Here is a 72,089-nt window from a genome sequence, read left to right as displayed (position 1 = left end):
AGCTTTCCTGAAACCTTCCTCATTATTCATTAATGAATAATGTCTTTTCAGATGTAGAATAATCCCCAGGGAAGAAGAAAAGCCGACCAAAAAATACAAAATGCTAATGATGCTTTTCCCATGAAGTATAAATAAGCAATGATTTTTTTTTTTAAGAAAGGAAAGAAAGAGGGAGGGAAACAAAAACAACTTCCTCTGGGAACCAACCGAAAATACGTCTTGTGTGACACCGTTAAGAGTTGCTTCAACTCTTGGGGTTTTCTACTTTTTAACACTTAAGATTAGGAGGTTGTACTAGTAATGTTCGGGGCAGAGGGGCCAAACCTCTTTTCTTTTTTTAGTGAGAAGTAAGTGGAACCCCAATGAATAAAATAAGGCGAACTGATATTTTCCTAGTAAAATTGACTTCATAAAATTCATGTTTGTTTATCTTAGTGCGAGTCAGTGGGAGCAAAGAATCCATTTTAATAAGGGCGGCAGCTAGAAATTTGCACTCCCTTGGACAACCTGTGGTAAGAATTAGGTTTTTACCTCGTTTAAAAACCACGGTTCATTACTGAGGTCAAAATGTTGCTTTTAGTCCCGCCCAAATAGACATCTTTTGCACCCGTACACTCAGGTACCTGAAAAGAAAGAGTTGCCCAGGTCTGTGTTGTAAATAGCTATACTGGTATTGTGAACTCGGAGAAGATCTGGAACTCTGAGATGGTCACAGTGGCCAGCCCGCTATCTGGGAGGCCCCAGCTTTATTAAGAACGGTGTCCCACTTCCCTCTCAGTGTTTTCATTTGGACGTTCACGCTAGCTGGACCCTGTGGAGGTGTATTTACCGAGTGGGAGTGGGAGGTCCTTCCTGAACTGGTACAGAGGGGACAAAGAGGTCAAGAGGCCGCCATGCTGGCCCTGAGAGGGCGGAGCCTTCCTTCCTCTGCCTTCGGATATAGGAAAAAACATGCTTACTGACATTCCAGACAACATGGTAACCCTCCCCACTTGTCTAGTGTAACCCGGAGGACATCAAATACCTATATTTCCTTCTCCGATACAAGAAGCTAGTATGGCGGTTGGGGACGCAAGGACCACGATCACTCTTTCCAAGATCTCATGCACCAGCAAAGTGGTCATGATTCCTCCTTCCCTGTGGGGCATATCTGATCTGAGGGGACACCTTATTTATCCTCCGGATGAGAATCCTTTGAGAATGAAATGGGACACTGTTACCAATAAAATAGGTCAAGGGCCAAAAATGGAACTGTTTCCTCCCCTACAAGAAGACACTATCTTCACTTGTCTCACTGTCCTGCTTTGTATTCTTATCCTTATTCTAATGTTTTCACAGTTGAGTCAGGCAATGAGTTCTCTCACCTGGGTACAACAACAATGATCCAGAAATCTGCGATACGTTTGGAAGAATATCTGTGATTTGGAATTATGTGACAAGGAGACAATTGTTCAATACGCACACAACGTTTATTTCCATAGTACTTTCTTTCTGGCGACGACGCATCCCTTTGAATAAACAGGTTTACGGTGGGAAGTATTTTATTCCTGGGAGATGCCTCTGTCCTGACTTGGTCCTAAATCATACGACGCAACTACCTTAACTAATGTAACAAGGGCTGCTGCCTAGGGACCGAGCACAGATGAAAGACAATTGTAGTAACGTTGCCTAGTCCAGTTGTCTCCTTTCGGAGGTTTTATGACCACTGTGTTGGTCAGCGTTCTTAGCTGCAAAAACCAGAATTCACTCCAGTTTGTTTAGACAGCAGGCTGTCTATGAATGGAAATGGGTAGCTCGCTGAATTATTAAGGTATCTTCCCAGAGCCTCTGTGCAGAGCTGGCCCACCAAGGAAAGAGCTGCACTTGCCTAAATCAAGAAACTGCTGAATCAGGAAGTTGCTGCTATGGTGAGTAACTAAAATGGCATGAAAGGAGATGAAGAAATACAGGATTAAAAAAAAAAAAATCAACCTGACCAAGGTGGTGGGATTTACAACTTTGAGGACCCACCTGTGAAAATGTCAAAACTACCTACTTCTCAGGTGTTCTTTGCCACTCGTTTTATCTTCTAAATCTTGTGCTGCCAAACTTCTTGAGGATCCTGCCCTGTTTACCTGTGTGCTTCTCTCTCTCAGTCACCCTTCTTTCCCCACTTACCTCAATTTTGTGCCTAGTACAAGCCCCTGCCTTTGCATGGTCTTGTCCTCTCTACTGAAGTCTCTCTCTCTCTCTCTCTCTCTCTCTCTCTCTTTGGTATCCAACTCCAGTTTGGAGCACCATACACCTTTAAACAGGGTGACTTTCCTAGGGGAAACCAAATCAAGCTTCAGACTTATGCCTAACTCCGTGTCATTTGCTCAGGACATTACCCTATCAGACATACCCGTTCCTGACCTTGGATCCTTTGGACATGCCAACTTTCATCCATCACTTGGTCCCTCTCATACTGCTACTGTGGACAGATGAAAGGCAGGCAGCTGTCTAAGGCATCTTGGGTTACTTTTACGACCAGTTAACCTCATCACCTCACCTTTGCCTGTCCAACAATTTCAGACAAAATCAGACTCCTTGAACTCTGGCTCGTAATGAATTTTAATTCATGACCTGCCCATGATTCTTCTGGCTTCTAATCTCCAGTCACCTGTTACTCTTTAAAACCAGTTGGCACTTTAGGCCTGCTACTTGGCGTTGCCTTTCCAGCTTTGACCTTTGACTATTTCCTCGACCACAGCTTATTTTTCACCGCTGGATCGAGCTTCCTTATCCTTTTATAAATTGCTGTGTCTTACTAACTCACTCTGCCCAGTCAGGCAAGTCTGTTCACTGTATCTCAGCTGAATTCCCCTCAACATCCATTCCTAAACCCAGATGTCTCCCTGATAGATTCAAACCACTACACCCCAGCCTGTGAGGATGCTAACTGTTGTGGTCCCAGAACATAGAATAATGCCTGGCATACAACAGGCAGACGATAAATATGTGCTCAGCGATTGAATGACCCATCTAGAATTCTGGGGCCCCTCCTTCTCAGTGAGCTAAATGATGACTTCCATTTCTTCATTGAAGTTGGTGAGTCTTCTCGTGGAAACTGGTGCTCGAGATGAGTAAAAGGCATGTGATGGAATTTTATGGTGAACTTCTCTGGTATATTGGGTAAAATAATGAATGCCTGCAATTCTCAAAACCCTATTGGAAGGAGCTTAAATTAAATCATGGGTGATTAATCAGACAGGACTTGTGTAGTCTTGCCTATAAATGATCAGGAGATTCTACTTTGTACAAACGGTGCCTTTCCCACCCTGAGATTTGACCGGCAGTAAAATAGTTTGTCTAGTGTAGAAAATTTCAAGTTCACATTAATAGAATTCTATCATAAAATGTCACTCTTCTTCCCTCCCTTCTTCCAAGCACTTTATTTTATTCAGTTTGACTAAAGATTTCTTTAAACAATTTAGCAGAACACGAGCAAAATAAAGGTCTCAAAATGTTAGCAAGCGGCTGTGGGAAGCTAGGCGAATGAGTATGAACTCCTGAGAGTCTCTACCTTCCCACAATGGCAGAGTGGGAAGAATGCAGAATTTTATCCACTTCTTAATGTTTGGGCGAGGTCATTAAATTCTGTGGGACTAGGCTCTTCATCTGTCAAAGGGGGCAACAGCAGCCTATCCAATTGCTGGGTGGGGCAAGTGAGAGCACATACGTGGCGTTCCTAGTACACCAACTGGTCTGTAACGAGTAGTCAAAAATGCTAGTGAATAGGGCTTCTGGATTTTCAGTGTGTGAGTCCTGTCCTTCAACTTAACCTTCATGTACTTCTCACGAATCTGACATATATGCTGACTCGGCTGGGATATCTCTCACATGTTCTACAACATTGTATCCACATTCAATCCCCTACCCTGACACTCAACCTCACCGTCTCTTCACTCGTATCTGTCAACTCAAAGTTTTCCTGTTTTGCAGGCGGGCTGGAGAACTGTGTTAACGAAACACAGAAATCTTGTGGCCACTCATCCAAGGTGAGGCAGGAGAGAATGCTGTGATCCTTTGGTAACACCTGCCAGTGGTCTGGCACGAGCAGGGGTGGGGAAGAGTGTAAGACACTGGCCATTCTAAATTAGCGTGAGGTGTGTGTAAAGGGAGAGGGAGAGGGAGAGGAGTAACGGAGAGCTTTCCATGGAGGAGAACTGAAACCCAACTGTGAAAATTCAGGCAAACATAACGCATCTGAAATGTTGAGAGATCTACAACCCATTTGATTATGGAGGGACTCCGGGCTAGGGAGCAATTGATTCTACACTGGGAGGAGTGAGGAATGGGCAGATTTATGGGGCCTGTAAATCTTAGATAAAGAAGATGATATTAGCTGAAAATAGAGAGGTCCATTCTTAAATCACCCTGTGAATGGAATAAGGAGCTGAAGAGAATCTCGTCTTTTACTTAAGACAGTCTATAAAAGCTGAGAGGGGAGGGATGGGTATTGACAGTATTAATGAGTTCTCTCTCCACAGGTCCCTCGGCTCTTCGGCTCAGACAAGGAACCTCGTGTGTCCCAGGGAACTGAGGCCTGAGGAATGAGAAGAGTGTCTCTGACCTTGTCAAAATGCATTTTTGTCTGAATCAAGGCACAGCAATTTATCTTGTGAGATAATCTCTGTTCAGGGTGTGAACATTTCTTTCTTTGTGAACGTTGGTGACTACATCCTTTCAAAGACAACTCCCCAAAGATGTCATTCTATGAACTGAGAAAGAATTGTTTTCACACACAGGACTGTGAGTTCTGAGGCTGTCCAGAAGAGTTTAAATAAATCCTCCTGACACAGTCTCAGAATCTTCTGTCAATTAAAATGACGACCTGCTCTCTTAAATCCACAAGCCTGTATACAAGGACTGGCTTTGTTGTAATCCAACAGAAGATTAGCTATTCTTTTGCAGTGAAAAGTCACCTCGATTCTAGAGTGCCATAATGATAATTGTTCTCCTTTGCTTCAGACAGTAGCTTCTTTTTAATTTTTATCAGCACACCACAGACATCTGTTGAGATATTAGCCTACATGCTTCCATATACATTGTTTTCATGTGTAAAGGAACAAAGAATGAAAAACCTAACCCCAGTGATATTGGAGTCAGCATTCCCAATTCACAGACTCAGACCAAACCTTGGAGTTGTTTTAATCTCCCGAAATAAATATAAAAGCAATACTACTTAATTCTTTTATTTTTTAATTAAAAAAAATTTTTTAATTTATTCTTGAGAGAAAGAGAGGCAGAGCATGAGTGAGGGAGAGGCACAGAGAGAGAGAGGGAGACACAGAATCTGAAGCAGACTCCAGTCTCTGAGCTGTCAGCACAGAGCCCGACGGGGGGCTCGAACTCACGAGCCGTGAGATCGTGACCTGAGCTGAAGTCGGACGCTCGACCAACTGAGCCACCCAGGTGCCCCAATAGTACTTAATTCTAATCTTATTTTGTGTATTTAGAGCCTAGAAGAAATGTCTCTACTTTCTGTTTCTCAGAACATCTTTGGGGACTGAGTTTCTTTCTCTCTTTGGGAAACACTGTTCTTGACGCCCGGAATGCTCTCCACATCTCTTTTTATGTCTTTTTATTCATACCCCAAGGATAACCTGGGTTGCCAATTTACAAAAGCTGTCTTGGTCCACCCAGCAGCATACTATCTTCTTTACCTCAGGAGTATTCAACGATCACTGGAAACCTGTCTTTTCCTGTCTTTTACATGTAATGATTTGGATATGTGCATAGTTGTCTGTTCAAGTAGCTCATAAGCAACTTTCAAACAGGGACCAGGCAATACCTACTATTATGGGTTAAATTCTGTCCTCCACCCCACCCCCACATTCTTATCTTGAAGTCCTAACCTCCAGTTCCTCAGAATGTGCCTTTATTTGGAAATTGGGCCATTGGAGATGTATTTAGCTAAATTAAGACGAGGTCATGCTGGAGTAGGGTGAGTCCCTAGCCCAGAGTGATTGATGTCCTTATAACAAGGGGGAAATATGAACACAGACACCTGCCTAAGAAGATCTGAAAATGAAGACAGAGATCAAAGTGATGAGTCCATAAGCCAAGCAATACTAAGGATCGACAGCAACCACCAGAAGTTAGGGGAGAGGAATAGAACAATTTCTTCCTGACAGTCTTCAGAAAGAATCAATCCTGCCAGCACTTTGATCTCAGATTTCTAGCCTCCAGAACGGAGAGACATATATAACATAAATTTCTATTGTTCAAACCACGCAGTCGGTGGCTGCAGCCCTAAGCCAACTAATACACACACCATCAGGGTCCTGCAAATTATGTCTTCCTGTGGCATTGGGATCAGAAAAAAAACAAATATTCTAGAGGTGCCTGGGTGGTTCAGTCAGTTAAGCCTCCAACTTCGGCTCAGGTCATGGTCTCGCGGTTCTTGAGTTTGAGCCTCACCTCGGGCTCTGTGCTGACAGCTGGGAGCCTGGAGCCTGCTTCAGATTCTCTGTCTCCCTCTCTCTCTGCCCCACCCCCACTCATGCTCTGTCTCTGTCTCTCTATCTCTCAAAAAAAAAATTAAAAATTTTTAAAAACGAATATTCTAACAAAATCTATGACACAAGTCAGCTACATGACACCTCATCTCTATGAATCTTAACCTAATCAACTTAACGTTATATTAGTAACAACGCTTACTTTGTTTTCTTTACTTTCCATGAGATTTGAAAAAGGTCACGTGCACAAAGACATTTTTTAAGCTGTAAAGCACCTGACAAATGTTAGCTCTGAGTGTTTTTGTAGACGGCCAGTGAATCTTTGTTGATGCCTTGAATAAAGGGAAATTAAATGTGCCAGATGTGAAAATACATATAGAAACTACCATTAATGTTGACCCCAGGATCGCTGATCCTGAGAAGAACCCCCACCTAGTGAGAGCCACTTTTTGCAAATATTCACAAGGGTTGTGTTAAAAGGGCTTAAGGTTTTACTTGTTTAGATTACATACTCTAAATGTTGACACTTCAAGCGTGTTTCTCTGATGAGCACCATCGACAAGGGCACTTGCTAGAAACACAGAAGTCCAGGCAGGCTCCACCCTAGACCTCCTGAATCAGAATTTGCATTTAACAAGTTCCCCAGGTGATTGGTATGAGTGTAAAATGCATCTCCTCTGTAACTCACATTGCCAGAACATTTTGTGTGTGTGTGTGTGTTTGCGCGTGTGTGTAGAGTAATAAATAAACATTCTATGCAACCAAAGACAGGTAATATTGGTAGAAGCCTAAGCTTTAGAGTTTGACAGATCTGATTTTTCATCACACGTCCACTATTTAGTAGTGTCATGAGGTCACGGCGCTACGACGGGACCTCAAACAAGATGATTTACCTTGTGACAACCCCAGTCTCCTAATCTGTAAAGGGAGATAATAGTATTTAACTTTCAGGATTCTGGAAGAAGACTAGAGATGAGGTAGATATAAACCAACAGGAAGACTTCTAGTACCCAAAATATGCCTGGGATTCTGTATCGCTAACAAGTGCCCATTCTGGCCTTTCGTTTCGAATTAATCATTGTAGAGAAAGAAATCTGATTTTTCTGGTGGATCAGGGATCTCAAAGGGTGCCAAAGACTTTCATTTGTCCTCTTTCTTGGGAGGAGGTATTTGGTGATGGAAGAGCCGAAGAGAGTTGATGCTCACAGCGATGGCGCCAGTATCCTCGAGAGGGAGCCTCTGAGCTTTCCTGCTCCACCAGCTTCTGTTTGGAATGATGGAGCCATCCCTGAATACGGCATATGTGGCACCAACACCTCCTCTGTCTCAGATGCTGTGACACCCCCATCACAAGGCAACCCTCACATGGTGTTCTCCATGGGAAACACCTCTTTCTGATGCAACTATCTCAGGCACGATTGAGCAGAAGCCTTCTATTCCTACAGAGACCGTTGTCAGCTGATTTTATTATTTTGATCTTTTGAGCATGTTTTCAATGCCAACAAAAGTCAACACGTCCTTCTGGGAGAAGCCATCAGAGCATTGGTAATGAGCTGTGCGAGAGGTTCTGTCATCGGCATACACTCTGGGGAAACAGAGGCACTTTGTTCCTGAAACTCACATGGTGTGACCCGCTCGTTGTGTGAAGTGTTAATATTTTGCTTCGTGCTTGGTTCCTGGTGCTGCTGCCAACAGTAAGAAAGCTTTTGGGGAGTTTGCTGTACATTTTGTGAAAACTGCATGGAACCGGGCCAGATGTCAATGTGTGAATCAGAGCATTTCTCTAGAATTCGTGACTGTTCACTTTATGCTTTAGCAACGCCATAGAAGCTAAAATATCTATGTTGGGAAAGAATGACGTCTGCTTTCTCGTCCTCATTTGGATGATAATATCACGTAGCCTGTGGATGATGATGGCAGTCAATGATTGCTTTCTCTTGTAACTGCAGTGAAACTCTCACATCATGACAATGAGGTCCTTAAAGTCCAGCAGTTTCTGCGGCCTTCCCCATGGAAGTAGTTTACGTTCTCCCAATGAATCCAGAGGCGTTAGTCTATTCTGTTCTGCTGAGCGCAAGATTTGGCAGTTCTCTTTTTCCCTTCTTTTTTTCTTTAGTTTTTATATTTTTCAACATTTCCCTAAAATAAAGGTAATCTTGGGATTTATTGACTGTCACCTAAAGAAATTATTTACATATAAATTAATGGTAAAGAGAGAATTCGCTTAATATTTATTATCTATGTAATTGTTATGTGTATTTTGTAGTATACAACTATTATGTATGATATGTATATTATATAATTATATACAGATTATATACATTATATACATTGTATATACTGTATATGAATACTGTATATACATATGATGTATAGACAGTATATACAGATATATAAATGTATATAATTGTATACTTTATAATATACACATAATAATTATGAATATGACGTTGCACATTATGTAGAAGGTATAAAATATATTTTCACTTATATATTATAGAATCAAAATGTAGAAAGAAAAGTACATGGCAAATGCTTGATTCTCTTCCTTGTCTACCCCACCCTTTATAGGAATGTTTGAATAAATTCCCCACGTGGAACACATATTACTCTCACCAACTTTGGGGAAACGGTTAGATCTGGAAAAAGTAAGGAGTGAAGGATGCAGACTGGATTGGGGGTGTGGCTGAGAACAAAAAGTACACATGTCCTTCAGAAAGAGAGAGTCCTTGAGCAGGCCAAGAAGAGGAAGCAGAATGAATTATAGCTATTTTTTTTTTTAACTATTAGGAAGTGCTGTCCCAAAACAAAGCAGAATAGCCAAATATTATCACAACTGGAAACAGGAAGTTGGTCTGGGTTACTATTCAATAACCATTCAACAGAGGTAACGGGAGGGGCATATTATAATAAGAAGCATTCTTTTAATGATGATGATCCACGCTTTTGTAAAGACTTTGGCAATTGAAAACCAACTTCAGATACATAAAGAAGTGTGCCGATGTCTGCAGATTACTTGAAAATGCATCCCAAAAGAAGATGGATTGGTGAATAGAGTGACAGATAGAGGGACAGGTATGCAATAAAGTAAATAAATGTAGCAACACGCTCGTCATAGACTTTCGCTATTATACAGCTATATGCGTATTTACCATAAAGTTCTTTCAGCGTTGCTGTATGTTTGAAAACCTCCTAACAAAATGTTAGACAACAGTGACTTCCCAGACTTGACCCCAAGCAATTACCTCTGCAATCTCGGGAGTTACTTATTGTCTTCCTCATTTCCTTCCTGAGGAAACTGAGGCTCACACAAATGGTGTGTGCGGTAGTAGGTGTGGCAAAGCCCCTGGGACATGGCGGGAAGGTACAGGGGCTCTGCTTCTGGCTGAGTTCCAAAGTACTTGGATTGCTGGAGTGGAATAGGCTCAAGCTTTGGAACCTGCTTATGCCCAAATCTCACCTTTCCACTTTCTGTATGATCTTGGGAAGTGCCATGTTGGAGGCTTTGAGCTTGTGTCTCATCTGTCTAAGGGTGAAATAATGCCTTATCAAGGGTACTGTGGACGATAAACAAGAGAACCTGTGTAAACCGGTGGCCTGCATGTTTCTTTAAAACCCAGATATACATCTGGTCCTTCCAGTGTCAGGGTCAAAGCGGCCCAAAGCAAGGCAGGAGGAAATTAAGGTTAAATCGGAGATGTGAACTAAGGTGCTAATCTTGGATGTTGGATTTCCAGGGCAAATACCAACATTTCTTTATTTGTAAGGCCATTCGTTCTACAGATACAGGACCCCTTTGATGTTTCCTGTTGTGTAGAATGACTCATCATGCCATTTCTTACATCTTGGCATTTTTGGTCATATTTGCATTATTTCTGCTTTCCCAACCTGCATGCTTGGCATCTTACAATTAAGTGCCAACAGCAGGTGTTTGTCCCTCTGTTTTCATTCCTGTTTAATCTCTTCTCTGTGATTTAAAAAAAAAAAATTAAATGTTTTTATTTATTTTTGAGAGTGAGAGAGACAGAGCATCAGCAGTGGAGGGGCAGAGAGAGAGAGGGAGAAACAGAATCCGAAGCAGGCTCCAGGCTCTGAGCTGTCAGCACAGAGCCCGATGCGGGGCTTAAACTCACAGACTGTGAGATCGTGACCTGAGCCGAAGTTGGATGTTCGACCGACTGAGCCACCCAGGCGCCCCTCTTCTCTGTGAGTTTTAATAAAAATTGTGAATGACGGTCCAACCCAGAGCTGGCTGACCTCATGTTGCTTTATCACGCAGCACTCTGTTTCTTTCTCCTCCTCCCCTCCAAGCCCCGTGCCTGTAGCTAAATGTGATGGAACTTCCAGTTTGGATCAAGGCTCTTGTTAAACTTCTTAGCAAAGTCCGGATTCCAATGGCTTGCATTTCACTCGTGAATGGGAAGAGAATTACCTCCTGAACTTGCAAGGCTGGCCCACATGCCTCACTTAAATTCTCTAAAACTGTGTCATCTGTTCAACTGCTTTCACGGCCAAACCCGGAGCCCGGTAGTGCTCTCGGGGTGTTTCCTCTAGACTAATCAGCCATTATCACCTCCGCCCCCACCACGCACCCTCCCTGTTCCTCTCTCACCTTCGGGTCACGAGCAAAGATTTTCAACATGGCTCAGAACCATCTGGGGAACTAGCTGAACAGACTGAGATCAGGGATTCTTCATTAAGGCTGCACCCTAGAACACTTTGAGGAGATCTGGAAACTGGGACCGCCCAACTCCCTGAGAGCTCCACCGAATTTATCTGGGTGATGGTCATGCTTTAGTAATCAGAAAAGGTTTCCAGGTGATTCCATTGAACAGGCAAGGCGGATAACCACAATCAAATGTCTCAGAAGTGGGGGCAGGCCATGAAACAGCATTCCTTCCCAGCCTTCCTCACCCCCTTATATTTCATAGATCTAAAAATGCGGCCTTGATCATTTCTAAAATGGGAAAAATAAGAGTATCTGCATGATAGTGTTGTGGTAAGGAGCAATCAGTTTAAAAACACATGCCAGTAACGTAGAACATATTTTGTAATTTGTTCTGATTGCTTATGATTTAAATCTTATTTATTGGGGGGGAAATATAAAAAAAGGAGGTTAATTGGCACAGTCTTATAACTAGTTAATCACATAATAAACACTTGAACTCAGGACTTTTGTCACGTAATCCTCTTTTTATTCCCATTTTTTTCCATCACACTATCTACCATTTATTTGCCTTAAAGAGTAAATTGCTAGGGGTGCCTGGTGGCTCAGTCGGTTAAGTGGCCAACTTCAGCTCAGGTCATGATCTCATGGTTCGTGGGTTGGTTCGAGCCCCACGTCGGGCTCTGTGCTGACAGCTCAGAGCCTGGAGCCTGCTTCAGATTCTGTGTCTCCCTCTCTCTCTGCCCCATATCCATCTGGGGAAGCCAGACAACAAAGGGGCTGGCAGGCCATAAGTTTCTAGAAGATCTGCTTACAGACGTGCCAGCTGACGTAGTGTGATGGCACAGCATCAGTGCGAGACAGTGTGAGCACGTAGCCACGTCCCTGTATCCCAGTGGTCTACAGGAGACCTTGGTACTCCACATGCCTGGAAGGAGACCTGATGTTCTCGAGAGCAAAGAATCAAGCCTAATGGGGTCCTAAGTATGGGGTCTGTAGGATCATCGACTTGCGTAGGTGCTCTCAAAGTGGTCAGGGACAGTGCACCTCCAGGGACACTAATTCACAGGAGACAGTGATACAGACGTTGCTGGCATGAATCTCTAAGGATCCAGAGGACGTGTTGGGTGGACCTGAGAACTTCTCCCAACACACAGTTTCTGTGAGGACACCAATAAGCTCCTCTGTACACCCCTGGGGCATCTTGGAAAGGAGAGGATAGGGTGGGAGATGGGGGGGGGGCAGGAAATCAAAGACTGAGTCTTACCTACAAGGACACTTACATTATTGCTTTGGTGAAAGATGGCTCGATCGTCCTTGACTTAGATGACACCCCCCTACCTGGAGCAGCTGATATTTGAGAGAGGGCTCTAGTGAAAGGTTCATCATTTACGGGCAAAATAAAGGACATACATTTTCTCTAGCGAAAGACACACACACACACTCACTCACACACACAAATGTCTTCTTAAGCAATTGGCATATGTGACTACTTGTCTACATGTGCTTGACATGTAGTTATTTTAAGTTTCATGTTTGATGGTGTTCCAAAGACAACATCTTAAATCCCAGATGTTCTGGTGCCTGACCATGAATAAAGACTCAAAGAGGTCTAATCTGTGAAGTCCCCTCAAGCATCAACTGTGATTTGAGTAATTTTCGTTTAGCCTTAAGTAAACTCTTTCGGTTGTCATTAGGCATTTCTATTTTTATCATTTGAAAATTGTGTTGTATCTTCTCTAACTTTGACAGAGATAATGATACTAATGTTAGACTCTTTGGAGTTTTTGTTTGTTTGTTTGTTTGTTTTTTAATTCATATAAATAAATGTCGCTTTGGCCACCAATCCAACAGGTAAAAGGTTTAATGACTCAACACAGGACATGTGTATTAAATACACCATGATTTCCCTTCCGGACTGAGGAAGGGCCCAATAGCCATGCACGTCTATGGTTTATACCCAAAATCTTGGGTCTAATTCCTGTTTTGTCATTTCCACTAATGGTTGATCTTGGACAGTGGACTCTGGCTTGTTTACGTCATCTAAACTCATCTATAACTTACCTCTAACTCTAACTCATTGGGCTTCCCTAAGGGAACAAACGAAGGAAAGGATGTAGCATGAATAGAACATTGTGAACATTATATTCCTCCTTGTCTCTTGTCCCTAGAAGAACACAGACCCTCACACAAAACAACTCAGGAGGGTGGACGCCCAGAGAAATGCTGGGAGGGATGTTTTCCTTGTATTTTCTTCTGCCTCTTTCACCTGTTTAATTGTTTGATTTATTTCAAGCTGTTTCATGTGACTGACTAGCTATTCGCTCATTCAGCTCTATCATTCACCACACATTTTCACATTTTCTTTTAACACCTACTGTGTGTTAATCATGGGAGTAGACATTGTAAGTAGGTGGATGAAAAGTTTATCTCTGGCTTTTGGCTTTTGGCAGAGAATGGAAAGGCGGAGGCACGACCCAAGCCAAACACAAATATGCTAAAGGCACTTGGTGAGCAAATAGTAAGGGTAAGCTTTGGGCAACTCAGTCACACAGAAGGAGCCTTTAAGGAGGTTAATTAAACGCAACTTAAGCAAATTCACAGAAGTTTCTCAGAGAAGGTGCTGGTGGAGCTTATCTCCAAAGATGAGTTTGCAAGATTAGGCGATACAGAAGCATTTTTTTTTTTTTTCCTTGAGAAGAAACAAAGGTAGAGTGTTGGAATGTAGAGGGGGAGGTGGTTTGTGATAAAGAAAAGGTCTCCCGGGGGTGCCTGGGCGGCTCAGTCTGTTAATCATCCAACTCTTGGTTTCTGCTCAGGTCGTGGTCTCGCAGTTGGTGAGTTCGAGCCCCGCACTAGGCTCTGGGTTGATGGCGCGGAGACTGCTTGGGATTCTCTGCCTGTCTGCTTCTCTCTCTCTCTCTCTTTCTCACACAAATAAATAAATAAACGTTAAAAAAAAAATAAAGAAAAGGTATCCTGAGTTGGGTCACAAAGGCCCTTGCATTCCCAAATGTTTATTGATGGACAGGCACCCTTTAAGAAATCCGGGATCCAGCACCGACTGTGGCAGATGAGGTTTCTTTTGGGGCTACGATCGAGATGAGAGGAGACTGAAAGCAAAGGGTAGGCCTGAGCTTTGGAAACACTTTGAGACTGTCATTAGTTTGCTGGGGAGTAACTAGGACAACGACAAGAACGTGATAGATGCTAGGGAAAGAGGACAGAGGGCAAGTGAGGGCAATTTTTCTAGAGAGGGGCCTTGAAACCAGAGGAGCCATCCATGTGAAGAACTGAGGGAAGGGCATGTCTAGAAGGGGGAATAGCATGTGCAAGGGCCATGAGGTGGGTTAGGAAAGAGCCTGGTGAATGTGAGAAACTGAAAGAAGGTGGCGCAGGGCCGGAACTAGGAGGTGGAGGGAGGGGCAGGAAGTCAGGTTAGAAAGGCCGGTGGCGGTGAGGTTTTGCAGCAAGGGAGTAACATGACCTCATTTTCAAACATTTTCAAAAATCACTGTGATGGCTCCACGGAGAATGCACCATTGGAAACAAGTGCGGCCCTGGGAGCCCAGGCAGGAGGCCGCGCTGTGGTCCAGGTGAGGGAGGTGATGACAGCCCGGACAGTATGATTTTACTGAGCTGCTCTGCGAATGGTGAAAAGTGGCTGTGAAGTGACACCACTGTCTCCCTCCAGGCTGCGTGAAGGAGAAGAAGGAGAGGAGGAGAAGCACAGTGCTAGAAAGCAGCAAGAAACGAGTCCCCAGTATCTGGATTTATTTCCACGTGTTGACAGTTTGCCGTGACGTCGCTCCGGTAGACAGTCTGAACCAACTGGACGGATGATATCGCGTTTTCTATAGATAAACTGGAACATGTTGTCAAGGTCACTCATCTAGGGTGAAACCTAACTCAAACCTGAGCCCAGCCTGGGTGCCCCACAGAGCTCCTTTCATGATCTCGCGGTTCCCTTTCCTCCTACTGCGATGCGACCCATCACGGGGCTGCTGTCTGGGAGGCTGAGACAAGTTGCCAAAGTGTGGTTGGTAGGCGAGTTCTCTACAAACCCCTCAACTTTAATGCTGCTCAGTGATCCCTCCCAAGGCCAATAGCGAGTAGCTCTAAGGGTTTGTGATCAGAGCAGGTGAATTCACGTGTGGCACGTGCAGCCCGTCTGCCACGTTTCTTCTTGTAACCACAGCACCACATACAGTGTTTTCAATTATGGAAGAGAGAAGATGGTCGGGGAATAAGAGTCCTCGATTTAGAAGAGGAGAAATGGTAAAGTTCCAAAGTTCTGGTTCTCTGTGTCTCTACAAACGATAATACAGAATACAGAAAAGCTAGTGTAGTTTGGTGAGATCCTATCACCAACTTACTAGGCAATTGGCTGACTTCTTCTGAGGTATCATTTTTGCATTCAGATGTCCTAGAACATCAGAAACTTGGGGTGGGGAGAACACATAGCAGTGCCGCCTGGGGAAGCATCGTAAAAATCCCAGGGAGCCCGAGTAGCTGTTTGCCGAGACTGATAATTATCAGCAAGCAATTGTCAATACTCCGAACGTGGCAAAAGACAGATTCGCTAGAGCTTGCAAAGTCCTGATCTTGTATGTAGACTAGTGTGTTCATTTGGTGCACCTCCTAGCGCCCTGAAAACGTAAGATTTTAAACGTTATGTTGTAATTTTGTTGAGGATTTTCTCCTTAAAAAAAAAATACTGTTTCTATTTGCCATGGCTGTACTGAAGTAGCCAAGAAATCAGAAATACGTGATAACATTTCCATTTTAAGACTCTTACCTTACTGTATGTTTGGTGACAAATGCATACACCCACAGATGAATGGTCACCCTGGCCTCATCCGGGGTTGCAAGATGACCTTCAGGACTTCACGCTCCAGTAACGCACACGTGGAGATGATTCTACTTTACCGAAAGAAAGAAAAATAATGGAACGCCACCACCACAACGATTTCATTCTTCAAAAGATATATATGCACACATCTATGTGTGAGTTTTTAAAATAGTTTCAACTGATTTTTATATCCTCCTCTGTTGTGACAGCACCTGCACCTGTTCCCAAACAAAAGCACAACGAGGGTTCAGGGGTCGGGTGCCATTATGAAGCAAGTTAAAATACAAGAACGGGGTTTCTTGTTCCTTAAATGACCTACCACACCCACCACTAACACAACTGAATAAAATATTACATAAGCTTCTTTTTTAAATTTTTTTTAAAATTTTTATTTATTGTTGACAGACAGAAAGACAGAGCATGAGCTTGGAAGGAGCAGAGAGAGAGGGAGACACAGAATCCGAAGCAGGCTCCAGGCTCTGAGCTGTCAGCACAGAGCCCGACGCGGGGCCTGAACTCACAAGTCGTGAGATCCTGACCTGAGCCAAAGTCGGAGGCTTAACCGACTGAGTCGCCCAGGTGCCCTATTATTTCATAAACTTCTTAAAGCCATCCGGGGTGCCTGGGTGGCTCAGTGGGTTGAGCGTCCAACTTCGGCTCAGGACATGATCTCTCGGTTTGTGAGTTCGAGCCCGGCATCAGGCTCACTGCTGTCAATGCAGAGCCCCCTTCAGATCCCCTGCCCCATCTCTCTGCCCTTCCTCCACACTTCTCTCTGTCTCTGCCTCTCTCTCTCTCTTGCACTCACGCCTCTCTCTCAAAAATAAATAAAAGTTGAAAACAAATTCTTAAATCTATCTAAAAGCTTACAAGATATCAATGAGTTACTGGGACCCACTCGAGGAAACATGGGACCCCGGTGAGCAAAGAGAGCATTGAAACCATTCTGCTCTGACACTTGGGCAATCTCTGAGCAGTGAGAGCATCCTATTCCATGGTCTGTGTGGTGTGGGCTGTATCCTCCTTCGCTCGCTCACCCTGCCCAATCCCTTACTTCCCCTTCCTGAAAAACGTGGCCTTCCCAAAGAAAGTCCCCATACCACATCCTTATCTTGGCCTCTGCGTTAGTGGGAGCCCAAAGACACCTGAGCACCAGGAAACATGTACAAGGATGTCGATATCGACATGGCTTACTGCAGATTGAACCTGGAAACAAAATGAATGTCTATCAACAGGGGAATGCATATGTAGCCCAGTGTTGGCTCATTTCATGCAATGCCATGTAGCAAATAAAAAGGAATGTTCCAAACAACACGAATCTCACAGACATAATTTTGAAAAAATAAAGGCAAGGCAAAGGAAAAAAAAAGAATATATACGGTGCTATTTCACTTCTTTAAAGTTAGAAAACAGACAACACTAAGCTATATTTTTAGGGATACATATAGGTAGGAAACTATAAAGACAAGCAGAAAGTGATGATCATGGACATTAGAATGAATCCACTTCTGGGGAGAAGAAGATGATGGGGAAGAAGGGAATTTGGGGTTTTTGGCCACAGTCTACTAGATAATGGGTACATGGTTACATGGGAGCTAGCTTTATGATTACTGATCACATTGCATCATTATTTTATGGTATTTTTTTCTACATGTTTCATATTTGACCCTGTAATGGATTAATAGATACAACAGGAGTTAAGAAATGGAGGCCAGGGAAAAAGAGGTATTAAATAGTATTAGCTGCTCTAGGTCAGTCATATTTGGAATTATTTTGTTCAGCTGAGCAAACATTGATTTCATGTTTTCCTACAGTGGTTTTAAATCTTTTTGGCTGGTATCCACATAAACTTTCCTGTAATTTTGGCGGTGATGCTATTAGGGGGATATAATGATTCCCGTTTAATGAATGAGGAAACTAAGACGTTGAGAGGTTATCTAATTGCCCAAAGACAACTAGCTAGCAAGTGGGAGAGAAAGAATTAAAACCTTCCCTTTCCAGCAGTACTTCAAGCCTACCTGGGTGGTACTGAACCTGTATCCAAATTTAAGGTCCCCACGGTCTTTGCCCATTTTCACCAACTTTCCCTCCAAGCCTAGAAGGTGATACGGAATCCCAAAATAAGACCTGCTTGTGATTATTAACATAGAGGAAAAATTCTTCTAAAATGCCACACCCAGCAGATAGGAGGCCAATCCTCACTTCCCTGTAAATCTAGCAATTTGGATCATTTCCTAGGATTTACCCTGAAAGTGCCAGTCCTACAGGGGAGTCAGTTACCAGTCTAGAACTGTCTCTAGCTTCCTTTTCTTTGGAGCTTTCTAAGAATGACCATAATCAGCTGTATTGGGCATGAGGGTTGCCAAGTAGAAGCTTCGACACATGCTTGAATGCATGATTTTATGTGAAATAGACACACGGCCTTGGATTTGATGATAGGTATGTGGTCAGGAAACTGGAAGATCAGATATGTGTAGTGATTCTTTGCTACTTAATGAATTTGTCTATAACCTACAAACAATTTAAACTGTTTAATGAATTTGTCTATAGCCAAAAGCATGCATTTAAAGGAAGGGAAAAGGAGGGGTAGCCAGAGAGCTAAAGATAAAGGTATCAGCACCTCAGGAACTGAAGGCAAAATTTTTTGAAACGATCATATAATATGTGAGGATTCTGTTTGTAATTACTGTTTCACACCCCCCCCCCATATATATGAGAAATTCTATGGAGAAATGTGCTGACATTGTATTTAATCCTCATAATAACTCTAAGAGCCCTGCAATGCTACGTTTGATTTTACAGATAAGACATTCTATTGTAGAGAGTTTTGGTGATTCCCATGTTCATACAGCTCCTGAAGTTAGAGATTCCAAACCTAGGTCTCTCCAAGTCTGTCCTTTCACTAGCAGTGTGAACAAGGTCAACATATACAAGTTCTTAGACCCATCCGTTATAGTCTTCCATTTCAACAACGAAATTTATTGTTTTCTGCATTTTAAACTTCGTCCATCATAGTTGGTTTTTTTTGTTTTGTATTGTTTTGTTTTTAAATCATACAGCTGAAATTCCATACAGAAGAGCATGCATAGGTGTTGTTCTGGATGTACTCTAAACACCGTCAGACAAACTGATGGCTGACTACAAATGCATGATCTAGGTGAGTTACAGAATACAGAGATAGAATCCCAACCCCTGGAGGTTCTGATTCTATATTTGGGGATGTGACTTGAGAATCCATATTTGTCAAGCCTTCCTGGAGAGTCTGACTACAACTGGATTTGAGAACTGCTATCTTGGTGTTGTTCTTTTTATACCTTTATACCAACATCTTTCTGTTTGGTTTTGCCCAATCAGGATTCCTACCGTTTTGCTCTGGCTGGGTCCTTGGGCTTGAGGAAAGGTAATTCCGTGCCCCCCCTCCCCGATTTCTACAGAAATCTACCCTATGACACCTGGGCATTGAGCTTCTATTCAATCATTGGATACTCCTATTTCTATCGTGACCTAACCACAGAACCTGTTACCGGCTGGCTTTAATCTACCTTGCTGGGACCCCTTCTTCATCTGCCCACAGCCTATCTAAGGAGGACATTCTATTTTCCAGGAAGAAATTTTTTCAAAAAGTAGATAATTTATACTTATGCTTTGTTCATTTAAGCAAAGCGACAACAATCTATTTCAAGGGGTAGGCTGCAATTGTTGGATGTGACAAAGAATGTAGGAATTGTTCCAGCTAGCTTCCAGGCCTGTCCAATCTGAAAGCTGGGCAATTTCCATAATAATTGGGAGATAAAGTATAAAATATCTGTCTATCCTTAATTATTCAGGTTAAGAAGGAGGCCGCATAGATTTCCCAATGAATATCAGCAGAGGTGACATTAAAAATATTTAACCACTAGGATGGCACAAATTGTGTCTGAGCGGAACAGACGTTGGTATGGCCAGCCATCATGGCCACTGGGCATAGTCTTGGATATAAATACTTCGTCCAAATAGGAAATCATAAAATGTGGAATCATTTATCTAAGTGTAAAAAAAAAAAATCACGCAGAATTCCAAGAATTGATATTATCAGTTTTCTTTTCTTTTAATCCTCATTTTTGTTCTGTCATAATATTGCATAAATGAATTTTCTGCATGGCTTTCAGGGTTGGAGGGTGGTGTTCCTTGGTTGATTTGATCACGTGCCTTGGGATTAGAGATCAAAAATCACACAAATGATTTCGTCTAATGAGAATCAAGTCGTCTATTCTTATTTTGAAATTGATTTCATGGATTTATAGATTTCTTGATTATCAGAACTGAAAGGGCCTTATTTAAAAATGAAGGGATGGGTCAGGGAAACAAAGGGCTCATGTTCCCCGTTAATCCACGAAATAGTGGGGTAACAAATACCAGAAGCCCGATCTGCTGACTTGTCACAATTTGCTGCCCGTTTAACAGAGAGATCATGCCTTTTTTTCCCCCTTCAGCCTAGTCATTAATTTTCAAACTAATAGACAGCATTTTCCCATCACATTTTCTAGACAATGGCAATTTAACATGTTTGGTTTTTATGTTCCCTCGGTAAGAATCTTTCTGCGTCAGAAATGGGCATGCTGAAAAAAAAAAAAAATAACATAATTAGTTATCTCTGCATTATTCAGATCACCAACTGCTGAAAAATTCTGCTCACCCAGGGAAATAATCAAACGATTCATTAATAGAAGATAAATAATGAATAGAGCATAAAAAAATTCACATACATTTGGAATATAATATTTTTTGAGTTCCAAATACTGTTTTACATGGGGGAAATGACACACAGGCCTTCTAGGCAGATCCGTGTCTTTTCAAAAGAGACGTCAGTAAAGCCTCCCCCAGAGTCTAATAAAACCAACAGTGGCCTCACTGACTGTAAACACCACCATCACAAGGTGACATAGACTGTTCAAATCCTTCCTTCCTTCCTTCCCTCCTTCCTTTCTTTCTAATGTTTATTTATTTTTGAAGCAGAGAGAGACAGAAGGTGAGTGGGGGAGGGGCAGAGAGAGAGCGAGAGAGAGAGAGAGAGAGAGACAGAATCGGAAGCAGGCTCCAGGTTCTGAGCTGCCCAACGCGGGACTCGAACCCATGAGCCTTGAGATCATGACCTGAGCCAAAGTCGGATGCTTAACCGACTGAGCCACCCAGGTGCCTCAACACTGCTCAAATCCTAAAGTTCTTTTATTAGATGACTCTGACCTTTCCTTCATCTCTTCCTGCCTCCTAAGACTGCGTAAGATGCTCACTTTCATGCATCTGTAGCATGCTCGTGTTCCTCCTTATATGGTATTTCCAACACTATGATATGATGCTCTTATATACTTATCTGTATCCCAGGATAGACTTGAGCCTTTGTCACAGAGTGCCTGATACATAATAGGGGCTCAGTAAATGTGTTCTGAGTGCAGAAACAACAGAATGAATATTCAATGAACATGCAGTAAATATTCAGTAAGTATTCAACTTGGTGATATCCGGATCCAATTTCAAAGGGACCATCCATTTAAAAGTTCCTGCCCCCCTTCAGTGCCCGCAGCAACGGAAGTAGGTGTTTTCTTTCCCGATTGTTTATGATAACAATAACCTAGGCCTGGAGCTACAGAATTATCGTGTAGAAACTATCAGAAGCTGCATGAGAACAAAGCTGAAACAAACAAAAAAGTTTTTTAAAAGCCCAAGTCCGTAGAGAGATGTCACTGCTCCCATCCGCCTTATTTAAGCATCTGGATTCAGCCACCCCTGAGCTATAGGTACTGCCAAGTTTTTCAATTATATGAGGCAAAAATTTCCTTTGAGCCTAAACCAATTTGAGCTGTGTTTCTGCCCCGTCACTTAAAACCAAAAGAATCTTGACTCACCGAGAGAAATACCAGGGATGGGAACTTGGCTAGCAGTTGAGTATTTTCCTCCTTCCAGAGTTGAACTTCATGCAATACAGAAATCACTATGTAAGGGACTGTGGATATGCTTGGGATACAGAGCAACAGGGGAGTCCGTGTGCCTTGGGGCTCATTGCCCAGCTGGCCGGCGATACAACTCTGAATATGGCTATAATATAAGCACTCTGCAAAATGAAGTAGCCAATATTCCATCCTGGAGAGGTTTTTTGTTTGTTTTTGTTTTTGTTTTTGTTTTTTGTGCATGTTCACCGACCTTATTATTATTGGCATGCTCGTAAAAATTTTACATCAAGTGAATCGTAAGATGTTTGTGAATAATACATTCTATCATTCTTTGGATAACTTATGTTATTTCTATTACAGTAAAATAAATGTACATAAGTAGTGGGATAGGATCCATCCACGTGTTAGCCAAAATCTTGTCCCCTAAACCAGTGGTAGGCATCTTAACCTCACTGAAAAATCAGTATCAGAGATGCACATATAAAGTTCCACAGGAGCACAAAGAACAAAGAATGGGCGTCCATCATGAGCACATTTGCACTTGAAACATTCCCTCTGGCAGAAGTGTGATGGACAATTTGCGGGATTGAGTCTGAGGCTGTGATTCCTCTTAAGAAGCTATTGAAAATGCCTCTGAGTATTGATCAGTGACTCATCTAAAATGGTATTACTGAGGACGGATCCAGAAGGGGTAGGTATGGGAGATGTTTAAAGGCTAGGTGATCAAGATTTGGTGCCTGCTTAGGATGAAATGCACACACAATAAGAATTGGGTCATTGCTTGTGTGTCATTAACCAGGGAAGGGAATCAGAGGAGGAAAAAAGTGTAGGGATGGACCAGGGGAGATTAAAAATTGTTTCTGGGGACAAAGAGTTTGACCGACTCATGGTACATTGTGGTGGAAAGCCTTATAGACAGTAGGAAATGTAGTCTGGATTCCTGAAAATGCTGTTTACAAACAAGGACCTCAATGTCAATGAGCACATTGCAAGAAAGGCTTAACTACACGATTCACTTTTGATCCTCCACTGGTTGAGACCCACCCCTATTCTTGGAGATGATGTTATCATGATGATAACATGGTAGACCAGGAATTCTTTCTCCCCAAATGTCTTGGAGCACAAGTCCCCTTCTGGGGGTTGGAATTTTGGCAGAAACAGAGCACTGAATCTAAGTGCTAAAAAATAACTTACTTTTCACCTGCTCTCATTCCTTAGACTGGTTATCACCCTCATCTTAGATAAGATATAATAATAATTCTATGATAACTGCTTATAATAACTCTGCAATCATTCTGTTATTAAAGTAACAGTAATTAATAATTGTTTACTCTGCCTAATCCTTCCGATTTCAAGGTTCTGTGTAGTTTATAAAAGCACTATTATGGGAACCATCTCATGTAGTCCCCATAGGAATAATGCAAGTAATGTTTATAAGGCCAACATTTTTGATCAGCAAACTGAGAAGCAAATACTTGCCTGAAGACGTCTGCTAACAATCGATGAAATGTCTTCTACTATGGCCTTTGGCACGGATTCTGGAGCTGCTCTCTTTACCAGCTGTGTGATCCCAGGAAAGTTCTTAAACCTCTCCGTCTTTCAGTCATCCGATGGATGTCCTACTCCCTGTGTAGTAGGTTTGTTGTGAGGAAACAGCAACAGACCCACATTGCAAGGTAGAGACCCACTCTTAGTGCAGACGTTCTTATTAGGGTTCTGTTGGTATTTGAGAGGAGAGCAGGTCTCCCTTTGGGACTGTCTGCTGGATCAACCTTTCAACCCAGGGTTTCAATTCTGAACCAGGCTGCCCCACCACACTGGGAGCACTGGGCCACCCTCCGTCTTGGCGGCTCCCTTCCTCCCCCATCAGTATCCCCTCTGTCTTAGGACTCAGGCACTCCATCATACTGGTTCGTTGGCCGTCTTTTCTCCTTGCCCAAGCAGCCTATGAGCCTCTGCACGGTCAGGCTTTCACCTTGGTCCCTGCCACTGGATGGTTGCAGGCACATTGCGGGCTCCAGCATGACAGCTCTCAAATGAGATATGTTTTGCCGAGTAGACACAGATATGCTGTAGGCAGTGGTGGGGCCAGCAAGGTGACAGGATAAGAGGGGCAGTCCGTTCAGGCTTCTCCTCAGAAAAGCCTGCAGGAGTTAGACACAGATATAGATGTACAGATAACTATGTTGATATAATGTATTTACACACTTGGAAATTTGGTACATGAGGAAAAGTACAAAGAAAAAAGTCTATTCTCCAATCATCTAGGTTTATCTTTTTCAATATACCTAACATTTATTAATTATATATAATATATAATATATAATATATAATAATTGGCATATAAAATAAAATTATATATACACATATGTGTGCGTGTATATACACACACATGTGTACGTGTGTGTGTGTGTGTACACACACACACACACACATATATATATACACATGCGCATGTGCACACACACAGGTTCTATTCTAAATATTGTCAATATACTAATGTATTTAACCCTTACTATTCTACGTTACAGGTTCTATGGTCATTCCCATTTTTACAAATGAAGCACAGAGAAGTTAAATTTACGTTGCTCAAGGACACACAGTATTTTGCTTTTTACATTGTGTGCGTATAGACAACAAACCATATGAACGTGGATTTTCTTGAAAATATATAGATTCATGCATTTACTCAACATTTTTAAAAGTAGCCACTGCGTGCAAAACACTGTTCTAAATGGTGAGGATACAGACAAAACAGCAAGAAGGAGCATGGGTTTTTTTGCACATGACGGTGTCCGTGGGGTGTGGGGGGTAAATCACGTGCATCCTGGAGTCAGCCTGTCCATGCTCAAGTCATCGGGGTGGTGCTTACTAACTGTATGCTCTCCTGCAGGTAACTCCACCTCTTCATGCCTCAGCTTCCTCATCTGTAAAATGGGGAAAATCGCAGTACCTACCTTTAAGAGTTGTGCTGAGTAATTAGCGAGTAAACACACGTGGAGTTCTTGAACAGAGCCAGGTACATGGTGAGGGCTATGTGTGATTTTACCTTCTGGAGGGAGAGGGAGAGAAATAAGTATTTGCACAAATCGGTGCTCTGGGATAACCCAAGTGCAACGATCTCCCAGAGAAGATTTGGGTGCTTGAAGGCTGTGATGGGATAATCATGGATCTCATGAGAAAGAAAATCTAGTCCTTACAGGGGTAAGGGGTACTTAAGGGGTAAGTATGCTTCACGTGTGACAACAGAGAGAGAGAGAGACTGTCTGTGGGGTTGAGGTGTGTGGAGAGGTGGCCAGGGGCCAGGTCCTATAGAGCTTGATGAACCAGAATTTGGATGATTCTAAGGGCAATGTGATCCTCTAGTGGAGGCTTAATTTGACCCCTACAGTCGTAGCTCTTAGGGTTTTGGGCTGGGTTTGGGAATTATGTTGACATGAAATAGATTGGAGAAAAATGCAAATTTATGTAATGTAAGTTTTACATGTCATGGCAGCCCTTATAAAGACATAAAGGCACAAAGAAGCACTTAGAGTTAAATGGTTATATTCCGAACTGGACAAAGAATAATAAACTGTGGAAATGTATCAAGGCAAAGTTGCTGAGACAAGTGTAGTTAGTGGGTGGAAAAGTGGCTAAGAGGGTTAGTTTGTACAGATTTCTCCCAGTTGCCAGCTCTCGGTGATAAGGATGTTACTTTCCCCTGGTAGTGGAAAGACCACTTTCTTCTTCTTCTTCTCCTTCTTCTCCTTCTTCTCCTTCTCCTTCTTCTTCTTCTTCTTCGTTAAAATTTTTAATGTTTATTTAATTTGAGAAAAAGGAAGAGAGAGAAAAAGAGAAAGTGTGTGTGTGTGTGTGTGTGTGTGTGTCTGAGTGTGTGTGTGTCAAAGACAGAGCTAAAGCAGGGGTGGGGCAGAGAGAGAGGGAGAGAGAATCCTAAGCAGTTTCCAAGCTGTCAGCACAGAGCCCAATGTGGGGCTCGATCTCACAAATCCGATCATTACCTGATCATGATGAGCTGAGATCTGAGTCAGATGCTCAACTGACTGAGCCACTCAGGTGACCCCTTTTTTCTTTTAATTTGAGAGGGAGAGAGAGAATGGGGAAGAGGGGCAGAGGGGCAGAGGGCAGAGGGGCAGGGAGAGAGAGAGAATCTAAAACATGCTCCACTTCAGCTTGGAGCCCAACTCAGTATCGATCCTGGGATCAAGATCTGAGGTGAAATCAAGTGTCAGATGCTCAACTGACTGAGCCACCCAGGCTCCCAGAAGACCTCTTTCACGGGGGGGATTATCTCCTGCTTTTAGAAAGAAGAAGGGAGTTTTGGAGCATCCTTTCAATACCTGTTGTTGTTCAAGAGCCTTTAGCTCCAAATAAACCTTATGTCCAAGTGGCATATTGGGGGGGGGGGTGACATGGTCTGCCACATTTCAATGTCAATGCAGGATTTTCATCATGACGTGACATCATATGATTTATCTTTAAAAGAGTCCCTTGTATTACCTTCAGAAGAATGGTCTGCAGGCGGGCAATATTGGAGGCACAACAGTAAGCAGGGGCTGCTGTATTATCCAGGTGGGAAAGGGTGGTGGCTTGGTTTATTTACAGGGGTAAGAGTGGAGACTGAGAAGTGGACGGATTTAGGGTTTGCTTAGTACGCAGAATGGGCCAGGTTAAGAGCACAGAGAGGGAGACAGACTGTAAAATGGATATAACTCCTGGAATATGGGAATAGCAACTGACCAGATGGCAGTGCCTGCCATGAAATGGGGAAGACTGGCTACCAGGTCCTTTTTGGGAAGACAGTCATGTCTCCTATGGGTGTCTTAAAACTGAGGGGTGCTTGGGTGTCTCAGTCAGGTAAGTGTCCAACTCTGGCTCAGGTCATGATCTCACAGTTCGTGGGTTTGAGCCCCGAGCTGGGCTCTGTGCTGACAGCTGGAGCCTGCTTCAGATTCTGTGTCTCCCTCTCTCTCTGCCCCTCTCCTGCTCAGGCTCTGTCTCTCTCTCAAAAATAAATAAACATTACAAATATATATATATATATATATATATATATATTTTTTTTTTTAAATTGAGATGCCAATGAGAAATCTAAGGAGAGGGGTGCTTGGCTGGCTTAGTTGGTGAAGCACGAGCCTCTTGATCTTAGGGTTGTGAGTTCAAGCTCCATGTTGGGTGAACATACTACTTAAAAATAAAGTCTTAAAAGAAAAAAGAAATCTCTGGGGCGCCTGGGTGGCTCCGTCGGTTAAGTGTCCGACTTTGGCTCAGGTCATGATCTCGTGGTCCGTGGGTTCAAGCTCTGCGTAAGGCCCGCGTGGGCTCTGTGCTGGCAACTTAGAGCCTGAAGCCTACTTTGGATTCTGCGTCTCCCTTTCTGTCTGCTCCTCACCAACTCGCAATATGTTTCTCTCTCTCAAAAATTAATAAATATTTTTAAAAAGATTAAAAAAAGAAAGGAGAAACCCAAGGGAAAATGATGAATAGAGAAGCAGTTGGACATAAAGGCTGGAAATCAAATGATGCACTAGACAGGGGATACAGGTGGGGATATAGCCTGCTTGGGATTCTCTTTCTCTCTCTCTCTCTCACTAAACAAACGAACAAACAAATATTTAAAAACAAAGAAACAAACAAACAAAACCCACCTAGAGAAGGTGTGTGGATGAGAGGAGGCAGAGCTGAAGACTGAGTCTTTACATTTAAAGGACATGGAGGGGCGCCTGGGTGGCGCAGTCGGTTAAGCGTCCGACTTCGGCCAGGTCACGATCTCGCGGTCCGTGAGTTCGAGCCCCGCGTCGGGCTCTGGGCTGATGGCTCAGAGCCTGGAGCCTGTTTCTGATTCTGTGTCTCCCTCTCTCTCTGCCCCTCCCCTGTTCATGCTCTGTCTCTCTCTGTCCCAAAAATAAATAAACGTTGATAAAGGACATGGAAAAATGCTTTCCCTGTTCCCTGCAAAACCAGTCTCCTTCCCCCTCCCCAAGGGTAATGACTAGTATGAATTTGGTACAACCACTGGGCACCTTTCAAGATCATTTTAATAAAATTGGTATTGCAATATTTCACAAATATGGAATCTTTACAAAGGAGAATACCACAAGTGTATCCAAGATATATGTTAAGAAATAAAACTTTCCTTCCCAGGAAAGCATAACCCCTAAGCTCAATGTGAGCTGTTACTCTCTGCCCATGGTTGATGTAGTGTATCTTTGCCGTTTACGTTGGTTTGAATATTATTTAAATACTCTCCTGAAATGTCCTCTATAAGAGCTTGCCTTTTTCACTCGTCATTTTTGTCTGTGAGATTAATTCCCATCGATGTATAGAGGTGTAATGGATCATTTTCACTGCTATATAGTATTCCCTTTTTTGTCCTAACACTTTGTCTCGTAGTCAAATTGCTACGTTTAAGTTCATTACAAACAATGCGAACGGGGGCATTCTCACGCATATCTGTTCTGACACAGCAAGCAACGTTTATCTGGGAGCAAAATTGCTGGGTCGTTGTGTATTTGCATCTTCCACTTTTACAGATAAAGCTGCATCACACTCCAAATCAAATGCACCGATTTATACCTGTACCATTCATGTTCAGGGTTTCACGTGGCTTCACATCTCGATCAAACCTTCCAGTTGTCAGACTTTTAATTGCTTGCCAGTTTCGGAGGTGTAAAATGGTATCTTGTTGAGATTTTTAGCTCGTTTTTCTCATGTTACTAATGAGGTTGATCATCTTTGCTCTTTTTTTTTTTTTTTTTTTTTTTTTTTGGCTGATGTGTTCAATTGTTAGCAAAATAGCTCTTCGTGTTTTTGCCCGTTTTTCTATTAGACAACTTGTTTTGTTTTTCTCACTGGTTCCAGAAATTCTTTATAAAGGTTATATGTGTGGTCAATAACTGTTCCAAGTCTTTTTTTTCTACTCTACTATTTTTGTTAATGGTTTATTTTAATAAAGTAAATAAAGTTTTTATATTTCCTGTAACTGAATTTATCAGTCTTTTTCTTACTTGTCATGTTCAGAAACACTAAGTAGAGTCCTTATTTATGAGATCTTACTGGCATAATGATATCATATATCTTCTTCCAAAAGTTTGAAAAGTTTCCGTTCACGAGGTCCAGGAAGCATCGTCTTCCTTTCCTTCTGCTCAGCTGCAAGGTAAGTCATACCGATATTGAGGTTGGAATTTTTCTTGTCTATATGTTCACTGAGAATGTGGCCCCCTCAAGTCCTGGGCTTCCGTACCCATTCTGTCTTAGCTGTTCACCATGGCAGGCCCAACATCTTGCTCTGTCCCTGTGGACGTCATATTCAATAGGAAGCTCACAATAACCAGAGATTGGACGATTACTTCCGGGTGGCTACCGGCTTTCTTGACAACTCATCACTCAAGATTCGAGATCCTACTCTATTTCCAGGCCGGATTGTCACCAGCTTGATCCCAAGACCTGCCTTTACCATTCACCTGCTGGTACCCATTGACCTTTGTCCTACATTTTCCTTGTGTTCTTCTTTCCAGCTTATCTCGTAACTCAGGCAAAGGAGCCTACAGGCCTCACATCCCGTTATGGAAACTGAAACGACCCCTCCGGCAATAATGGCTGCCTGAGGAAAAGACCACCGGCAGACCAGTTTGAGCTAAACCCCTGCCTCGTGCATACACACGTAGATCATGGAGTGACGTCTCGAATGATCAATAGCCACCTTTACCTCATTATGATACTAAAGTCTCTGCCCAAGGAGGAACACAGCCTCATTCACAGAACGTCCGATGTATGTACAGGGGTCTTTCCTTAAGGTGCAGGCACTTGCGAGGTCTTACGTTCACCTAACTATTCATCCCAACTGTAAATAGAAGGGACCCACTCACACCCTTGCTCTGGGAGTCATGGCTTTGGAAGTCACTCCTCCCATGATCTCCTTATTTCCCGCAGATAAAGTTTCCTCTGTGCGGCAGCCCTACATAGTGTATCTGACTCACCAAGCAGTGGACTCACCCTGGTTCAGATACAAGAGGATTTCTAGTATTTTCTGGCAATCTTGATTCTTCATTTAAACAGATATTTAAAAAAAATTTCCTATAAGTTTGTTTCTTAGCAAACTATACCTTTTATTTATTTTTTAAAGATCTCTGGATCACCATTTTATCAGAAACAAATGTCCCATGACTGTTTTTTTTTTTAACCTTTAAATATATGTGTGGTAGAAAATACATGGTTCATTTATTTACTTGCTTACATAACTTTTAAAGAATGCTTTTTCATTAAAAATAAGTTTTAGGGGTGGCTGGGTCGCTCAGTTGGTGAAGCGTTTGACTTCAGCTCAGGTCATGATCTCACAGTTCACGAATTCGAGCCCCACGTTGGGCTCTGTGCTGACGTCTCAGAGACTGGAGCCTGCTTCTGATTCTGTGTCTCCCTCTCTCTCTGCCCTTCCCCTGCTCATTCTCTCTCTCTCTCTCTCTCTCTCTCTCTCTCTCTCTCTTTCTCTCTTTCAAAAATAAATATTTAAAAAAAACTTAAAAAAAGTAGAAATAAAAATCAGCTTTTAGGATCTATCCACTCATGAGTGTGGTTCACTTCTTACCCTGATGAATATTTATTATATTAAATTAATCCCCCAAATGTGTGAAATCTTAGTGGAAAAATTTAATGGAAAACAAGAGTCCTTTGAAAATATGTAAACAAATGCATTCGAATAAACCAATTTTCAGCATCTCTCCTCTTAGATCTATACACCTACATAGAGGAAATCTTACACGTTGCAAAAAAAACATTGTTTTCCTGCATTGCTGGTGTTAATCATGAGCACCTCACCCTCATTAAATTATCAGTCTTGTTTCCTTGTTTTGCTTCTTCATGATTCCCAATTTCTTACTTCATGCCCCTATGCTGTTCCCAGCTGGTCCTTGTGAAACTCCATCAGAGCAGATAATCAAATGTGTGGCATGTATCCTTATTGTGACCTTCGACCCAAACAGCTCATGGGACAAGGTTCTGGATATGGGTGCAGGATTCCTGCCTGCATTACTATGATCACCAGAACTGAGAGAGCTATCATCTTATTGAACACCTACAACAGGTCAGATGACGTACCGAGTAATTGACGTTATAAGGAAAAAGGTTTTGAACTCTGTTCTCTTGGTTAAAAAAAAAAAAACCCTGAAACTCAGCAAAGTTAGACAATCCGGTCCATACTACAAGTGCGGGTTTGTATTCAGTGCTTTCTGACATTTTACACAAAATCGCACGGGAGCAGATATCCGGGAACCAATGGCTTCTGAGTATTCTATTCAAACACAATATTTTCTCAATCATTCTGCCTGAAATTTGTCTGAGATGGTTTTTGTTTTTTTTTTTTTTAAAGGACTAGGCAATCGTGTTTTGCTGGGTCAGTCTTCACGGATTGCACTTTCAGTGTGTGTCAGTCCGTTGATGCTGCATTACAAGCACCCCAAAACCAGAGGTGTAAAACCATGTTTGATCTTACAGCACCGTGGGCTGGAGAGATGTTCCTTTGGGTCTGATTTCTGCTGGGCTCTCTAATGCATCGGGTGTTAGCTGGGAGACGAGCTGCTGTCTGGAGCTAAGATGGTCTCACTCCGATCCCTGGCAGCTGGTTGGCTGGCGGCAGAGATGCCTTGGTTCTCGCCACACGGTCTCGCCTGACCCAACAGAGTAGCTTGGGCTCTTCCATCCGGCAATTTCAGGATTCCAAGACCAGCTTAGTGGGCAAGCCCCAAAACACAAGTGCTTTCAAGCTTCTGCTTGGATGCACTGTGCTTCTGCCCCGTTGCCCAAAGCAAGCCACGTGGCCAACTCAATTTCAAGAGGTGGCGAAATCCACTCCACTCTGTCACAAAGCAAAGCAGAGAGCGTCCAGGCACAGGGGGGATTTTGTGGCCAGTTCGCAATCGATCACAATCGCGATTTGCTATTTTTGCTTTATTCACGATTTCACACGTCCTGGAAATAATAAAGCTGTGACGATCGCTCCACGCGAACATGCTTTCTGCCAAAGTTTGGAGATTGCTTTCTTCAAAACATCTTCTGTGGGGGTGTTACAGAAGAATCATCAATCCCTCTGGTTTCACTTACAGAAAGAATACTCTCAGGGCTTAGTGCTGATGGGAACTCTCTCCCTCATTACCCATAAACCATTTGTTTCCTGTATCACTTCGACTGTGAAGAAACTGATCCTATCCCCTGCTGCATATGAAAGTTGGGGTCAAAGTCTATGTGATGGCATCTCACTGTGATTCTGTGGGTTTACCGACTTCCACTCACGTAGGTGGGCGTAGGCTTCGAGTTGGAGTTAGTGTCTTCACCGATTTTCTAATAATAGTCATAATAGCCTCTAAACAGGTTTTATACATTTTTACATTGCCTTTTCTTTTTTTTTTTTAGTTTTTATTTTAATTCCAGTTAGTTAACATATAGTATTATACTAGTTTCAGGTGTACAATACAGTGATTCAACACTTCCATACATCACCTAGTGCTCATCCTAAGTGCCCTCCTTAATCCCCATCACCTATTTAACGGGGTTTATATTTTTAAAGAATACGCTTTCTAGATTGTTCTGGAATTCTAGCATATGTAACTTTTAATTCACCAAAACTTCATATTGTGTTGCCACAAGAAAACAAAAGCAAAAACAACCCAGAAAACAAAACGAACAAAAACATCTCCAATATATATATATATATATCTTCTAAACACCAGGCAATTTATCCATAATACATTTCACCCTTGTTTTACCAATTACTCAGAAGAAAAGCACATCTGAGCAGTTACGTAATCAATTTGAAATCAGCTTTACCAATTAAACATGTGAAGCTCAGGTAGGTTTGTTACCTGGGCACATATTTAATCTGTAAAATAATTTTGTTCATATCAAGATCAACATGTTACTGTAAATACGAAATTAGATTATGGACGTGAGAAAGCTTTGCAACACCAAGAGTAAGAACATTTCGAATCCTGAGAGTCGGTGTAGTTTGGTGGAAACCTACAGAGCTGGGTTTATAATCAGCTTACCTACTTTCTAATTGGAGTGATAGAGGAGGGGGGGGGAAAAGGAGGGAAAAAGGCATGTGTCTCTAATTTTTAACTCCAAGTTCAGCTGTATAAACATTTTAGGCACCTACAGTCTGCCAGACAGAAATTGAACTGGGGATTAATGGGACTTAAAAAAATGTGACTTCTTCCAAGAAATTAAACACCTAACGTTCAATCCTTGGACCAGAGTACTCTCTTTCAAATTGTCCCTGCAATAATTCCTTTAAAGCAGCATTTCCATCCAGAGACTTGGTAATGGGTCATGGCTTGGGCAAGGAAACACACAGGTGTTAATTTTTAGTCACGTGTACCACACCAACTCAGGAGAGTGAGCAGAGAGGATGGCCTCATGGGTGGACCATCCCCCTTCCTTTACACGGATTTCTGATTTATCACTGGATGCCAGCCTGTACGTGTACAGACGATCCCTGATCCCATCTTTCAGCACAGATATATTTACCTAGCACAGATATTTTTCTTGTTCATTAACCATTCATGAACATTTCTCCAAAGGTACATTGCATTATTCATACACAAATAGATGTTCAGGAACTTAGTAACTGTTATCTGGGACTCGCTGCTGCAGGACGGGGAATTTACCATGGATCTCCGTACCAAGAGCACCGGCGGAGCTCCCACCTTCAACATCACTGTCACCACGACTGCCAAGACGCTAGTCCTGCTGATGGGCAAAGAAGGTGTCCACGGCGGGATGATCAACAGGAAATGTCATGAAATGGCCTCCCACCTGCGGCGTTCCCAGTACTGACCTCGTCCACCCCTCCCCCCCCACCACCCCCCACTGCTTTTGCACCCCTCTCCTTCCCATACACACACGTACACTATTTTTATTTTTTGGACCATTACCCCACACCCCTTGTTGCTGCCAAAACCACATGGGCTGGGGGCTGGGGCTGGATGGACAGACACCTCCCTCTCCCTGTACCCCTCCTGTGCGTGGTTGGAAAACTTTTTTGTTTTTTGGGTTTTTTTTTTCTGAATAAAAAAGATTCTACTAAAAAAATGCTTAGCATGGTCTGATCATGGAATATATATACTCTGGTAGTTCAGGAATCAAAACATATTTACCATCTAGAAGAATGATTTGTGGTTTGAAGAATACAAAATGTGCTATTTCCCATAGTAGCTGAGATAGATATATATATATATATATATATATATATATATACACACACACACACACACATACAGGTGCCTTGGTTTGAGGAATATAAAATGTGCTATTTCCCATAGCAGCTGATATGTATATATATATATATATATATATACACACACACACACACACATATATGTGTGTATATGTACACACATATATGTGAGTATATATATACACACATATATGTGTGTATATATATACGTACACACATATATGTGAGTATATATATACTCACATATATGTGTGTATATATATATATATACGTACACACATATATGTGTGTATATATATACGTGTGTGTGTGTATACATATATATGTGCGTGTATTTCATACTCATATACATACTTTTATGAAGTTTAAGAATTTTGGCCAGTTAATATTCTCTGCTTAAAGCAAGCAACAAACAAAACTCTACTCTATATTATCAAAGTAACATCTCTATACTCTTTTATGAAGAGTGAGAGAGAAAAGATGGTAAAACTAGGAACAGGCAGAGAAAAAAAAATTGCCTGTACTCACTACGGCTCTGTCTTTCTTTTGCCAAAAGCAGTCATGTAATAACGTCAATTAAACTTTCAATGAACTTCAATTGAGAGCCTTCCTGAAGGCCTTTTCCTAAAGGAACCATGCACAGTAAGTACCATAGAACAGCTTTTCTTTTACTTTTTTTTTTTTTTTTTTTTTTGACTCTTTCAAGCAAAAGAGCAAATCAAGTGATTGGCATTCAGTGAAAGAGGAACCACCTTACCTGCAAGAAGCAACTTCATTTCTCAATACAATTATTTTTGTAATTACTTTTTTTTGAGGGGGGGCCCTATATTTTCAGTAACAACAATTGCATTGGAAAACTCATTATAGATCCTCATTCTTTCAGTAATTTAGGTTGTGAGTTGTATTCATAAAATTATTTTCTGCCAGAAAAAAAAAAGTGCTTCCAGCTTCATGCTTCATTTTCAGAGCAATAACTATAGAAAGATTGACTTCTCCTAATTTCTCCCAGAATGCGATGAACGTAGTTGCTCTAAGGAATGGGACTGGATTCATTCTTATTGAAATCAGGGAACATAATGAAGGATTTTGCCAGCTACCTGGTGTTGACACAGACTCAAAAGAAGTGGCTAGGGAAAAAAAAAAAAAAAACATGTCACTGATGCCTTCGTTGGAGAAATGTGGCGGCAAGGCCGGGCCAAGTGTGCAGAGGGATGAAGCGATGCCCCCAGCACAGACGTGTTCGACGAGGACGTCGTGCACCTCCTCAAGCATCTCCACTGCCTTCATCTGCAAATGGCAGGCTTCTTCCTCTTGCAACTTCCTTCTTTTAAATCTGTGGCACTACAGGCAAACTGGGTCCCTGTGCCCACCCACCGCTACACTGTACTTCCTCAAATTATTCAAACAAAAATTTTTTTTTTGAATGAGACATATTTCCCTGAACTGAGCCTTCTGCTTTTATGCCAGAATAAACCCTGTCTACAATGATGAGCACGATGGGAGCAGAATGTTTTGTCTAACGTAGTTAACCATATGCATTAATAAATTCTGAGCGAAACAATGACTGCCTTCACATTCCAGGATTTTTGAAAGCATTTACTTAGGATATTCTCTGTATAAGCCAGAAAATTGAGTCTTTTAATTGACTTCTTAAAAAGTCTTTTATTTTCTTCTAGTAGAATGGTTACTGTGTATGATGATGAGGGAACCGCTGTTTATTATCTACATTGTTCCATGAATTTGATAGACATCTTATTTGGGGGGGATTTTTTTAACTTCATTTTTAAGAGCAGTTTTAGGTTGGCAATGCATTGAGAGGAAGGTGTAGAGATTTCTCGTATATGCTGTGTCCCTGCATGCCCAGAGCCTCCGCCTTTATCAACATCTCTCACCAGAGTGGCACGTTCATTGCCAAGGATGGGCCAACATTGACGATCATCACCCAGCGTCCATAGTTTCCATCGGGGTCCACTCTTGGTGGCGTTACATTCTATGGGTTTTTTTTTGACAAATGTCTAATGACATGTATTCCTCATTATAACATCATGCAGAGGATTTTCCCTGCCTTACAAATCTTCTGTGCTCTGCCTATTCATCTCTCCACTCCCACCGTTGGCATCCAGTGATCTTTTTTTGTCTCCATAGTTTTGCCTGTTCCAAACCACCATAGAGATGGAATTATACACTCCAGAACCTTCTCAGATTGGCTTCTTTCACTTAGTAATGTGCACTTAAGGTTCCTCCACGTCTTTTCATTATTTTACAGCTCACTTCTCTTTATTTCTGAATAACAGTCCATTGTCTGGATGGACCACAGTTTACCCATTCGCCCACTGAAGGACATCGTGGTTGCTTCCAAGTTTGGGTAACGATGAATAAAGCTTCTATAAACATCTGTGTGCAGGTTTTTGTGTAACATGAGTTTTCAGCTCCTTTGAGTATGCACCAGGGAGCACAACTGATTGTTTGGCAGCTTCCTATAAAGCCAAACATACTGTTTAGTGTTGTAGGAAACTACCAAAGTATCTTCCAGAATGGCTGTACCCTTTTGCATCCCCACCAGCAGTGTATGAGAATTCCTGTTGCTCCAGTTCTCAACAGCATTTGGTGTTGTCAGTGCTCTAGATTTGGGGCATTCTAATAGATGTGTGGTGAATGGTACCTCCCTGTTGTTTTCACTTGCATTTTTCTGATGATAGAGAATGTGGAACATCTTTTTCTTTTTACATGCTTATTTGAGATATATATATATATATATATATATATATATATATATATCTCAAATATATACCTATATCTCTATCTCTATCTCTATACATTATATATATATATTGACACACATACACACACATGCACGCACATGCACACACCCGTACACATTTTTCCCCCTTTGGTGAAGTGTCTGGTATGGTCTTTGGTCCATTTAAAAATTTTTAGTGTTTATTAATTTATTTTTCGAGAGACAGAGAAAGAGCAAGCTGGGGAGGGGCAGAGAGAAAGGGAGAAAGAAATCCCAATCAGGCTCTATGCTGTCAGTGCAGACCCCAACGCGGTGCTCGAACTCACAAACCATGAGATCGTGACCTGAGCCAAAACCAAGAGTCAGACGCTTAACTGACTGAGCCACCAGGCACTCTTTTGGCCCCTGTTTAATCAGGATGACCAATATCTCATTTTAATCACTACAACAGATAGGTCACATACTAAGATCAGCATTTTATAGCCTGGAACTTCAGGTGAAGGGTGGTTAAGAAATATCTTCTGATTGCTCACAATCAGGATTAAAATTCGTTCCTGAGGTTTGACACCCATGCTCAGTAGCTTCAAATTAGGTGTCTTCTAGAATAGATACTGTGAATTATCAGAGACAATTAACACCAGTGCCTCTGTATTTTCCGACCTACCTCAACTCACTCCACTGCTGCTCGTTAATCATCCCTTGGATTCTCTCCATCTCCTGGCTCACTTGTCCCACAATTATTCAATTAATTCTGTCTGAGATGGGAAGTACTTATGTTTCTTCGATCACTCTTTCATGGGGACAAGTTCTAATACAAGTTCTAATATTATCACCACTTGCCTCCATGAGGCTGACTAGATTCAGGGCCTGTATTCAAGTTGCTGCCCTTGAAAGTTAAGTCCCTACCTTTAACCCCCAACCTGGACACAGAGATCTTGTTATTTATTTATTTGTTTTAATTTTTTTTAACGTTGATTTGTTTTTGAGACAGAGAGAGACAGAGCATCAACGGGGGAGGGTCAGAGAGAGGGAGACCCAGAATCCGAAACAGGCTCCAGGCTCTGAGCTGTCAGCACAGAGCCCGACGTGGGGCTCGAACTCACGGGCTGTGAGATCGTGCCCTGAGCCGAAGTCTGCCGCTTAACCGACTGAGACAAGGCAGGGAAGGAAATAAATGAAAGGTGTATTCTCCAGCAGGTTACACCTGTGGACAAGCACTCAGCCTTGTCAGGAACCTTGGAACACAGTGTAGAACGTGCCCCTGAGTCATCCTGCCCAGGGTAGAGGAGGTTGGACTTCTCATGCTTCCATTTCCACAGGTCAATGGTGGAGAGCCACTGTTAGGGACATACCTCTCAGTACTGTTGATCTACAGTAGAGGTCCATAAAAATCCCACAGGCAGAGAGTTCTAGACGTCTGTAGCAGGAGGCTGTTGGCAGTTTCTGGAATGATAAGTTCCAGGAGGAGGTGGGCAGGACACCAATAAAATCTGTTATAATTGTTGTTTTACAAACTCAACTAAAACCTCTGTTCTGGATATCCTGTCAGTTTGGGAAAGACAGATAGACAAAAAGCTTGCCACCATAGAGGACAGACCTAAGTTTGAAACTCAGCTCTTCAATAAAGAACTCTGTAACCCTGGGGCAATTAGTTGACGCCTTTGAGCCTCTGTGAGGGATAACAATAGTTATATCTTTAGGTGATTATTCCTTCTGTGTGATGGTGAGGGTCGTAAAGCAAGGAGTAGGCCTCTCCAGCAGTTTCTATTTCCAATCCGAAAAACACTCCTTTCCCCCAGGCGATCAATTGCAGAATAGCCCCACTCTTGTCCAGACAGACACCTTATCCCATCCTCTTCTAAAAAGGAAGTATTTTTAACCTTCAACACCAGCAGAAAGCCACAGGTGAATACCTCAGTGGCATTTGTGGGACACAGATGTCACATCCTGACTCAGATTCCCCACTCTGGCAGAAGATCAGGAACCTCAAAGCTTTGCATTTCATGGCACAAATGATGGAAAAGACTGTTTCAGAAGTTCTTGAACCAGGAGATTGAATTAAGAGCTGAGTGGCGAAGGAGTGGACAGAGATTGGTGATGGGCTAAATAAATGTTTAGGTCAGTAAACAAGAGAGGGAAATCTGGAGGTGCTGGGTGGCTCAGCTGGTTAAGCCTCCGACTTCAGCTCAGGTCATGATCTCCCAGTTCACAAGTTCAAGCCCCGCATTGGGCTCTGTGCTGACAGCTCAGAGCCTGGAGTCTGCTTCTGATTCTGTGTCTCCCTCTCTCTCTCTGCCCCTCCCCCACTCACACTCTGTCTCTCAAAAATGAATAAATGTTAACTTTTTTTTTTCTTAAAGTAGGAAATCTGAACTTCTCATTGAGACCAATAATAGGACACAAGTGTTTACAGCGTGTGATCAGGTGACTCGAGGCAGAAGGCTGACAAGGGGGAGCAGAACAATGCCCCTTGGCGGAGGGGCTCCTACTGCCTGGTTCATCCCTGTAATGTCCCAGCATGTAGAATAGCACCTAGAGTAGAATGTAGTTCACATGGTTGTTGGATGGATAAATAAATGATTGAACCCTCTTAGAGTTTGCCCTCTTGAGATATTTTTAGAAAGACAACGATGCAAGAATGTGCCAGGAACACAGCTACTACTTGCAAAAGCAGCAGGTGTTCTCTCAGACTTTTTCACCTTACCTACTATTGTCCTCTTAGACAACAGCAAATGGATCTTCTTATCGGTCCTTAAACAAATCCGACACTTCATTAACTCTGCCGGAGCACCCTGTATTCCCACTGCTGGAGACTTTCCTCTCTTTAGATTATCCAAATCTTTTCAACAGAAGTGATATCTCTGTTCTATAACCCCCAACCTCCACCCCAAGTAGTTTTGTGTCTCCACAATGCCTTTTAACCAGCCTCCTATCCTGAACACACACATGCACATGCCTGGTGGAGAAAGGCGGTCCATTACGTCTCTAGTTGATGAATTTCTCATCCATTGTCATCTTGGTGAAGCTAGTGTCCCCTCCATCAACTCCTCATAGAATTAATCTTGTCTGATGTGATACCCCTGTGGCTTTTTACATACACCTCTGTTAGTAGCACTTATTTCCTTGTTGTGTTTTTACTTTTGCTTTTTAATAATCACTGGAATCACGTGTATGTGTATATGTACTGAAAATATAAAATGCAATCCATGGAGGCAACGATCATCTTTAGAACTGAAAATGAATCACGTCAAAGAAGATCTAAATAAATGGAGAGATTTTCCGTGTACCTGGATAGGAACAGTCAATACGGTCAGGATGTCTGGTTTTCCCAATTTGATCTATAGGTCAACTTATTTTTTGGATATCAACAAACTGATTCTAATGTTTATATGAAGGGACAAGAGACCCAGAAGAGCCAATCCTATACTGAAGGAGAAAGACAAAGTCAGAAGACACACAACCCAACGTCAAGACTTCTATAAAGCTACAGTGATCAAAACAATGTGTTATTGGCTTATAGATCAATGAAACAGGATAGGATAGAGAGAAAATAGACTCAGGCAAGTATAGTCAACTGATTATTGACAAGGGAGCAAAGGCAATTTTATAGACAAAGGATTGTCTTTTGAGCAAATGGGTTGGGGGGAGAATGCGAGGGATAGGTGGAACACAGGGAATTCTTAAGGTAGTAAAACTATTATATGTGCTACTGAAATCATAGATGTATGTAATTATATATTTATCAAAATCCATACAATGTACATCACAAAAAGTGATCGTCTCATCAACTATAACAAATATATTTTGCAAAATGCTGATAAATAGGTATCGGTGGTGAGGGGTATATAAGAACTCTCTGCACCTTCTGTTCAATTTTTCTGTAAATGTAAAACTGCCTCGAGAAAATTCTATAAAAAAAATAAAAAGCAACTACCATATTCACCAAAATAAATTTCTCAAACAAACCAATCGAGCATGGTTTTATGGACTGACGTTTGAATGAATTAGTCATACACTTTCCTGAAAAATTTACATTGTATATTTCATATCGTTTGTAAAAGTCTTCCACGTTTAGGAAAGCAAAAAAGCAATGAAAATTCGTATAAAATACCACTACCCTGACATAAGTACCATTACGTTTGGTAAATATTTAAGAAATGAATATTATGTATTTCTTTGTCCGCTATTCGTTGGTGACATTTGATTGGTTATGATCTTGTCTTACTGGAGTGTGGGCATCCTGAAACCAAGGACTGTGTTTCTCCTGACATCCATTTCATAGGACCCTGCGTGACGTCCCTGACGGAACCTGTTATTTTAGTCAATTGCTTCGTTACTCATCAGGGCCAGCATCTATGCTCACTTCATCTGCCTCCTTGTAGTCCCACGTGTGTGCCTAGGATCAAGTGAGTAAAATGGAAGCGGTTGGATAAGCGGAAAGCTGTGTGACCCCAAATGGCCACAAGCGGAAGCAATGAAATAGAAAGAATGAGTCAAGTCAAGTCTGATCCCAGCCACTGCCCCCTCTCTGTGACAGCAGGCTGGTGAGCTGACTCCTCTGAGACTTCATCTTCTCTTCTGTAAAATGGGTGGTGATTAAAGCAGACACATCGTCCTCTTCACAGCACGTCGGGTGGTTCTCAATTCTTTGTCTCAGTACCATTCTCTGAGCTGACTCAAGAGCTAAATCGTGCAGCTGGACTCTTGCCAAAGCAGTTAAATAGATTTATTTTGACTCTGCATTTTTAGTTTAAGCTGCTCTTTCTGACCGAACAAGCCCCAGAGTTGAAGGCTTGCTATTTATATACAACGTGACTCTTTTTTTTTTTTCGCAGAGACTATTTTTAGCTTTAGCTAAATCACGAAGATTTTATGTCTGTTAAAATAAATTCAATTCATGTGGCAGAGATTTTTTGACTTACAAGTGGGATGCAAAATCATGTCCCGAAGAGTAAAAGCTAGCACTTTTAATTTTTCCTTAAGTAGTTTAAGAAAATGTAGATAACCAGGTCATCCACTAGAATGTCAGACCTAAGAAGGACTTAGGAAATGATCTGGGCCACCTCCTCTACTTAAGGATGTGGAAATTGAGTACCAGAGAGAAGCAATGTTCAAGGTCACATGGTTACCTAATATCAGAACTGAGATCAACAGCAAAGTGCCCTAGTCAGTTTCATCAATCAATCAATCAATCAATGAAACTGACCGAATATAACTACTCCTAAGATATCATTGATAAGTCATGGGTAAGTGTGTAAATTCTTTGTCCCAGTGAGGGGAGGTTTCTTAAAATTAAAACCTCTGAATCTGAATCATTTTCCTAAGTATATAGCTTTAAAGTAGGTGTAAGTTAAGCACATCTAAGTAGGGTGTTTCTTTGAAATTTCGTTTCCATGTGGACAGAGAAGTAATGGTTCCAACCATGTTGGGTATTTCTTTCTGTATAGACATTCTCGGTTCTTCTAAGTAAATACTAGACTCGGGTTTCTGCTTAGATTATGGAAGGCATATAGACCAGTCTGGACCTCAACACAGCCACAAATATCCTCTCTCATGCCATCTCCCTCTCTACATTCATTTTTTTCTTTTTTCTCTTTTAATTTTTTTTAATGTTTTTATTTACTTTTGAGGGAGAGAGAGAGAGAGACAAAGCACAAGAAGGGGAGGGGCAGAGAGAGAGGCAGACACAGAATCTGAAGCAGGCTCCAGGCTCTGAGCTGTCAGTCAGCACAGAGCCCGACGCTGGGCCCGAACTCGTGAACTGCCAGATCATGACCTGAGCTGAAGTCGGACGCTTAACCGACTGAGCCACCCAGGCTCCCCTATATTCATTGTTTTTTTGTTTTTTTGTGTGTTTTATTTTTTTCTTCACATCTCTAGTCAGTGAAACATTGTGTGAAGGGTGAGTTCAAAGATGTAAGATTGAGCTTAGTGGGGAGGAAGCTACTCTAGTCTTTTTTTTTTTTTTTTTGGAGAGAGAGAGAGAGAGAGAGAGAGAGAGAGAGAGAGATGAAGCGTGAAGGGGGCAGCGGCAGAGAGAGAGGGAAACACAGAATCCAAAACTGGCTCCAGGCTCTGAGCTGTCAGCACAGAGACCAACATGGGGCTCGTACTCACAAGAGTCAAGATCATGACCTGCGCCAAAGTCCACCGCCCAACAAACTGAGCCACCCAGGTGCTCTGAAGTTACCCTAGTCTTAAACTAGACAAGACTGAGTCTCTACATGGTTTATCTAAGCTCCCTTGAATCTACCTGCTGCTTGAGACAAAGACCCAGCTACTAGTAAAGTGTGACCCTGCCTTTTATTTGCCCTCTTATTCTCCCTGATGGCCTGCAGAGAGAAGTGGCTGACCAAGGCAGGATATCAGTATCCCTGGGTCCCCTGGGCTAACTACCTCCACCATCTTAACAGCATCTCCTAACCTTACATCACATCGATGGGATCTTCAAGAAGGTGCACCTATCACATACCACACACTACTTGAACTGTGTTAGATATATTCTTTCTAACCCTCGAAAACACTGCACAACAATAAAATCTGAGATCAAAGAATGGCATTCTAGATCTCTAGAATGTTCTCTTCTTACTTCCTAACATTAATGGGTATAAACCAAGGCTGGCACAAAACCAAATGGTAAATTGGGTTGATCATTCAACCGACCCCACCAACAACCCTAACAACACATCTTAAAGATCGCATTACAGTAGTCCTTCTTTATTCATGATTTCACTTTCCATGGTTTCGGCTACCCCTGGTCAACTGTGGTCTGGAAGCAGATAATACTCTTTCTGAAATGCCATGAGAAGGTCAACAGTAGCCTAATGCTATGTGACAATACCTTCGTCACTAACCTCCTTTCATCTCACACGTAGGCATCTTATCATCTCACATCGTAATCATAAGAAGAGTGAGGATAGTATAATAAGGTATTTTGAGAGAGAGAGAGACCATATTTATAGAGCTTTTATTACAGTATATTGTTCTAATTATTCTATTTTATTAGTCATCATTATTGGTAATCTCTTACTGTGTGTAATTTATAAATTAAACTTTATCATAGGTATTCATATATAGGAAAAAAAAACCCACCATATATATAAGGTTTGGTATTATCCATGGTTTCAGGTGTCCACTGGGGTCCTGGAATGTATCTATCTCCCATGGGTAAAGGGGGACATCCGTACCTGTTTTATGTTTGTAGAAATTGAGTCTCATGGAAATTGTATGAGATGCTCAGAGTCCGACAGTTTAGTTGTGACATAATGGAATCTAAAACTCAGGGACTGCAATTTCAGATATAACTCTTCCCATAACAGCAAGACTATATTTGGCTTGAGAAATGATTGATGTTCCCTTTGAGAAAATGCTTTTTAAAGATACACACATTTGTTCATGGGCGTGCCTGAAGTTCTGGGAATGCACTACAAATAGAATAATCAAGTAGCGCCACAATGAGCCAACTCAGGAGTAACAAAGAGTTTATTAAGATTCTCCATCCTGACCTTGCCATGGCTGGGAATAAACAACAGCTTTTCTTATAGACCGCTGAAAAAAATCAGAAGGAGAGGCTGTGAGGTGTCATGAATTCCAAAGCCTTCTCAACCAGATGGGAAGTTCATGAACAAGGTAAACAGAGGAAGCCTAGTGGTTGTCAATGTACGTGATTTAAGAAGGTACCAGCTACTGTCAATAGGAGTGATTTGTTCAAAACTAGTCACTTTAAAATCAGTGGAATCAACACTATTTGTTCAACCTTCAGTGTCATTACCATCTGTTCTGTGTTGTGAAAAAAAAAAATCTCTATTAAGTAAAAGACCCAGGTAAAATGTCACTTCTGTAAAAACTTTACATGTGCCCTAGTTACATTTTTACACATCTTGACATGGTCATGCATATTATTATGTATTTTAAGTATGATAATGAGCTTATTCATTTGGCTTTTATCAAGAAAGCAGGCCCACTATGAGTAATATGGAAGATAACTAAAAGAATTTCTTATAGAGATAAGCCATAGGTAACTGCGGGAGCTCGTGAAGAAGCCTAAGGAAGGCTCTGACCTCAGCATCTGGCAATAGACCAAACGTCACTGAAGGTTAGCTAGGCCTGCAGTCAGGAAAAAAGCTAGAAGTAAAATTGAGGACAATGAGGACAAACTGGGACCCACATCTATCACTCCAACCTCAACAATATAGGACACCTGGAGAAGCTAATGTCCTTCACCATGAGGCTGGAGGCTCACCCAGTCCAAGACATGGAGAAGCCACTGGAGGGAACGCAGGGTCTAGGAACAAGAATCTGGGAGTATGTGCCTAACTGGATTTCAGAGTTGCTATGGACGGGTGACGTCCACGTGTACTCTTGTCTTCCTTCTTGTTCTAAAGGAGCATGAGTAGACGTTATTCTGGAACGGCTTTGCCATTGTGTGTTGAGTGGGCGTGGGGTCAGATAAGTTGTCTCTCGTTTAAAAGTCTTTAGGTTGTAAAACTTAAACGTATTTTGTTTCCACACCTTCAGTGGAATTAAAAACATTTCTTATAAAATATAATGTATAGTGTACAGCATGATGACCATAGTTAATAACATTGCAGTTAATAGATCATATGTCATCTACAATAATGTAGTTAAGAATGTTATATACTTGAAAGTTGCTGAGAGTAGGCCTTAAGCATTCTCACCAGAAAAAAAAATTACTTATCTGTGTGAGGTGATGGTGTGTTAATTATCTTGGTCTTCATAACCACTCTCAATGGCTGTGTATATATATATGTATATACATATACATATATGTATTATGATGATTTATATATATACATAATTATGATATATATACATATATAAATATATATATAAACATATATACATATATACATATATATACACATATATATGTATATGTATAGACAATATATGTATATACAATATATGTATATGTATACACAATATATATAAACATATATGTATATGTATATACAATATATGTATATGTATATACAATATATATAAACATATATGTATATACAATATATAATATATATGTATATATATGTATATATTCATGTATATATATGTATTATATATGTATATATGTACATATATATATGTATATATAAACAATATATGTATATGTATATACAATATATATACACATTATATATATATATACATATATGTGTATATATATAAATCATCATAATACATATATATCATCATACATATATATATACATATATATCATCATACATATATATACATCACATATATACATCTTATATATATGATATATATACATCTTATATATATCATATATATATACACATCATCATACATATATATATACACACACACACACATATAAATCATCATATTGTAAACTCTAAATGTATACAATTAATTATATTTGTCAATTAGTCCTCAATAAAGTTTGGGGGGGAAATTCTGTAATTCATAAAAGTAATGTGACCTTGGGTGCCTGGGTGGCTCGATAGGTTAAAAAAAAAAAAAAAGTATTTAGACTGAACGAATCCAGAAACCAAGGATCTGTATTTAAGGTGCCACTCTCAAGGAGCCTACTGAATTGGAAAGATAGATTTGGGCCTTGAGGCTGAGCCTAATTCCATGATGTGATAAGATTTTTGCGGGATCTTGGGAGCGAGCAAAAGTATTTTAAGTTTAAGAGTGATTTCCACAATTGAGGCTGGGTGCCAGAATGCATAGGTGTTTTAAAAAGACCTTGCCATTCTTTGATGCTTCTCCCATTGACTCTTTCTCTTGCACTAGGCTCTGTGACTGCCCTTCTGATAGATTACAGGAACAGGGACACTTTGCCAGTTTTAGGTCCAGGCTGTAAGAAATTGGCCACTTCCACTCCCTGCTTTTGGGATGGCTGCTCTTGGAATGTAGGTACCATCTTGTGAGGAAGCCCAGGACACATAGCAAGGCCATGTTTGGGTGTTCTAGCACTGACATTCATTCACTCTTCATTCACTGACATTACTGGTAGGAAGCAAAGCTGACGAAATACCTGTAGACTTCCTTTGGAATCTCTCTTGTGCTATAGAGATGTTAGTTCCCATTACCGTATTTTCCCTAAGACACCCGGCTCTATGCTCTTAACTATCTTTTGTACCTTCCTGAGGAAATACCAGTGACTGTTGTTCATTGGGGCTGGAGAGAGTTGGTTGGGGCTGTCTCAGGCCCTCTTGGCCTTGGTGTCCACACCATCAGCTTCACTCGGTGACTCATGCTGTGCTATTTTCAAATACTGTTCCTTCCCGATCCTACTATCTAAATGAGCTGTCACCACTTTCTTCCATAGACTCTGCTTCATTTTCATTACAGTACTTACCACAATCTAAAATTATCTTGTTCCCTTATATCATCATTCCCTCATAATTATCTGTCAGCCCCTTTATGACATCAATTTGTTTATTTTCTGATTTGTTTAGCAGTATCTCCTCAACATTTAGGAATGTGCTCATCAAATAGTATGAATTTCGTACACATTGGGCAGATTGAATGAATGAAATGCACAATATTAATTCACTTTATGTGGGAAGGTAACTGTGCTGCTGTCTGTCTGGTGTGACCACTATTGTGTTCAGAATCTGGACCAGAAATATTACTTCTACATCATTCAGCAAAGTACAGACAGTAATTAAAATATGTACGATTTTATGAAGGCATTTACAGAGATTGAGATTGTGTGAACTATTGAGTGAGAACTATATACTGTGCCTTTACCTTGAGTGTAGTCATGCAGAGCACAAATTGCATAGTATCTTCTAGAAACCCACTATTCCCTCGCATATTCTTCCTCGGCTCACTGTGGCTTTGGGAATTGCATTCACACAATACACACACCTCAGCCTTCTCTACCCTCGAGACAGTCGCCTGCTTGTTCCAGAGCCCTTGATTATACTGTTGACAGAAAATGTCCCATTCCGCTTATTTCGTGGTTATAGTTCACCTGACAAGAGTGTGATTTGTGAGCGCCTGTCTGCAGAAGTAGCTCACCGATGTGGTCTTTGCCACCTGGTCAATACATAGTAGTGATCAATCCTGAGGGGTTCTCACTTCCTGGGCATTGATCCTCTTTGGGGATGGGAATGAGGTTCAAGGGCCGCTCTTTTTTTTTTATTGGTCGCACGCTTGCCAAATCGAGTTGAAGGTGAAAGTAGACTGCCTTTTGCAGAGAAACTGAGCTGTCGTGGCATCATGTAATGCTTTCAAAAACTCTTTCTGGCCGAGGCAGATCAGGATCTTACTTAGAATTCATTTCAGCACCACTAATATGGAGGCACGGAAGCCCCAACATTCATTACATGCTCCCTGAACCTAACAAGTCTTTTCTGAAGGACACAGAAGAACAGGGACAAGGGGGAGTTTCAGGGTCGTCTGTAAATAAGTTGTTCTAAAAAGCTGGATTCCTAAAGGCTGAGCAGAGGCTGAGCTTCATAAGATGGGGAGAAAATCCCCTTACTGTCTTTCCTCAGGTAGATGACCCAGTGCGAAATCAAACATTGAAGGTTTTCTTATTTCATGGGACTGGGTCGGAGGGGCAACGAGTCAAACAGATTATACACTACTTCCACAGAGTCAGAGAATGTGAAGAACATTGTTTTGTAGATATTCTGTGTGCCATTTTTCCTCCCCTCTGTCCCTAATTTAATCCGGCAGCACTCTGCGAAGGTGTGGGGAGAGATAAAGCGGGAGAGTTTGTTTGGGCTGCCTTGCCAAGCGATTTGAAAGGCTTCTTAAGGACTGCGAATGCCGACTTGAAGGGTAACTGGTAGATGCTGCCAGGTTTAGGCAGTGAATTACTTTGTCAAATTTACAATTTAAAAGCTACCTCTGGCTGCAGGGTGGGGGGATGAATTGGGGTATGCTGAGACTATAAGCAAGAAGATTTCAGAACCTGCTGCTACTGTCTCTAAGAACCAGAATAAGAGAAGCAGGGGATAGGGATCCTGCGGAGAGGGCATGGAGGGAGATCAGGCTCTGGAGAGACCTCCTCTTAGCGGTGGCTTCTGAGCAGAGCCTGGTGCCTCTCTAGGTCCGGGCTCTGATTAGTATGCCCCCCACTCCCACTCCACCCACCCAAGCTCTAAACAGCCCAAGGTGGGGAAGAACATGGAAGAAGTCAACCTGATCATACCTACCTTTGATAGAAGGAAAAGGAAAATCACCTGACTCTTCACACGGCCAGAGGAACTCAGTTCAGATGTTTGCTGACTCTTTATCTTCAGTTCGCTAGTAAGACACCATATGTAAGGGAAACACACGCACACCTTCCATCTCAACACTCAAGCCCTTTCGTTAACTTCCGTTGTAAGTTAATTATGGAAACTGCTGGCGAGATGGTGGGAGCCAAGTTTGGCTCTGACTCCTCTTGGCAATTCCTAGATTCAACTCTACCCTTCTGGGATCCTGCATCAACTTTCCCCTAATTGTCACTGGGAGTCTGCAACAGAATGGGACAAGGGCAGGGCAGGAACTGAGTCAAGTTTCTCAGGGAAGCTGAAACGCGGATGGCATTTACAGAGCTGGAATTTGGCTCAGAGATGGGGTTGGGGTGTGTGTGATCCAAAGGTGGCAAGTGCTGAGTCACAGGATTCTGAATAATGACTGGAAGGTTCAGCCCAAAGTGTGCAAATTCAGTCACAAGCAAGGGCTTTCAAAACTCCAACTTCTAAACACCACGGTCTTACATAATACATATATTTGACTTACATGTTTCAGGCTATGCGCCCTGGCAAATAATGGTGTTACAATAACAATGATGTTGTAATAATGAAAACGAAAGAAGGAGGGGGATAAAAAAAATAAAGGAGGGAGATGGAGTCACAATAAACAGGGAACAGGTGATTCTACCCCCATTTCTCTGCTCCCCCGAATATTTCCATGATCGCGTGTGACATTGGAGATAGGGATGTGCTGTTGGAGTCTGAATCTTATATTTAATATTCATATTTTTCTCACCACACGTTCTGTAGAAGCAAGTCAGCCATGTGTTCGGTGCTCAAGGAAGGAAGAAAAGCAATCTGTCCTGTCCATATACTGGAGAAAAAGCAGAATGTGCTCATTGAATGAGAAATTCTTAGTCCTTCAACGTAACACCTTACTGAAGGATTGTGGAGGATGATTTGGACTTAATTTTAATATTAAGCCTGGACTCCAGAACTGACTGTGATTAAAACCAGATGAATGACCTTCTGTATGTCCATGGCAAACCTTTGGGGTAGGCTTCATGTCAGTATTACGATGGATTGTCGTGAGGTCAGAATTATTATTTTCATTATGCAGATGAGAATAATGAGACACGGGGAATCAGCTACCAGCCAATTAGTAACCAGGCCCATGACTAAAATTTCATGGAGGCATTTTTCACCTCCTGTCTGAAGGCGCCGCTCTAAAATTTTCCTTCTTGGTCTTGGAGATTTCATGCTCAGCTTGCATGGGTTACGCTCAGGTTACTGTCTTCCAAAGGCACGCTGTTCCCAGGAAAACCGGTCTATAAAGTCATGCATGCTGACTCTTCACGAAATGTCTATTGAATTGTTCTCAGCCAGAAGCCTAAGCCCTTATTTCAGAAACCAATTCCAAGAAGTCAAGAAGTCAAGAAGTGGCAAGACTCTTGTGGTAAGAAGAGCTGAGCACCAGGCCATCTAACTGTGGTCTTATCCCAAGTCTGTCTCTCATTAGCTTATGTGACCCTGGGAAATGTATCTGTTTCAGTTTCCTCCTTGGTACATAGGAAGCTAAAGTCTCCCTGGCCTGTCTCACAAATTGCTATGATATCTAAGTGAGAGAGCATGCACAAGCCTGCTGTGTGGTCTGAAGTGCCGTAAAGGGTAAGATTTAGACATGTGTAAGGGGCCAGCCATACGGCAGGTCCTCTGTCTCGTCTGGCCAGAGTTTTTCTCACCCCAGAAGGGGACTCTTTCCCTACTTCCCCTTCTCAGAGTTCCATGTCCTGGCATCCAGAAGCCACATGTATGCCCCCACAGCCACCAAGGGGGAAGGACAAAACTCCCTTCTAGAGCTTTCTTATCCTGACTTAGATACTCGTCATTCATTCATTCACCCATCATATATTTAATGAAAACCTATTCTGTGAAGAACTTAGAGATACAGAATTGAAAAAACAAGGTTTCTCCCTCAAAAGATGAAGGCTAGTAAGGACAATCTGGAAATAAGCTACTTCAGAACACTCTAATACATGTGTTTTTGTGTGGGTGGGTGCTTCTTGAGAAGAGGCTTTGATGAGACCATAGGACACAACTAACCCAACTGGCAAGGCTTTTCTAAGAAGCCCACCCTTTTATGGAATCTGCAGGAAAAACAGAATATTCCAGATAGCACAAGGGAAATTATTCCCACGGGAGCAAATCCATGATGCCTCCTTAGGTCCTCCATAGGGACCATGGTTCAGCAGCAGGTAGGGGTTTCCTGTGTACTGTGGCACTGAATTCGCACAGGCTCCAGAGGAAGGAGTATTATATCCACTGCTCATAAGCCACGGAACAGAGGTACATTCAGGTAAAGTAACTTCACGGGATCACTCAGCTGGTGAATGACCGGGATTCGCCATCAAATCTACCTGATGTTCGGGCCATGTTATTAACCATGATGATTCAGAGCTTCCAAGGGGAGGCTCCAATCGTGTCTTGTTTAGAAGCGCACAGAAAGTGGTTAAGCTGGAAACGGCAGCACCTAGTTCTGTCTGGTTCCGAACCTTGTGCCCTTAATTCCTCTGCGGTTCTGGAAATAGACGTGCAAATGCCCAAATTTAAGAACAATATTTTTGGACCCTATTCCATTCTTCTGCCAGGGCTGTCATAAAAAACCACCATAAACTGGTGGCTTCCACAACAGAAATGTATTGTCTTACAGTTCTGGAGGCTGGAAGTCTGAGATCAAGGCATCAGCAGGGTTGGCTCCTTCAGAGACCTATGGAGAAAATGGAGCCATGCTGCTCCCCTAGCTTCTGGAGGTTTGCTGCAATCTTGGTCATTCCATGGCTTGTAGGTGCATCGCCCTGATTTTCCTTTGTCTTCACATGGCTTTCTCCCTGGGTGTGAGCCTCTGTGTCCAAATTTCCTCCCCCCCCACACACACTTTTTAAGAATACCAGTCATATTGGATTAGGAGCCCATCTTATCCAGCATGACCTCGTCCTAACTGATTACACCTGTCACGGCCATATTTCCAAACACACTCACGTTCTGCGGTTCAGGGGTTAGGACCTCACCGTATGAATTGGGTGCGGATGCAGTTCAACCCCTAACAGTCTCTGTGCATCGTTGAGGCATGCCATGCGTGTGGTCGGGGGATAGGAAACGTGTTCGGAGCCAGACAGGGGGGAATCACGGAGGGCGTCCTATATGTAGCCTTACTAGAGAGCTTGTTCTTTGCACACAAGGAGCAGGCTACCAGTCCTGCACTGTTGCTGGGGTTCCCACCAAAGCACGCCGCCCTTAAGCTGAGAACAACCTTGTGTATTCCCCTCCACGGCTTCCATGAGGACACCAGCAGGAGCACTTGACTGACAGCCATTACGCATAATTGACAAACAAGAATCTGGCTGCCGGCGGGCGCTCTCTCTGCAGATCCGATCCTCGCGGGGGGCGCCGTTCCAGGAATCTGCCTGCCAGGCCGGGCCCTGGGCCACCCGTGTGTCTTGCATCATTCATCAGCAGGTGTCCTCATCACAAGTCGCAAAACACAAGTGTCTCGAGCGAGGAAGCACACACCGGAGCGGAGCGGCCCGGCGCCTCCGGGGAAGCTGGCGCGCGAGGGACAAGCGCATCAGGCACAGGCTTTGGGGCAGAGGGAATTAATGAGCTCCGCCTGGAGTGACATCCGGGCTCTCCGTTGTCAGGACAGCTCCTCGTCCTCCCCGCCAGCTTCTGTCTCCGCAGAAGGCCTCGCTTCCACGCCGGACTGGAGTCATTATCGTTCTCTTCGCAACAGACTTCTCCGTTCTCTTTCGCAGACGGTTACAAACTGGAGCTAATTTTGCATGTCACCAACTTGGGAGTTTATTGTGGGTTCCAGAAGTTTACATTTAGGTCTGATAAAAAGCACAATCTGCAGGTGTGTGTTTGTGTGTGTGCGCGCGCGCGCGTGTGCGTGTGTGTGTGTGAGTGAGAGAGAGAGAGAGAGAGAGAGAGAAACTCAAGCTCCTTTAATAACTCCGACTATGAGTTATTTCAGATGATTTTCAATGGGTTGCTAATTTTGTGCCAGAATTAAAATGGAACTTTAAACCAAAGCAACTTACAGACGAAGGACTGATCTCGTTTGCTTTTCTCCATTCCTTGTGCTGATGTCTTTCTGATTGTTATTTCTGATCCTATATACTTTGATTTTTTTTTTAATTTTATTTGAGAGAGAGACAGACAGAGAGAGAGGAGGGGTGGGGGGGCAGGGAAGAGGGGCAGGGAGAAAGAGAGAAAGAATCCCAAGCTGGCTCCACACCCATCACGGGGCCCCCACGGCCCTGGGATCATGACCTGAGCAAAAATCTAGAGTCAGTCTCTCTGCCAGCTGAGCCACCCAAGTCACCCCTGATTTCCAAAGCTTTATTTGTGGGTGTAAGAGACAGTGTTGACCGAGCATGCCTTGTTCTACTCTTTGCAGCAATTTTATAGGTTAGCTCAGTTTTACAGAAATTAGAAAACGGAGCTCACGGAAGTGACTTCTTTTGCTGAAGGCCACTTAGCAGGAGAGTGGCAGAACAGACATCACGATCCACGCTTCTTTGTTTTAAGGCCGGTGGTGTTTTCTTGGGAGCTACATGGGTATACCCGGTTCTGCATAAAGGCGCTCTCTGACCGAGGCTGGCAAGGGACCGAGGTGTGGCAAGGTGCAGAGTGAATAAACCCTGTAATGAGTGTGGCATCTCCAGGGCAGCTGAGGAGGTTAAAATAGACTCCTCGGCCCTCCTCGAGCAAATCAGAATTGGTAGGGGAGAGGCCCGGGAATGGGAGTTTTCTGTGCACACCCAAGAGATCGGGATGATTGGCTATCACTGTGATACACTGACGTCACGGAATAGACCGGAGGTCAGAAAGCCTGGATTTTGCTTGGACTCTGCCATTTGCTGGATGTTCTTAAGCAAGCCGGTTAATCTTTCTGGGTCTCGTGTCTGCGTTTGTCGAAGGAGGACAAAAATCATTCAGTTGTAAGGATCCCATGAGATCACATTTCCAAAAACATTTTACAACCTGTAATAAAGTGCAAACGGTGCTTATTAGTATGCCTGAGAAATCGCACTTGGTGCAAACTTTTGCTTTACTGAATGGCATTTCGCCCCCCCCCCACCCTCAGTAAGCTCTGCCATTTCAGGGGAGTGTTCCAAAAGAGAAAAACAAAATCCTGGCTTAAATATGGAATAAAAATACTATTTAAGAATGGCTTGATTCCGGATTCAAAGAAGATTTATTTGGTATGGCCCATGGTTTATATGCTCGCTTCTCTCCCCTAACACTTCAGCAAGAAAATGTATCACATTTAAAATCAATCCACTTGCACTTTGCACATATTTTGAATATCCATCAAAACAAATACAGCCAAGTCAACGAGTATTTTTTCTTAATGATGCTGCTGACCACATTTAACCTTCAAGCTTCAAGTCCAGGGTTTCCTGATTTCTGAGTCAATCTTGGCAAAGCCTGGGGTCATAGTAGGAGCCATGGCTACGTGAGGTTTGGAATTATCGGTTCTAAATCTAGAGATGTGGTGTTAGTTGTCATGATTACAGCTCCAAATGCCCAGAGACCTATCCTAACTCTCTGACCACATCTCCCCACCCCCTCTAAATGAAGTTTCCCTGTCTTTTGGGTTTCTTGATTTACCTTTCTTTTTTTCCCTTCAGTTTATTGCAATATAATTTGCAGATAAAGTTGTTTATTTTATTTTTTTTATGTTTTTAATGTTTATTTTTGAGGGAGAGAGAGAGAGACAATGAGCAGGGGAAGCACAGAGACACGGAGACACAGAATTTGAAGGAGGCTCCAGGCTCTGAGCTGTCAGCACAGAGCCCGACACGGGGCTCAAACTCACAACCTGCAAGATCCTGACCTGAGTAGAAGCCAGATGCTTAAACGACTGAGCCACCCAGGCGCCCCCAGACAACCTTGTTTTAGTTTAAGGTACACATCCAAATGATTTGATATGCTGTGAAGTGATTACCATAACGGGTTTAAATTTTTTTTTTTTAACGTTTATTTATTTTTGAGACAGAGAGAGACAGAGCATGAACGGGGGGAGGGGCAGAGAGAGAGGGAGACACAGAATCAGAAACAGGCTCCAGGCTCTGAGCTATCAGCCCAGAGCCTGACGCGAGGCTCGAACTCACGGACCGCGAGATCGTGACCTGGCTGAAGTCGGACGCTTAACCGACTGCGCCACCCAGGTGCCCCGTACCATAACGGGTTTAGTTAACATTCAGCACCTCACATGATGATAAATATTTTTCCTGTGATGAGAACGTCTAACATCTACTCTCTTATCAACTTTCAAGTACACAGCATAGTATTTTTAACTATCACCATAGGAACGTTACATCCTCAGAACTTTTTAACTGGAAGATTATACCTTTTCACTCCCTTTACCTGTTTCCTCAATACCCACCGTCCACGTCTGGCAACTAGCAATCTGTTCATGGTTTCTATATGAGTTTGCTTCTTTTTAAATTCTACCTAAAAGTGAGATCATACAGCATTCGTCTTTCTCTGACTTATTTCACTTCGACTAGTGCCATCGAGTTCCATCCATATTGTTGAAAATGGTGGGGGAAATCCCCCTTTTTTTACGGTGGAATAATCTCCCATTGCGTACGTATGTCACATCTGCTTTATCCATTCATCCGCTGATGGACCCTTAGATTGTCTCCATATCTTGGCCACACTAAGTAATGCTGCAGTGAATGTGGGGATACAGCCATTTCTTCAAGAGGGTGAGTTCGTTTCCTTCAAGTAAATAGCAGAAGTAGATTTGCTGGGTCGTATGGTCGTTCTGTTTTTGGTAGTTCACGATAGTTTTGATTTACCTTTCAAGTTTTGCCTGAATAAAAACTTGGCCGTGACCCAGATCTCCAATCCAGGACTCATTACCCCCCTTTCGGCGGGGCTCTATGCCCCTTCTTGTAACCCTGGCATCCCCTTAGATAAGGAGCCATCATCCAAATTAGATATGCCACTTTATTAGAAAGTAGAAAGGAGCCTTATTTTGATAGCCAGATTCTCAAGGACCATTTTGATTGGAGACTCTGACTCTGCACCGGACCCCTTCTCCTCTCACGTAGTCAAGCACGGGGCTTCAGAAATGTTTTCTTTCCTTGCGTTATCGCTGTTTTTTCTCTCATTACATCATTGACAACAAAACGTGGGCATGCGCTCACTACCCTAAAGCAACAAGACAAAAGCTCTGATCCCGTGTGACTTCTGACTGCTTTCCCATTTCACCCTGTTTGTTTACAACAAAACTCTTTAAAGGTGTTGTCCTGATTATCCACTCATCTCTTTCTTTCTCTCTCTTTTTTCTTGAACCTACGATTATCCCACCACAACATGAAAATATTCTTGTCCCTACCCAATGACCTCTTTATTGCTCAGTCTACCAGCGACATTCAGTTCTCTATCCACGTGCCCTGCGGCAGCTTAATACCGTGATCCGCTTCCCCGTAGACTCATTTTTACAAGAATTTCAAGATTCCATCCTCTCTTCCCTTCTGACCTCATTCACTGTCCCTCCTCTCTCTCCTCTGTTCCTTCTTTTTCATCCCTCAGTCTCTGAACACGTAGAAAGTTGGACTTACCACGTCTGTCTCTCTGTCTCCCCCCAAGTCAGATTGACTGTGAGATCATTTGCACCCAGGAAAACTCCCCCTTTCTTGGTGTTCAGTTCTGTGAAATTTGACGCACACATACATCCATGTAACCACACTACAATTAAGTAACAGCACATTTCCATCACGTAGAAAGTTCCCTAGTGCCTTTTGGTACGCAGTCCTTTTCATCTTCTCAAGCCCATAGTGGGAACTGAGACGTAGACAGATAGAGATATCTAGAGATAGAGATAGTGATATATATATATATATATACATATATATATATGTATATGTAGCGATATATATATGTATATGTAGCGATATATGTACGGGTATATATATATGTATATATGTATATATTTTTTATCTATGTCTTTTTCTTCTCCATGACATCATATAAACAGAATCATACAATATGCAGCCTTCTAAGTCTAGCTTCTTCTATTAGCGTTGTGGTATTTGAGACGCATTCATCTTGTTGCATACTATCGCTCAGTTGTATTGGATTGTATGGATTTACCACAGTTTATCCATTCACCAGATGCCACACATTTGGATCATTTCCATTTTGGAGCAATTATGAATTAGCATCCTCCTGAAGATCTTTGTCTGAACATATATTTTCCTTTATCCAGGGTACAACAACTGTAAGAGGGATTACTGTACCATGTGGTAAGAGTATGTTTAGCTTTCTAAGGAAATTGTAGGCTGTTTTCTACAGTTGCTGTACTATTTTTCATTCCTGTAAGCCATGAATGGTGGTTCAAGTTGCTCTATATTTTTGCCAGCACTTGGCATTGGCAATGTATTTCATATTCTAGTTGAGGTGTGGTGGCAACCTAAGGTTACGAAGATTTTCTCCTATGCTTTCTTCAAAAAGTTTTATAGTTTCAAGTTGTATATCTCTGATTAGTTTTGATTGTTTTATATATGGTGTGCGCCTTGGGTAGATTTTCTTTTTTTTCCTGTCACTGTACTGTTGTTCTGTCACCATTTATTGAAAGGACTAACTTCCTCACTGAGTCACCTGATATTTGTTGAAAATGAATTGGCCCTAAATACGTAGATCTATTTCAATTTTATTGACCGTATGTGTATTCATTAACCCAGGGCTTGGCAAAATCTGGCCCATTGCCCCTTTTTATATGACCCATAAATTAAGAATAATGTTTACACTCTTAAGTGGTCAAAAAATAAAGAATAATATTTTCTGACACCTGAAAATTACATGAAATTCAAGTTTTAATTTCCATAGTCTTATAGGAATGTAGTCCATTGTTCAGTTGTTTATATGTTATTTGTAGCTATTTTCACACTCTAATGGCAGAGGTGAGTAGCTGCATCAGAGAAACTCTGACCTAATAGCCTAAAATATTTACTTTCTAGCTCTTTAAAGAGATACTTGGCCAACCATTGGTTTAGCGGATATCACATTCTCTTGACTACTGTAGACTCACAGTAAACTTGAAATTAGGTGGGGGGGGGGGGCTGGGTGGCTCAGTCGGTTAAGTGTCCGACTTTGGCTCAGGTCATGGTCTCGCGGTCCGTGAGTCCGAGCCCTGCGTCAGGCTCTGTGCTGACCGCTCAGAGCCTGGAGCCTGTTTCAGATTCTGTGTCTCCCTCTCTCTCTGACCCTCCCCCGTTCATTCTCTTTCTCTCTCTGACTCAAAAATAAATAAACGTTAAAAAAAATTAAAAAAAGAAAGAAAGAAAAGAAATTAGGTAGGGTGAGTCCTCCAACTTTGTTCTTCTTCTTCAGAATTTGTTTTGACTATTCTAGTTCCTTCTGCTTTCCACATGAATTTTAAAATTAGTTTGTTGAATGTGTTGAATGCCTGATGGTATTTTGATTGAGGTTATGTTGAATCTCTAGATCCATTTGGGTAGAATCGAGTTCAAATTCTTAACAGTATTGAGTTTTCCAACCTATGACCATAGTATATTTCTTTATGTTCCTAGATCTACTTTGGTTACTCTGACCAATGTTTTTAGTTCTCAGCATATATAAGTCTTGCACACTTTTTAATAAGTTTTTATGTAATAATTTCTTATGCTGTGATGTTATTTAAGTGGTACTGGTTGGTGAATTTAAAATTCTATTTGTTCATTCCTACTATAGAGAAATAAAATTAGTTTTTCTATATTTATCTAGTGTCTTATAACCTTACTTAAATGATTTATTGGTTCAAGTAGGTTTTTATAGATTTGTGGTGTATTCAATGTGGATGATCATATTGTATGCAAAGAATATAAGCTTCTTTATTCTTTTCCACTTAGTATGACTTTCATTTATTAGTTTTTAAATTTATTGCATCTGGTAGGAACACGAGTAAGATGTTTAACAGGAATTGAGAGAGCAGACATCCTTGCCATGTTTCAATCTTAAGAGGAAAGCATTCAGTCCTTCACCATTAAAAATGATGTTAGCTGTAGATTTTGTTGGTGACCTTTATCAGAGTGATAAAGTTTACTTCAACTTCTAGTTTGTTTAAAGTCTTTAACATAAATGGATGTTGAAAATTATTAAATGATTTGTCTTCATTTTTAGCGATAGTCACATTTTTTTCTTATTTAATATGTTAATATGATAAATTGCATTAATTGATTGTCAAATATTGAACCAAACTTAGATTTCTGGGGTAAAATCAACTAGGTCATCATATATTATTCTTTTTACATATTGTTGGATTTTTACTTGATAGCGATTCTTTGTGGATTTTTCCATCTATGTAATAGGGATAATGTCTGTAATTTTTGCTTTTTTATGATTCTTTTAATGGTGCGTGATTAAAAAAACTATTTGGTTCTGTTTATAGGGTAATTCTGGCCTCATTGATCAAGTTGAGAATTGTTTACTCTTTTGTTTTGTAGAAGAATTTGTATAGGACTGGTACTATTCATTCCTTAAATGTTTGGTAGATTTCCCAGTGAAGTCTCCTGGAAGATGGAAATGAGGGGGAAAAGAAAAGGAGAGAGAGACAGTGCAGTGCGTGTGATTCTACTTGCCATACAGCTCAAATAAAACTAACGTCAAAATTGAAAATTTCCACCGTGATTGGCTTCATCTAGGCTTTTTGCCCAATCCAGAAATTACTGCCATGTGCAGGTGAATACACTGATTGGCTTAGGCACAGGAAACATGTCCTCTCTGTAACGGAGCCAATCTTGTTTAAAAGACTAAGACTGGGAAAAGAAATTTCCTTTGATGGGAAATGGGGCACAGTTCCCAGACGAAGGTTGAGTGGATGCTGAGTGGCACAAACAGAAGGTTCTGTAAATGACTAGCCTTATTTGCTGCCAAATCTGCAGAACTGGGTACCGATGTGTGGAAGTCACAAGGAGATATGGAGGCTATTCTTCTATGTTTAGGAAGAACTTTATAGCTATTGGAATGCCCCGGCGATAGAAGAAAATGTATCTTTAAAAAGTGGTGAGCTCTTCGTCCTTAACTGCATTGCTGCAAGAGAGTGATGATTGCCTTCAGAGAGATAGAAGATCAAATCAGGGAAAAGCATATTTTCATTTCAACCAGATTCCATCACCAACCATCATTTCTATGCTTCTGTGATTCAAAGATATCCCAAGTCAACGTAAGATTACTCAGTAAAGGAATTGTCTGATCAAGAACTTTTGTGGATACCCATTTCTTCACTGGGTAATTTGTTTTTTGGGGGTTTGGGATGAATGGATAAAGAAGATGTGGTTTATATGTACAATGGAATACTACTTGGCGATGAGAAAGAATGAAATCCTGCCGTTTGCAGCACCATAGATGGTACTGGAGGGTATCGTGCTAAATGAAATAAGTCAGTCAGAGAAAGACAAATATTATATGTTTTCACTCATATGTGGAACTTGAGACACTTAACAGAAGACCATGGGGGAGGGGAAGTGGAAAAATAGTTACAAACTGAGAGGGAGGGACACAAATCATAAGAGACTCTTTAATACAGAGAACAAACTGAGGGTTTAAGGTGGGGGGCAGAGGAGAGGGGAAAATGGGTGATGGGCATTGAGGAGGGCACTTGTTGGGATGAGCAATGGGTGTTGTATGTGAGTGATGAAACACAGGAATCTACCCCCAAAACCCCCATCCACTGTGTGTTAGCCAACTTGACAATAAATCATATTAAAAAAAAAAAAGAAATTTTGTGTATATTCAGAGACCGAAGATGGGGCCATTGTAGAGCAAGGTGGACAGAGGATGATGCTGGAAATGAGATTCAATCTGGGTCTGGGAGTAGATGTAAACTCTGGAAGTAGGAGCAAACAGGGGAAGAGGGTAGGGCATTCAACATATATTGAAAAGTTGACCAAAATTTCCTGTACTTTCCAAAATGCCTGACACCTTGCAGATACTAAAATAAGTATCAACAACATAAAGAATAATAAAGTGAATAAATGAACATATGTTTGGAGGTGATAAATAAACCAATTTGGCTGGGGTTCAGAGCTTTATAGAAGAGCCAATTTATTAGGAGAAAAAAATATGTTGATGCTAAATTGGAGTGGTCTTTGAATGGCATACTAATTAATCTCTAAGTGTTTCAATTTTCTCCGGGGAAGGAAAAAAAAAGCAAATGCATGGACATTGTATTAGGGAGGGAATATTTTGACCCTCCCCTATGTACCCCAAATTTTGTTTTAATCCATTTGTCTAGCATTATTTTGTGTTCATTGCATTGAAGCTCTTAACCCAACTCTTTCCTCTGCAATACTATCCAAGGCATTTTGATGGGGCACCTGGATGTCTCAGTTGGTTAAGCGTCCAACTCTTGCTTTGGGCTGAGGTTATGATCTCAGGGTTCATGAGTTCAAGCCCCATGTCAGGCTCCATGCTGACAGTGAAGAACCTGCTTGGGATTCTCTCTCTCTCTCTGCCCTTCCCCTGCTCATGTGCATGCTGTCTCCCTCTCCTTCTCTCTCTCTCTCTTAAAATAAATAAACTTTAATAAAACAACGACACCAACCGATAATAGCAGTAGTAGTAATAAAACAATAATATCACCCAAGGCATTTTGAAATGAGTAACACGGCTTTATTTCATTTTATATTTCACTTCATCTTATCTTGTTTTCTTTTTCTTTTAAGTTTCAGTGGACTTTTTAAATTTGAGTATAACTGACACATATCAGTTTCATATGTACATCAAAGTGACTTGATTAGTCCGTACATTATGCTGTGCTCAACACAACTGTAGCTCCCATCTGTCACCATACAACAGTATTACAGTATCATTGACTCTATTCCCCATGCTGTGCCTTTTATTCCCATGACTTATTCATTCCATAACCGGAAGCCTCGATCTCGATCTCCCTCTCCCTTTTACCCATTTAGCCTGCCCCCACCCCCTCTGGCAATGATCAGTTTATTCTGTTTACAGGTCTGATTCTGCTTTTTATTTATTCATAGGTTTTTCCCCCCCTGGATTCCACATATGAATGAACTCATAGATATGTTTTTAAAGTCTACACATATTGGCGATTCTCTTTTACTGTGTGATTTTTAATTCTGCTTTTCCTTTCCTGAAACCACTTTTGACATTTTTTGTTTCCTTCTTGTCCCTTTTGGTGATTAAATTTTGGAGAAAAATTCTATAGGAATGTGGCATTTAAACGTGGAATTTTCAAGGGTCCTGGGGGGCTCAAGTCAGTTAAGCATCTGACTCTTGATTTCGGCTCAGGTCATGATCTCATGGTTTGTGAGTTTGAGCCCCACATTGGGCTCTGTGCTGACAGCACTAAACCTGCTTGGGATTCTCTCTGTCTCCCCCTCTCTCTGTCCCTCTCCCGCCCATGCTCACACTCTCTCCCTTTATCTCAAAATAAATAAGTAAACTAAAAAATTATATTAAAATTTGAACTTTCTTGTTAATATGAAACTCTTTGTGAGCTTTATTATTCTTTGTAGGAGATATGTAGTTTTGTGCAAATACTTTCATCTTGGTTATAAATTTTCTTTTTTTTCCCTTTCTAACATCCACACACAGAACCATTTTTACAGAAAGTCTATGACAAAGAAGCTCAGTTTACCTAATTCCATGAGATGTTGAAAATGGTTTTTTCATAATTTATCTGAACTGACAATAAGTTTCAAATAATACATCTACAGAGTTAAAATGGGATATTCACCAAAAGGGTGTTTGGGCAGGAAAATACTGGGTCAGTGATGAGACAAATTAATTTCTTGAACCTTACCACTAACTAGGTGGGCAACTTTGGGCAGATCTCAACTCCTGCATGCAATTCAGCTGGCTATCTTGCAATGTAAAATGGGTTAAAATAAATAGCATTAAGAACTTAATTTTATGCTCACGATTTTCACTGTAATAAGAGTTATATAGAGGTAGAAAGATTTAGAGTAAAAATACTGCAGTTAACTTCAGACATGTTCAATTTTAGATACATATCATATGTTTTTAGAAATTCCTCACAAAACCTTAAAAGAGAGGTCTCAGAAGAAGACAGAAGATAAAACCTCGTAAATATCTTCCTCCATTGTCTTTTGGATGAAATGTTAGTGTCAAAAACTTTGATTCATACCTAGTATTCTTTCTTTTATAAAGTGACGAGGTCTTTTTACTTGGATGCCGAAAGGGTTTTCTTAATATTATATAGTCTTTGCATATGTCTTTAGTTAAGGCTGCACAGGGTTAAACTCATTATGTGTATGGTATGCATATTTTTGTAGTTCTAAGTCGGTTTTTATTTTATTTCAAGAAATCTTTTTAAATTATAGTCACAGAATTTCTCTGTGTGTGTGTGTGTGTGTGTGTGTGTGTGTGTTTCTAATTTTCTTCCAAACCAACCCCCTTTTAAATGTTTGCTAGGTTTTCTTTGTTTATTTCCCACAATTGTCATGTTCTCCTCGAGCCTTATTTATCTATAATTTTTTTGGGGGGGCTTTAAATTTTTTTGTCATTTCTGTCTTCTATATTGCAAGATATTACCTGTATTTAATGTAGTTTTGCATTTCTTCTAGGTAAGTCTTCATTTTTAAATGATTTTTAAATTTTTAAAATTATTTTGTGAGCCGTAACCTCTTTTTCCAAATCTTTCTTTCCACAACTTACATAATTGATGAAATTTATCTACTTTTGATGCATGGTTTCCGTTATAACTTCTATCACTTTCTCAAAATCTTTAAGGTTTCTAGAAATATTAGTTTATAGAGTTTTTATCTGCTTCCTAGACATGCATTCTGCCAGGATTTCATTATCTGTACCAACTTTATTCTGCTCCTTATATTCTTTTTTATTATAATAACGTCATATATAACTCTCTTCTGTTCCTTGTTTTTACCTGATATGAGTTTTCCTGTGCGTTTAGAAGGATGGTGGTGAAAGACAGGTTTTTTTAAGGCTCACTGCTCTAGAATTTTGTGTTGTTACTGTTGTTTTTGTTTCCGTATGCGAAAACATATGGCTTCAAACTTTCTGATAACCACACTCAAAAAGAATTTTTTTTTTTTTTTTGAGATTCTCTTTTCTTTGTTTCTGTTTTGCCTGTTTGGCTCAAGTCATCATCCTTACAACAGGTAGCCTTCCGTGTGGGGCCTTGTCCTGGAACAGATGTTTGCCTGGCTCCCTGAGGCACTTCTCAGGGCTCAGAGGTTCCAGAAGTTCACCGCCGTTCCCTGGCTTTCACGGGTAAGCTGGAGGGTATAGAACCACTCCCAGTTTGCTACTCGCACACTTTCCAGTGAATACTTTGGTGGACTCAATGAGGTACTGACCGCGTTCCCTTTCAGGAATGGAAGGCTGCTTCTCGCACCTGCTAGGAGTGTTGCCAAAGAGGACTCTTAACTCTCAGCCTTCTGTAGGCATTGCCACAGCTGGAAAAAACCTGTTTCGCTAAAGATCATACTACCTTGTGCGATTCACCCAGTCAATAACTGATCAATGTGGACGTGTGACAGTGTCCAGGCAGGGGCACCTGGGTGGCTCAGTTGGTTAAAACTTCAGACTCTTGATTTCAGTTCAGGTCGTGATCTCAGGTTCGTGAGTCTGAGGCCCCGCCACGGGCGCTGCACCGACAACATGGAGCCTGCTTGGGATTTTCTCTCCCTCTCTCTCTGCCCCTCCCCTGCATGCCCTCTCTCTTTCTCTCTCTCTTAAAATAAATAATGAACTTAATAAAAATAAAATAAAATAAAATAAAATAAAATAAAATAAATAATGAACTTAAAAAAAATAATGTCCAGGCAGCCCAATCTTGGGACAAAACTGAAGGTCCCTTTGAGCCCCAGAACTTCCCAGGAGAGGGGCTGAAGCTATCTCTAGAGCTGTATCACAGCTGAACTTCTCCCTCTGCTCAGAGCACTCCCCAGCAAATGTCTATCGGGCAAACACCCCTCTCCTTGTCTACTTCCTGGTGAATACGAACTACAGTATTATGGTGATTTTGTAGCTTTTTCTGCTCTTAAGGTTTCCAGATGCTCCATTTCTCTTCCTGCTGCTTCCCACCTCACCGATGCCGGGGGGGTCACAGAAGACTCACAGCTGTTGGTGGTTTGTCCCTCCCTGCTTACATTTTTGAGGTTTGTGGACATACCTAATCACCTGCTTTTATTATAGAACCCGTCCATTGCTTTTCATGGAGGCATCCCGGTTTCTCTCTTTGTTTTATTTAGGAGTGGTGAGAGTTGGATTCTGGGAGATTCAAAAACTGCATTGTTCCCGCTACTGTATTTCCCCAGTACTCTCTGCTGCCACACAGTTTGAAAATATTATCACAAACCGAAGGATGGAAATGAAGGGGTAGCTTGAGGGGAAGCAGAGCCAGAAGAGACATTGTAGGATAAGAGATGACCATGAGACACATCCCTTTATTTAACACTAAACTGGATGCTAAGGGAATAATGGGGTAAGTTCACTGAATTTTCAGTCGTGAGACCTACGTTCAAGTCCTGGTTTTGCCAGGCACCTTGTAATGTGACTGAATCGCTAATCCCAATTAAATACCTGTTTCAGTGTCTGACAAATGCAGACACCTTCCCTGCCTGGATCACAGGACTATTGCCAACCCAGGAAGGCAGTATTTCCAGTGGAAGCTCCAAATGAGCACGAAGCAAGTTAAGAGAAGCTTTCTATCCAAAAGCCACGCAGGATGTGCACCACTTGGCCAATTCAGCGATGGATGAAGTTGACACAAAGCCAATAAACCCAAAGAGACTAACTGGGAAGTGTTAACTCCAGCAACACAATTTATCAAGCGATTCCAAGTGGTATAAATGAACATCACTTGGATTTTTCAGTCTCAGCATCAAAGCCTCCAAAGGGTTCAAACACAGGTTGTGCAGGGGTTAGGCCATGGCAAACACAGTTGGCTGATGCTGTTGATTTCAGAATGCAAGTGTGTTTGTTTTGGCAAAGGGAAGGAAGATGAATGAAGGGCAGAAACAAAAGAGCCCGATTCTTCTGCAAATCTTTCAGGGAACTTGCAGCAATGGGGACTTTCTCTCCTGGGGAGACAAGGTTCCTAGGAGGAAATATGAAAAGAAAAATGAAAGGAATGGAGAAAATAACACAAGAAAAAATCACCTTAGGGCTTTGAGCTATGTCCTCATTCTTGGCTCTGCTTTGTATCTTAATTGTTGTTGTTTTTATTTCTGTTTTTTCATCGTAAGTTTTCTGGGAAAAGACACAGCTTTTTACAATGTAGGCACTCAATCAATATTCACTGCAGAGCATTTGGCTCCAAGCATTTTTGCATAGTAATTTTGCAAATTATTTTTTTAAAAAAGAAGCCATTGTCGTGTAACCAAAGGCAGGATTGGGGAGCAAAATAGACAATTTTACCAAGGAACATTGGCCAAAATGATACAGAAAGAACTTCAAACCATGGGGCCTGGCATTATGAAAATACATACGATTTCTGGCCATTATTTGGACTTACTCAAGATTGAATGATCCAATGATTTTGAAGATTCATATAGATAATCTCATGCCTAAACATTTTTGTGATGCCGTAATCTACCCCAGCAGGACCATCTATGTGAACCACAACAGATCTGAAATAGTAACATGCCACAGGTAGCTGAGACAGCATAGCTGGGAGTAAGATGTAAGGGTTGAGACGCAGAGACGAGATCTGTGGCTTGATAGAAATACTGTGTCCACAAGATGTAACAAACAAAAGCGCTTTCTCCCATAAAAAGTCACAGAGAGAGGCACAGTGTTACTGACAGTGGGGAAAATAGAATTATGACAATACCAAAGGGCTAAGGTTTTCTTCTCTTCTTTCATTTCCAAGAATACTACATGTCGAGCATGGGTTATAGGGTAAACGAAGCGCCTTCGAACGTAGAACTGAGGACCTGTGACAGAAGGAAGGTAGGTGGGTCATACAAGGGCTCAAAGAACCAGGGGAAGGACCTCCATGGAGAGAACATGGGAAAAAACAAGGTCCCAAGGAAGATAAACTCATCAGAAAAGAATTAAAAACAGAGACCTGCTTTAGATGTTCTTGAGTTCAGTCGTTAGACTGTGACAGAAAAATTACAAATCTGATACTGACCAAAAAAAAAAAAAAAAAAAAAAAAAGTCCTGAAGTTGGTACCAGAGAAACATTGTCAGTGATGAGCTTGGAATTATGTGGGAACCAATAGATCCTTGAAGACTGGGGTCAGGCTAATATTGTTTAATTTATAAAAAAGAAGACCAAGAAAAGACACAAGATATGTAAAAGCTAGTTACTTGACACTAGAATTTAACATAATGTTTATCACAGAGAATTCATCAGAAAAAAAAAAAAATATATATATATATATATATGTTGAATGATTAAATGAATTGGTTGCTAGCTAAAAGGCAAGGATCAGTTAAAACCAAAACCAAAACCAAAAACAGCAAACAGCACTGGTTCATGGAAAATGAGTCCAGGCAAACAAACTTTACCATTTTTGACAGGATTGTTACACTCAGAAATAGATACATATTTCTTTTACCTGGATTTGGCAAAAATCTCATGGTCCCATTGTGTCCAACATATAGAAACACAGGTTGTATGACAGTAAAATAATTTAATTCATAGGTGATTGCAGAAAGCCTAAAGAAACAATTAATGAATCGATGTCAAGCTCCACAAAAGTTTCTACTGAGACCTCTGAGGATCTTGTTTTTAAACCTGTTATATTCAACATTTTAGTTGAACACTGATCTGAATACAGGTACTTGGATATTTGTAGATAACATGTGATAGGAAGTGTTAACTATCCTGAGTGATTGAATCAATGTTCTCCAAGATTCTGACAGTGTCTTAAAATTATTTGGCTTACATGGATGATGTTTCTTTTGAAGGAGCATGGGATAGTCCCCTTTTTCTTTTGATTCAATGGTGGAAATAGGTTTGAGAAGTCAGCTATTTATTTTCTCTGGCTTCACCTTCCTTCTTCGAAATGTTAATATCCAACTTTAATATCCCAGTCTGAAGCATCTTGCCTCAAGATCGCCATCCTAAAATTTCAATTTCCTCTGGGATCATATTATATACTTTCATTTTGTTCATTTTTCTGTTTATCTTTTCACTAATTCATCTAGCAGTAACCAAGTACCAAATTTGTGTTGAAAAGAGTGAAATTAATAAGGTAGTTCTTGTCCTTCAGAAGATTATAATTGATAAGGATGGGCACCCAAAGACATTAATAAGTAATTATAACATCATATGACGAGTTAAATGAGAGAGGTAAACATGGAAGTAACTTATAGGAAACAAGGAACAGAGAGTGGGAGATACTGGGGGAAAAACACAGTCGTAGGAGGAGAAGTTCCTGATAGATGTTAAAACTAAATCAAAAACTAAAAAGCAAAACAAAGAATTGGTAAAAATTAGATGCAGAGGTGGGGAGTTAGCATTTTATGGCTGCATAAAAAGGCATCCCATTCACCTAGAGACATAAGGAAACAAATTTCCCTTCGTTCTTCACAAAGCACTTAAACTTGCAGGCTATAGACCCAAAGTCTTGGCCAGCACTCTCTCTAGTGGTGGACCTATGAACTACCCCTCTACCATTTTCTAAATTGTAAGAACATGAGTAAGATCATGTGCGTGAAGATACCGAGGACCTAAACAAGTAGGTAATTGTTGAATCTGGGTAAGAATAAGCACTTTAACACTATAGAAATATATTCTCCAAGTAATTCCAATGAAGAAAACACACTATCAATGAGATTTCACCAACTAAAAAACAAACTTACACAGATATTCTGGGACCTTAGCAATTCACACAAAAGAAAAGGATCTGACACGGGAGAAGTCTGAGTTGAATCCCAGCTAATTTACTAGTCATGGATGCTGATAAGTCATTTCAACAATCTATACCTTATTTTCCTTAACTGATATAGCTGCGTTGACTGTATACCCCAGTCGGCCTGGGACTGTTTTGGTTTATGTCAGTTGTCCTAGGTAATTGTTAATAGCATCTTATTTCACTTCCTAAAGTGCCCCATTTGGGTTATAAATTACACAGTCACCCTTAGTCCATGATCTAAGGGTAATGTTCCTTTACCTTTATGGGGAGAATAACATGAGCCTGGGGGAAAGGCAGTATAGTGATGACTTAGGTGCTGGGTTCTTGCTTAGTGTTTTTTTTACACCGAAACTGTCCCTTTGGGGATAATGTCTCACAAATGACTCTGATGAGTGTTTCTTTCTGTCTTCATTGCATCACATTAGAAATGAATGGAGAGAGTGTGGGCTGTCTTCTCAGAAAACTAATAAAGCAAGCTCTACCCAGGAAATAGGAAAGCCCTCCTGAATCACATGTTTCTGTGTAAACTGTGGCCTCTTGGAATCTTTTAAAAAAAAACTTATATCGTTCACAACTAATTGGGAAATAGGGACATTTCCACTAAAATCCGGAATGGCATGGAACATGGAATAAAAACAGGATGATGAAGGCTCTGTATTTCACGTTTGTGTTAAGCTGGACTTCCCCACAGCTGTGCATTCGGTTCTTCTAAAAACACAGATATGAAACGACCTTAAAATTTTAATAATGAGTGACTAGTGGAGTAAATTATAGAGCATCCGTACAATGGGACACGCTACAGTCCCCAAAAATGAAGGTATGGAGCTATATTTATTGGCATGGAAAATTGCTCATAGCCTATTATCAGCTGAACAATACAGTTACTGAGAAACACGTGCAATATTCTTGTAAAATCATATAACATATAGTTTAGGTGTTTATGTGGATATAGAAATGTCTGAGTTGCTCATCAAAATATTAATAGTGGTTTTCTCCGGGTGGAGTGGTTTCTGAGAGCTTTTATCTCCTTTCCATTTTTTTTAAGCAGTGTTTCCCCTCTTAATGAAAACAAAATATGTGCTTTGTAGGAAATTAGTAAAGAGATACCTCTTAGATTATAGTCTCAGAAGCTGGAATGACTGGTATGTAGATGATGCAAAGAAATCTTGACATAAAATAGGTAACTAATTAAACCTACACAGACCTACAGCTCTTTCCTCCATCAGGACTGAGCCTTCTTGCAGTCCCAGTTTTTATAGCCACCCCTGCCCCCAACCAGGAAGCAAACAGGACACCCTAAGCACTAACACCACAGTTCCTGTGACTGCCAGCCTCAAAGATGATCTCCATGGCCCCTTCCTTCTTGGTGGGAATGTCCTTGCGTAATCCCGTTCCACTGAGTGTGGGCTGGACGTGGTGAGGAAAATAGAATGAGACCAAAGGGATGAGACCGGGTCATCAAAAGCAGTATGGGATTGCCTTCTATCTCGGTACCACTCACTCTGTGGGAGGCCAGCTGTCCTGCCATGAAAACACTTAGTAGCCTAGAGAGAGGCTGAGGGGATGAGGAGCTGAAGTCTCCCACCAACAGCCAGAGAGGGCCTGAGGCATGTCAACAACCGGATGACTGGCCAACTGCCTGACGGCAGTCTCATGAGAGACCCCAAGCCAGAAACCACCCAGCTGAACCATTCCTGGATTTCTGACCCTCAGAAGCAAAGCGGGGTAATAAGTGTTTGTTGTTAAAAGCTGGTACTTTTTTTTGTTTTTTACATAATTTGTTACAAAGCAATGGATAAAGAATATAACTCCAAACACACTTGACATAGGATTTCTGCCTTGGAAGCCTGTGGTTCAGGAACCCCAGTCTCAGCCAGCTTGGACTTCCATGCCAGGCTCACTCCCTCCTCTCCTGATAAGATTCCTTGAATTGGCCGTTTTACATGTTTTTTTTTTTTTTTTTTTTCAATATCAATTAAATTTCTTGTTCCCGGCACTGGATATCTAAGTCAGAGAGCGCAAAAACATGTGACCGGTTGATTTTAGGTTGAAAGCTTGCCTGGAATTGGGATTCCAGATGCGTTGCTTGTTCTGACCTTTGACCCAGGTTCCCTCAGGACCCCTTCTTTCAGAGCAGGTACATAATCCAAGTTTCTTTTCCACATGTACTCCTAACAGCTGATAATTCAGAATGTAAAGCACATCTCTTCCTGGGATAAAAGCCCAAAGATTATGGGGTACTTTGTCATTGGAAATGTTGATGATTTACTATTAAATTTCAAAACAAATAGGAAAGCACTTCCATTTGGGTTATGATGGATAATGGATATCTAAGTTATTCTTTGTTTGTAAAAGCAACAACAATGACAAAAAACTGGATAAAAATATATGAAAATGTTTTTAGGACTTGGCAACAGAGATCACAGGCAGTGGTTCCTAAGTGAAGCAAAACACAACAAGGACGCAAAAACAGATGAAACAGATAATGAACAAATAGCAATATGAAAGACTTAAATCCGAATGGTATTAATATTTACATTTTATGTAAATGGATTACACATTCCAGTAAAAGGCAGTAAATTAGCCGACCGGATAAAGAAACAAGACCTAATATTGTGCTGTCATGTGAAACCTACTTTAAATAGAAAGATTCAAATAGGTGGAAAGTGAAATGATGGGAAAAGATATACTTTGTAAAAATTAATCATCAGAAAACTGAGTGATATAGTAATATCGGACAATGGAGACTTTAAAACAAGGAATGCTACCAGAGATAAAGCAGAGGATTTTATGCTAATCAAAGTGTCAGTTTTTCAGAGAGATCTAAGAAGCCTAAAATGCATCTAATCGTAGAGCTTTAAAATTCTGGATTAGGGGCGCCTGGGTGACTCAGTCGGTTAAGAGCCGGACTTCAGCTCAGATCATGATCTCACGGTTCATGGGTTCAAGCCTGTTGTCAGGCTCTGTGCTGACAGCTCAGAGTTTGGAGCCTGCTTCGGATTCTGGGTCTCCCGCTCTCTGCCCCTCCCCCGCTGGCACTCTGTCTCTCTCTGTCTCTCTCTCTCTCTCTCTCTCTCACAAAAATAAATAAACATTAAAAAAATTAA

At 41.4% G+C, this 72,089-nt stretch overlaps 1 long non-coding RNA gene across 1 annotated transcript; it reads right to left on the bottom strand.

Annotated features, from left to right (window-relative positions):
* Positions 1-24,539: 24,539 nt before the first annotated feature.
* On the bottom strand, positions 24,540-49,345 carry LOC115512809. Its single transcript, XR_004343562.1, has 3 exons — positions 49,058-49,345; positions 38,249-38,339; positions 24,540-24,854 (listed from the first exon to the last, which is right to left on the bottom strand). It is a non-coding gene; the product is annotated as an uncharacterized LOC115512809 (long non-coding RNA).
* Between the last annotated feature and the right edge of the window lie 22,744 nt (positions 49,346-72,089).

The sequence above is a fragment of the Lynx canadensis genome, chromosome B1 (genome assembly GCF_007474595.2).
Source record: "Lynx canadensis isolate LIC74 chromosome B1, mLynCan4.pri.v2, whole genome shotgun sequence".
Classification (NCBI taxonomy): domain Eukaryota; kingdom Metazoa; phylum Chordata; class Mammalia; order Carnivora; family Felidae; genus Lynx; species Lynx canadensis.
Note: the sequence above shows the minus strand (reverse complement) of the source record. Positions and strands in the feature narration are given on the sequence as shown.